The 70,737-nt window shown below is 35.4% G+C and overlaps 6 protein-coding genes and 1 long non-coding RNA gene across 25 annotated transcripts in view; 4 read left to right on the forward strand and 3 right to left on the reverse strand.

The window, feature by feature from the left end:
• The window catches only part of LOC18789772 (pentatricopeptide repeat-containing protein At4g15720), a 1,917-nt gene extending 906 nt beyond the window's left edge, over window positions 1–1,011 (forward strand). Inside the window, exon 1 of the mRNA XM_007224900.2 lies at window positions 1–1,011. This exon is cut by the window's left edge and continues 906 nt beyond it. Coding sequence (XP_007224962.1) covers window positions 1–946 — 946 coding nt within the window. The 3' untranslated portion in view covers window positions 947–1,011.
• On the reverse strand, window positions 1,209–13,207 carry LOC18791367. Of its 10 annotated transcripts, none has more exons than XM_020562947.1 (14): window positions 12,517–13,207; window positions 11,304–11,376; window positions 11,060–11,184; window positions 10,558–10,950; window positions 9,181–10,451; window positions 8,472–8,905; window positions 6,361–8,363; window positions 6,108–6,265; window positions 4,353–4,513; window positions 3,947–4,104; window positions 2,546–3,362; window positions 2,323–2,434; window positions 1,825–1,886; window positions 1,209–1,526 (listed from the first exon to the last, which is right to left on the reverse strand). In XM_020562947.1, exons 1-11 carry the CDS (start codon window positions 12,625–12,627, stop codon window positions 3,144–3,146), a joined length of 5,106 nt encoding a protein of 1,701 aa, XP_020418536.1. In that variant the 5' UTR covers window positions 12,628–13,207; the 3' UTR covers window positions 1,209–1,526; window positions 1,825–1,886; window positions 2,323–2,434; window positions 2,546–3,143. The 10 variants fall into 10 exon arrangements, with proteins under 10 accessions (XP_020418536.1, XP_020418542.1, XP_020418530.1 ...); XM_020562953.1 differs by having other exon boundaries at window positions 1,745–1,886; XM_020562941.1 differs by having other exon boundaries at window positions 1,825–1,898.
• LOC18790796 (sucrose nonfermenting 4-like protein) lies at window positions 25,288–31,821 on the forward strand. 7 transcript variants are annotated; one of them, XM_020554326.1, is made up of 14 exons: window positions 25,288–25,596; window positions 25,692–25,907; window positions 26,041–26,131; window positions 26,568–26,750; window positions 27,177–27,311; window positions 27,430–27,489; window positions 27,981–28,070; window positions 28,431–28,565; window positions 29,279–29,423; window positions 29,500–29,673; window positions 30,044–30,107; window positions 30,227–30,296; window positions 30,659–30,773; window positions 31,044–31,821. In XM_020554326.1, exons 2-14 carry the CDS (start codon window positions 25,783–25,785, stop codon window positions 31,133–31,135), a joined length of 1,479 nt encoding a protein of 492 aa, XP_020409915.1. In that variant the 5' UTR covers window positions 25,288–25,596; window positions 25,692–25,782; the 3' UTR covers window positions 31,136–31,821. The 7 variants fall into 7 exon arrangements, with proteins under 7 accessions (XP_020409915.1, XP_020409914.1, XP_020409913.1 ...); XM_020554325.1 differs by having other exon boundaries at window positions 25,288–25,526; XM_020554324.1 differs by having other exon boundaries at window positions 25,288–25,512.
• LOC18788846 (uncharacterized SDCCAG3 family protein) lies at window positions 32,637–34,080 on the forward strand. 2 transcript variants are annotated; one of them, XM_007227103.2, is made up of 5 exons: window positions 32,640–32,908; window positions 32,980–33,134; window positions 33,245–33,309; window positions 33,417–33,518; window positions 33,646–34,080. In XM_007227103.2, the coding sequence occupies exons 1-5, from the start codon at window positions 32,799–32,801 to the stop codon at window positions 33,706–33,708; spliced, it is 495 nt and encodes a 164-aa protein (XP_007227165.1). In that variant the 5' UTR covers window positions 32,640–32,798; the 3' UTR covers window positions 33,709–34,080. The 2 variants fall into 2 exon arrangements, with proteins under 2 accessions (XP_020426252.1, XP_007227165.1); XM_020570663.1 differs by having other exon boundaries at window positions 32,637–32,908; window positions 33,417–33,761.
• On the reverse strand, window positions 35,052–46,209 carry LOC18793507 (protein ALWAYS EARLY 3). 3 transcript variants are annotated; one of them, XM_020570642.1, is made up of 20 exons: window positions 45,977–46,209; window positions 44,851–44,974; window positions 44,458–44,556; window positions 44,305–44,367; window positions 43,607–43,684; window positions 42,509–42,698; window positions 41,561–41,826; window positions 41,096–41,468; window positions 40,597–40,671; window positions 39,825–40,012; window positions 39,658–39,711; window positions 38,919–39,248; window positions 38,654–38,832; window positions 38,259–38,541; window positions 37,420–37,662; window positions 36,777–36,935; window positions 36,478–36,621; window positions 36,119–36,334; window positions 35,662–35,952; window positions 35,052–35,435 (listed from the first exon to the last, which is right to left on the reverse strand). In XM_020570642.1, exons 2-20 carry the CDS (start codon window positions 44,953–44,955, stop codon window positions 35,271–35,273), a joined length of 3,501 nt encoding a protein of 1,166 aa, XP_020426231.1. In that variant the 5' UTR covers window positions 44,956–44,974; window positions 45,977–46,209; the 3' UTR covers window positions 35,052–35,270. The 3 variants fall into 3 exon arrangements, with proteins under 3 accessions (XP_020426231.1, XP_020426238.1, XP_020426245.1); XM_020570649.1 differs by having other exon boundaries at window positions 37,492–37,662; window positions 45,977–46,206; XM_020570656.1 differs by lacking the exons at window positions 43,607–43,684; window positions 44,305–44,367; window positions 44,458–44,556; window positions 44,851–44,974; window positions 45,977–46,209 and adding an exon at window positions 42,830–43,067.
• Window positions 52,071–52,747, reverse strand: LOC109946844. The gene is made up of 3 exons (XR_002269931.1): window positions 52,613–52,747; window positions 52,478–52,516; window positions 52,071–52,308 (listed from the first exon to the last, which is right to left on the reverse strand). It is a non-coding gene; the product is annotated as an uncharacterized LOC109946844 (long non-coding RNA).
• Window positions 68,640–70,737, forward strand: part of LOC18793704 (zinc finger CCCH domain-containing protein 34) — a 4,283-nt gene continuing 2,185 nt past the window's right edge. Inside the window, exons 1-5 of the mRNA XM_007222743.2 lie at window positions 68,640–69,238; window positions 69,395–69,537; window positions 69,886–69,951; window positions 70,183–70,302; window positions 70,416–70,718. Of these exons, the coding sequence (XP_007222805.1) occupies window positions 69,151–69,238; window positions 69,395–69,537; window positions 69,886–69,951; window positions 70,183–70,302; window positions 70,416–70,718 (720 nt within the window). The 5' untranslated portion in view covers window positions 68,640–69,150. The remainder of the gene's footprint in view (window positions 69,239–69,394; window positions 69,538–69,885; window positions 69,952–70,182; window positions 70,303–70,415; window positions 70,719–70,737) is intronic.

A 70,737-nucleotide genomic window follows, 5' to 3' on the forward strand; every position in this document is an offset into this window, starting at 1 on the left:
AAATCCCTCTGTAATACCCTACACTTCAATGATTGTGGCTGCTGCAAAGTATGGACTCGGGAGAATGTCTCTTCAACTCTTTCAAGAAATGATCGATAGAAGAATAAAACCCAACGATGTCACCTTCGTTGGGGTCCTGCATGCTTGTAGCCATTCAGGGCTTGTTGATGAAGGTCTCCAGCAGTTGGAATCCATGCATGAGAAACATGGAATAACCCCAACTGCAAAGCACTACACATGCATTGTTGATATGCTTGGTAGAACTGGCCGGCTTAACGAGGCTTACGAACTAGCCAAATCTATCCAAGCAGAGGCCAACCAAGAGGCCTTGTTGTGGGGCACACTTCTTTCAGCAAGTAGGCTTCATGGAAGGGTAGATATTGCAGTTGAAGCTAGTCGACGATTAATAGATTCCAATCAACAAGTAGTAGGTGCATATGTTACATTATCAAATGCTTATGCCTTGAATGGGGAGTGGGAAACTGCTCATGATCTTCGGTTAGAAATGAGGCGTACCGGGGTGCAAAAAGAACCCGGTTGCAGTTGGGTTGAGATGAAGGATTCAAGTTATGTGTTCTATGCCGGAGATGTGTCATCGTGCACACGGGGGAGCGAGGTAGTGACTTTGTTGAGGGAGTTGGAGGGAAAAATGAAACAAAGAGGCTATGTAGGAGGGAGTAGGGGATTGGTATTTGTTGATGTGGAGGAGGAAGCCAAGGAGGGAATTGTAGGTCTGCACAGTGAGAGATTGGCATTAGGTTTTGCGTTGTTAAGCATACCAAAAGGAGTCACTATTAGAATAATGAAGAACCTCAGAATGTGTAGGGACTGTCATGAGGCTTTCAAGCTCATTAGTGATATTGTTGAGAGGGAATGCGTTGTTAGAGATGTAAACAGATTTCATCACTTTAAAAGTGGTTCTTGCACTTGTAGGGATTTTTGGTGATGAACATCCGATTTCTGTGTATATCTTTAACAATCTCAATGGCAGTAGGAATATTTACTGTTTAATTAATTCCACAAAGGACATGAAAATTTGAAAAACCCATGAACAGATTTGAAAATGCAACAAAAAAGCACCATTTTTTTCTTCTCAAGTTGTCATTTTAATCAAACACCTGAGTGGAAACCCTGGCAAAATCTTCGTAAAAGACAATGCGGGTACATAATTAAATGAACAATGATAAGAACAAATAACTCGAAGGTTAAAGAAAGCCTGATAGCTCTATTATTACTTTAATCATTATTGTTCATGAATGATACATATTGCACAGAATTCTGGAGGCAACTCAGCATATGCTTTTTATTCAGCCCGCACTGAAAAGAACATTGAATATTGGAATAAAAACAAAAAAACAAAAGTGTACAGAAAATACGTTATGTCAATAACAAGCAAATGCTGCTGCCTGCAACGAAGTCAAAGCACCCATATCCTCCTTCCAAAACCAACCAAGATGCCGCTTTCATTGATCAAAATCATCACAATAACACCGCTTCAATACCTGTATGATCCATTGGAAAATATCCTGCTTCCCCATGATAAAAGAACAAATTTAACAACAATAATAATCATCTTAAAAAGGATGTCTTATCATTTCAAGGCAAAACTGAAATCAACTAACTATTTGCCTATCTGGTAAGACTGGTGTATTAAACCTACAGAGCAAAATAAAAATGGGCATTTTCAAATGACAGGAAAGTAAAACACCACCCCCCACGGCCCCACCCCAAAAAAAAAACTTACTTAAAAGGACTTGCTACTTTTAGCATAATGAACTGGCTGTATATAATCGGACAAAAAATCAGAGAGAGAGAGAGCACCACCATGGAATTACGGGCGAGTGATTAGTGAAGCCGGTGTATATGATCACCCTCCTCGGGGCAAGCTGCCTTAAAACCTATTGTTAAAAATTGTTGTGCACTGAATTTCAATGTAAAGCAGCCATATGAGTTACCAACATACATAAGATCTACAATATCATGAAATATGTTCGCCAGAACCTCATTATAAATATAACATTGATAACTCAAACAATCAAATGGCATATAGTAGCACAATATAAGCTTCTAAAATCAACGAATGACACTGCATGAAATATCAGTGAAAACAGGAAAACCAATCACTAGAGTGCCTGGAAAACAATGAGCATTTGCACTCAGTTACTGCATGTATAACTAAACTGTCCAAAATACTGCCACCCAATAAGCAAACCAGTCTGACCAACACTAGGACCAAATAAGTGAATTGCAGTTATGGTTTATGAACACAGCATATAAATCTTCTTACTGAAAATTAAATAGCAAGTATATACTTGAACTCACATGCAATGACGGTCCTAGAGTGCGTACTCCATGTAGGTCACAAGTCTGAACTTCTCAGCAACTGCTCAGAGACCAAGTAAAAAAACCGAAGCTCTTTAATTATCACGGTCACCTACACTAACATAAAAAATCCCACGGTAAACTCAACATACTGAAAAGTTTATTATGGGAAAGAGATTTCCTCCATTATTGCCTATAGATAGTGAAGTAAAAGATTACGTACCTGAAGATTAAATTTCATATCCTTGGAAAGCTGGCACAATCAATACACGAAAGCTTAAGCTTGATGATTTTCCTACAAATATAAGGCAACCTTGTCCAAGAATTTGGTTTCCATTCCTTCAAAATTTTAATAAATAGCAACAAAACAGAAAATGCTTGATAGAGCATTGACCAGTCACCACTATATCAGCAGTCAACCTCCTCAAAATGGTTGCCTAAGAGTATCATCCAATCTCTATAGATATTTTTTTTTTTTTACCCTCAAGCTCCGAATCACAGGAGCCAAAAAACAAAAATAACTTAACTATTACATAATCTCTGAGCTGTGCTGGCGAACAATTAATTCATTTCCTCTTTTTCCCAATCCATGAAAACTATGGGTGAGCATGCTGTGCCCTTATCCACGTCAAGAATAGACTTAACTTGCAAAAAAAATACATTACAAAATTTGCTAATCAATCTCACTTTGTACACATGTACAGAAGGGCAATGAACTGTCAGTGACTCGCCTCTTTGCAGATTTCAAGTGACAGTCCACGTAGGCATCCTGCCTGCTTAGGAGAGAAACCATAAAAATGTCCAATATATACAGGGTTGACTTAGTCTCTAGCACCACCAAATTTGGATCGACTTATGGCCTCCATTGCAAGCTTAACCAGACGGATGAGTTCCTCTAAATCTTGGAAGCTGAAATCAATGACCCTCTTAATAGAACAAATACAATCATTCTTATGTGCATCTTCCAGGGTTGCGCACGCAGCTGCAAAAGCATTCTGGGACTTTCTTGTTGCTTCCATTGCAAAATTTACATCCTGTGTCTGCAAAATAATACATACTAATCTTACCCTCTTGTAACACCCTGGTAAAACCATGTCATACAATCATCTGTGCGTCAATATCTTACTGGTCCTACATGAGATGCCTATGACTTCATAATCCAACTAACCATGTAAAAAATGGAAGCAAAAGAAATCCAGTATGAGCATCAAAAGCCAACCAACTAAAAGTCATAGATATGCATTAAATTGGCTGTCCAGAAAGAAAGTTCATATACCTGAAAATAATTTTCATGATAATTGCAAGTCACACAAGATGCTTGTATGTTTTTCCTTTTAAAAGAAAAAAAGGGTCAACTTGGAGGCTTTCATGCATTAAAAGGTCTTTTGTCCGCTGAAACTCCAATAACAAACAATTGGCTAATCTAGGACAACATGCACTAGCCAGTAGCTGGCAATTCTCATTCAGATTTCTCGACACTGACACTTTTATCCAGTATATATCCATGATTCATAGTACTGACTCCTTAGTCCTGAATAAGTGAATTTAATACCTTGAACGAAAAATTCTTTAGGAAGTTAACAATATTCATATAGAGACTGAGTGCAAGATCAAATCAACTTACAAAGTCAAGCAGCCTGACAAAATTCGGGCGGTTTCGAGCAACAACAACATGGTTTCCAGAAACATGAGAACCAGTACCCTTGGACAATACAGCCTTTTCTGCTATCACTTGGTTGTTCAAGTTATCCACATCTGATGCAGAAGACGATGGAGACTCACCTAAACAGTAAAGGGTTTTAAAAGGGAAAAAAAGTGTGAGTTGCTTGGTATTCCATTCTCAGTGAAAGCAAGAGGAACTACATGATTGTTTGGAAATATCGATGTTTAAACTAGAACAAATGATTTACAACTTCAAATCGCAAGCATCTCCTAAGGAAAGAACAGAAATGAAACTTGGAAACAAAATCAAAAGATCATCACATAAATCAGCCAGGAATCCTGAACATATTCATAACCTGCTCCATTACCTGGAGGAGCTATATTGAGAGTAACTTGCAACTCATGCCGATCTCTGTTTGTACTAGAATGTTTACAGTAAACTACCCTCATGTATGCCACCTCCATGCATTTATAGGCCAGGGCAGCGGAAGCCACTTCGTTGCGGGTTTCATATTCATGGGCACATAATCTGTGAATTCAAAAGGTTCAGCACAGAGCCAGGCACAGGTATAGCAACGAAGAAATGAAAACTTCAAAACAGTATAGTAGGTTACATATTAAGTAAAGTCATTACATATTACACAAAGTTAAAAGTAACCATATCCAAATTAAAAGATAGCAAATTGGGCTATTGACAAGTCAAATAAATAATGAAGAACTAATATGAAACTCATAAAAATAAGCCGAATGTATCTATCACATATTAGAAATAAACATATCCATATGCACATGGTGAAATTTAATAAGGGCTTGCATCTCAACTATTAGATCATATATAAGCAGCCGAGTGTAATGGCTGAGACATAAGTCTCAGTCCTTGTTAGACCACATCCATATATGCGTGTGTCTATAGAGAAACTCTCTACTTCTTAAGTCTAACTTGTTTCTCAATCGTTAGATCAGATATGGATAATTGAGAGGCTTGTTGCATGCAATACATCTCAAAAGTCCATTTTTGCTTTAAAAGCTAATAAGCAAGACCTCGTTTAAGAACTTTATTTAAGCACCCTAGGAGATATATATACTTCAATGCGTTTTATGGTGCCTCACCACGTTGGGGCGTAAGTCTTTCATGCTTAGAAATATTATAATAAATATAAACATATATTCTATATAATGAAAAACAAATAATTCAACAACTAAGGTTTGTCATTTAACCAAAATTATATACCAATCAAGCAAAAAACATATATTTCAACAAGATCCACCAAACTTAAATTTAGGGGTGACATGGAACTGGTGCAAAATTCCCTTGAATATGCCGAAATCTATAACTATATGGGTGATACAAAATTTTTAGGGGCTTTAGGGTAAATTTAGGGGGAAGAATTCGCGCACAGCAAAGAGGGGAGAGAAACTCATGCTTCGGTCTGCGAGAGGAGAGTTCTTAAAAATTGAAAAACAGGGTCAAAATGACGTCGTTTTGGCCCTGGAAACCTTTTTCTAAAATAAAAAAGGGGAACAAAACCCTAAAACGCAGCGCCATGCACCTCCAGCGTGCCTCAAGTGTGCCTCCGCCACACCTCAATTGCGTCGCGCCCTGCTTTGGATGCTTCACTGCATTTTTCGAACGCCTCGCACTGAGGCACGCCTCAACACAGGCCTTTTAAAATATTGATATACTTAGCTCTAGTAAGGATCTAAGGACGCAATCCTGAGCTGTTAGATCTCTTTTATAAACAAGATTAAAACACTGAAAATAGGGACAAAAATGGGCCGATGCAAGAAAAGCCATATACAAATTGCTTGGGTTTGGCTTAGAAAATGGAGTACCAAACAAGGACAAGCATGGATTAACAAGGTCGCTTGAGCTCTGATCAAAAGAAAAAACTCCAACAGTGGAGTAAGCATGCTTTATGTACCTCACAGATTAGAAGAAGCATCTATTAGAGTCAAACTTACGAGTAAATGGACCCTCTTCAGTGTTAATATTTTCTTAAAACTCAAAACCCAAGAAGTTAGTATTAAAGTCAACTCAATCAAGGAGAAGAGTTTCGACAATCTAATTACAGTATTAGAATGAGAAACAACTATGTTTCTTAAACTTAGGGCATTTAACTTACTCGCAAAGTTTAGCTGTAGTACTGTACACTTGCAACTGAGTCATATCTCCATGTTTGCCATTCTCACTACTGCAACTTTCTAAAAGCACGGCTCCTTGGAGAAACTTCAGAGCAGCTTGGAAGTAAGCCTCACTACTTTCGAAATCAAACCCAGAGTCCTACAAAACCAAAGTACGGATTAAGAGAACAGAAAAACAACATCGTATTAATCCTGTAAAGATAAGCTAAAAGCCAAATAAGAACAAGAAGAAACCTTAAGATAATCAGCATAGTCTCTGAGCCTTTTAGCTTCTTTTAGGGAATTACTAGCAGTCTGGCTAGAGGAGCTTCTCACAGGACTTGGCGAACTGACATCTATTGCTCTCTGTTGATCAGGCATGAAGTGTACCAAATTGCAATTAATTCCATTCTTGTTAGCCGAAGTCCCAGACAGTTTTACTGACTTCGATTCATCACCATTGACAGTGGCATTGACTGGAAGCCCCTGAAACACCACTTCTCTCTCGGACCCTGCAACAGGTCGGGAGCAAAGAGATGGTGTTTCTTCTTTCCTTTCACCTTGGCAATGTGAAAACAATTGTGGTTTCCCGCTTCTTGGGTCATTTTGAATCTGACTGTCCCCATGATTCTGAATCAAGTTCTGTTGCAGGGCACGGGCACCCTTCCTATTAGGGCTCTGTGTAGCACTAAACTTCACATCTGACACATCATATTCTTTTCGTCTCAGTTGAGTTTCCACTCCACTGTCACTTGACCCATTTCCTGCATTATCTCCCCGACTAACATGATAGTTATCATCCTTGACCTTGACCGACTTAGTGCTACACTTTTTAGGAAGATTGTGTCTAACATTATTCCCTTTTTCAAGAACAAATGCCTGATGATCGCGTTCAATCTCAGGCTCATATCTTTGACTCTTCTTCGAGTGATCATTCACTGGATCAGAAACTTTCACCTTGTTCCTATCTAAATCAGAAGTGCAGCTTCTCACATTGTCCTTTGACTGCAAACAGGAACCCTTGCCAGATTTCTGCACACAAACTGCAACTTCAGTTTGCTTCTTGTTCTCTCTATCATCATCGTGGCAACGATCCATGCCATGCTGATTACTGAGGCACTGACCATGTGGTTCCAAACTATCATTACCACTAAGCAAATGGCTACCCCAAACTTCAGAAGAAGGTTTGGCTTTGACACTGAATTCACCATTAGCATCTATATCATGGCAGCCTACTGATGAAAATTTATGAGATTCAGGACGAGTACTGCAGGAAATCTTCTTCTTCCGGGTAGTCACAAATTTATCAATATTACCAGTTTCATCCCCATCCCAAAATCTTTTGGGAATATTTGATGGAGGGAAATCACCATAAACAGCATCATCTTTCCCGAAAGCATCTCCCCTAGATGAAGTAAGCCTGTCTGAATGGGAGGTCCTCAAAGGAGATGATGAAACTGATTCCACAGGTGAGCCTTTTACTTCTTCAAAGTTAACTCTAGTTTTATGGGAACCTGAAACCTTCGAAGAGCTTGAAGTGGCAGCCAAGGAAACAGACCCCAAATCCCTTTTTAATGAATTTACACCATCCAATGTTTGTTGAGATGCATTCTGTTTACTATGTTTCCCAGGTTGCTGGTCTTTCACAATACTCCTATCCTTTTCCATAGCATCAATTGAATGAACCTTTGTGCCTGACATAACAATTTGGGTCACTCTGCTTTTTCTGTTTGATTTATCATCTCCATTACTAGTACTGGACTCTTTACCATCAGTCTTTAAAATCCTCGACTTCTTTTCCTTCCGATATCCACTTTCACTACTTTCCTCCTTGCTATATACCTTCCCTTCATGCGCAAAATTTTGAAATGTCTCCACATTATTCTGAGTATCCTGCCAGTCCCTCATTTTCCTTTTCTTCATGGAACTATCGCCTCTACTGCATTTTCTCACGTCCAAAGACCCACCAGGGCATGACACCTGAGTTTGGTCTTGCAGTTTCTTTGCAGAAACTTGTGCTATGTCCTTCACTACATCCTTTGTATCTTCAGAATAACAGAGGTCATTGTATTTGATGTCCTGACCACGTGCCTGGGTCAGCAAACCAGTACTTGAACCAACACCAACCTTCCCAAGGTCAATATGAGCATTCCGATTTTTATCACCATGCCATGTCTCTTCTCTCTTGAGTTTTTTTGAAGCTCCACAAGTATATTGATCAGCCCCATTGTATTTCAATCTTACTTTCTTGGCGTCACCTGCAGATACATAACAACCCAAATAAATAAATACAGGCACAAGTTACCTAATTTTACACAAATGTGTTATGGCGTTAGGAAATGGAAACTTCATAATGAATTACATACCTCCACTTGTGTCCTTCTCCTTCTGCTTAGTTGTGCCTTTTTCCATTCCCAAGTTTTGCAGCTTGCTCATTTGTCGCGAACCAGATTTCTTCATCGGATTTGATTCTAAAGGCGGCCGGTTTATGTCCTTTGAGCTTATACTTTTCACAGCTTCTTGAAGGTGGTTCTTTGTAGCATTCAAGAGACCACTACCACTACCTATATTGGGTATTTCCTTTAAACCATGTTTCTTTTTCCCTTGATTAGACATGGCATGAGAACTGAGCTTCTGGTGATTCTGATCAAGATTTAAGACATCGACTGCAGGTACTGCAGATGCTGTTCCATTAGCATGAGCCTGCAGCTTATTTAGACTTTCTGAAGATGGTTGGTACAATGCATTGAGTGCTTTTGTAGTTTCCTCTTCACTGATGTCACATCGGTTCATCCCAGGCCTACAGGACAGTGTCAATACTCAATACCACAAAAAGGCACCAATACACATGCACACGTATGTAAATGTTATTATTTGATTATTTACACATAAACCCAAAGACTTAAATGTGTGTGTGTGTAAGAGAGAGAGAGAGAGAGAGAGAGAGAGAGAGAGAGACAAGGCAAGCAATACATTATTAATTATTCAAGTTAGGGTCTGGCCGCAACCATAAATCAATAAATGCGATAGAGCAGTTGTATAATGCTCAAACCCAAGAATGAGAAGGAAGCTTACAGCCAATTTAGCATGCTACACAACCATTTCTCAGGGAGTTGCTCTGGCTTGGTACCAAAGGGTAGAAGCCGCCACTTCTGACACTTATCACAACATACCCAATTTTCTTCTATAACAATAGGAGCTGCAGGTACGACCTCTGAAGCAAGTCCATTTTCCATTGTAGGTTGGCACGAATGAGGAGCATCTATTGAAACTAACCTATTATCAATCTTTTTACCACTCAATTTTTCCTTTGGTTTATCCAAACATGCCTTCCATTTTACTTCAATATCATCAGCAGGTCTTTCTGCTAGATCCATTTTATTCCTTTGTTCCAAACTTTTGCCCCCAAATGATTCTCTTTGATTATCTATGACCTTATCCTTCTGCGACTTTAACTTACGAATTTTTCTCCCAGAAGGAGGAACACCTTGACCACCACTCAATTCATCTTTTGGTACTACACCCATTTCAAACCCCAAGCTTTCCTTTGTTGAGACAGTAGGTGGCTTTTCATTGCTTTGATTTTCCTTTGACTTAATCCTGCCCTCTAATGATAGCTTTGCCCTCTTACCAGGAACATTAGGTTTTTCTTGCTCATGTGATGTACATTTCTTTCCAGCATTGTGTCTGTGCAGGTCTGGCTCTTCCTTGACTTTGGATACATCAGTATCATGTTGTGGGGCTGAAGTTTTGTAACCCTTGCACTTGCCATCATCCCTGAGATGAACTGGAACATCCTTCTGTTCCCAAACCTTTTCCGCTGAACCATACCTAGAATTTTGCTTCTCATTCTTGACACATCCCTGACCAGATATCGACTCCAATGATTCTTCCTTCATTAATTCAGAGGAAGAAAATCTTCCTTTCACTTCATTCTCATTGGCTTCCCTCGAAGCTTCAGATGTCCTACCAATCCCTTTCAGAGGGTCACCGACATCACATACTAAGTTGGACAAAGGTGTTGCTCTCAAGTCATTGGGCAGAAGCTCCTTGCCTTCTAGGGTCTCAGTTTCTGATTTCTTTTTCATAAGAATTCTCGTGCTATTCTTGATACCATTCTCAAGCTTCAACTTAACCAAACTTTCACCTTTCCCTGCTACTTTAATTTTCGTCTCCTTTGGCACTTTCCTATTGCCCCGGGTGGAAACTGACTCCTCTACAGACAAAGAAGAATGTTCTTGATGACCCTTAGATGAAGGCACCTTTCTCTTTCTTATTAAGCAAAGAAGACTGTCATGAAGTGGTGATATCAACGCATCTCCAGGTACAGGGAAAGAAGTCATAACCTGTTACAACAACCCAAAAAAAGACAAACAAAAAATTGCCCATGAATGCAACCAGATCATAGTCCATCTACAGAAAGAGGAACTGCACTAAAACATCTGACCTTACCTGAATAATGTTAGTGGGAGACTCGTCCACAGTCACTTGAGATGGAGGTGGCATATCTCCACTTTCCTCAGGGCTGTTCTCCAAGGATGAAGATGGGGAGTTAAGCCCAAGACCACTATAAATTGCTACATTCTTCCGAGTTGTGTTATCAGAGTTCATTTTGATTCGAACCTTCAGTGTCCTTAGATCAGTTGGATTGCCAGGTTTGTTTAAAGTTTCATCTTTCAAGGAACACCTCTCAGCTACTTGAGTAGATGGCACACATGAATCCTGTTTAACTGAAATGTCCCGATGGGGGACTCTTGAATTATGTGACAACTGAGCACTGTTAGCAGTACCAAGCCTCACAGTTGGGGGTGCACTTGATGAAGCTTTCAAATTCTGAGTAGCACCCTGCATGGTCACATAACCCACAGTGCTCAACTAAAATATAATATATATATATATATATATATCTCCTTCCTACCAAATAACAAATACGAAGAAATTTTTTTCAATATACCTCCATTAAACTTTTAGGAGATCTTGATGTGTTGTAGCTTTTCTGCGGTGTCTTTGGATGAGACCAAACGGCAGAAGACCTTTCATAGGATGGTAAAAATGAGCCATATCCACCATATTTTGGCCCTGACAGAACAATAAAGTCAATATACCTGATGAGCTATTAACAACTAAATTTTCAAGTACAAAGATGAACTTAGCTTCACTCTGTGATCTATTACTTTCATTTCATGTACGTCACTTACCCAGACTCTCAGCAAAAGCCCCGCCCTCAAAATCCTTCTGGAAATGGCCCAGAGCATGTTGAAGTCTCTCATCCTTGCAAAAATCAGAAGGCAGTGTCATTACATACATGAGATCAGAAATATGAACAATAACCAAAATTTCTGTAATTGACAGCAACAACAGGTTTTGCTAGGCACACATAGCGTAAAAGAAGAAAATCCCACTTCAACTTTTCTTTTCTTTTTTTTTAAAAGAAGCCAATGATGTGAACTTGTTTTGGGATACTGATATCAATTTACTGCTTATCTTATCAACATAATTGGCAACCAATAAGGTTGAGTCTTGAGACTGTCCTGGAATTTTTTTTTTATTTTCGTGAATGGTAAAATTGATAGCCAAGAAAACAAAAATGAGGAAATAAAAACAGAAAGTTATTAACTTTCATTGTTCAGAGACAAACATTTGGCACACTGAACTCAATTCAGCTGCTCAGGATTTGGAAATTTATAGGGGGGATTAAATACTTTGTTCTATCAGACACTGAACAAAACAAGTATTGAGTTCAAATTCACTTTTGTTTTCCTTGGATCAACAACCAGATAATCATCAATAATCTATGGAGTATCAAAAAATAAAAGACAAAAAATGAACTTAAAAACTCTGAATACCAGAATTTATAGTACATAAATGATAGCTACAGAACGCCTCCAGAAGTTTACTACAACAATGTTGTTGCATAATCAATTATTCAACATTCGGCCAGGAATGTGCACTTTTCCTATACTTAAATCAGAAAATAATCTACATTGTTTCCAAAGCCAGCAAAATATCCAGAAACTTCACTGGTAGTTTCCAAAGCTTTTTGCATATTACGCCCCAGTGGAATACAGCACAAACTAAAGCAAGAGTTTTAAGAATCTTAATTATTGCGTTTCGTATTAGTTTACTTTCCAAGTGATCAAAAATTCTACTTCACCAAGCCAAACAGTTGTCTGCAAGTCTAAGATTCCTGTTTTAACTCAATTTCTTTGTTGTTCTTATATGTTCTTGGAAACGAAAACAAGCAGTTACAATCCACCATTGTATTTAATTTACAGATATATCAAACAAAATAGAAACTCAGTCTTAAGAACATTGTTAAGATGACCATTGTTAATTAACTCCAAAGCTGTTAAGCAAAATTCCACGAAAAATTCAAACTTAATTGAATCAATGACACAAAGATGCCCTTACAATGTAAGAGAGATCGTTGTCCGGGTCAACGTTTTCCTCGTCATCCTTGTAATAGCAAGAAGCCTCGCCTTCTTCAAGCTCAGTATTATTCTCCTCCATCTCCAACCCCATCAAACCCTAACCCTAAAACCCTAACCCTAACTCCTTCCACAACAACCTTCCCTAAAGTCCAGCATCAGTCCAATTCCCAGAAAACGCTCGCCGACCCACCAAAGCTTTCACAAAACCCAACAAAACCCAGAAACCAAATCTCCGATACCCGACTCTTACAGTGGAAATTTCACGGGCCCTCTATGAAATAAATCCCCAAAAATATCAAATAAAAATTAACTGAATTCATTTATGTTAAAACTCTTTCCCTTGAACACGACGATCAGGTTCTGAGATCGACGGTGGGATTGGGCGGACCGATCAGTGCTGAGTATTGATTGCCTGCAACGGGTTTAGACGGCGAGTAATCGTATTGATTCGATTTTATGCACACTGCCTCTCTTCTCTCGTTGCTCTATAATTTCTTTTGTATTTTATTTCTGTGCAGCACAAGGAAGCCCAACACCAAGAGCCTTTGCTTTCTTTGTCTTTCCCCTTCTGTCTATTTTTATTTTTCTTTACCTTTTCTTTTTACCTTAAATTTATTTATTTCTATGGCTATGTCTGTCGAGAAGAACTTACATGTAACGGAATGCTATCGTAACAGTATTCCAAGCTTATTATACATTGCCATGTCGAAAAGTTAAAATACACAATAATAAGTTATTGGCTCAGAATAGCTCTACCATGTATTTAGTATAGGTAAGTTTTAGCCCAAAAATTGAAAATTGAAAATAAAAACTTTTTTTTTCTTTAATGATCAAGTATATAATTGTGGCGCGTGAAAAAGTGAGGGTGCGTGCCAATACATGATTGCTTAGCGACATTATAATCAAAACTCTCGGAAGTCGGAGGGAGGAGACAGGTTTCTGAAGGAAACGGCGCCGTTTGCCACTTGTTTGCTGCGACTCTTTGCAAATACTGCCGCAAACTTGTGTTGTGGACCTTGGTTTGGGACCTTTGGATTGGGACATGTTATCTGTGCTACATAAGTATCATGCATTTGTACATTTATAAAGTCAAAGATAATTTGCCTTTTTCTTTTTCTGTTGTTGGACGCATAATTTAGCATTGTATATTACCTTAAATAAATTTCTAATTACGAGAATGCTAGCTATTTTCTCTTTACAACTTATTTTCTTATATTTTCTTTTTTTTTTTCCTTTGTTTTGCAATGTTATATTATAATTATTCGTATTAAGGTCATTTTTAAAGAATATTCATACAAATGATTGACTGAATTGAACATCGTTTGGCCATTTTGATTAATAGTGTTTCATCAAAACACAAGGTTATTTGGTCTAATCATAAATGATTATATCAATTCCATATCAACATTGATAGAATTTCAAGCGGTTAATGTCATTTTCTCCAACCTTTTTTATCTATCTTCATCAATACTAAATCCAGCGACCATAGTAATTTTTGTTTTTTTGGTTAATTATAATTACTAATTTGATGAAATAAGTGTTTTTTATTTTATGTTCCTTGTTGAATAATTTGTTTGATAATCCTTTATAATTTTTAAAATATATATATTGATGAGTAGTTTTAAATCTGCTATCAATATATATGGTCCAATTCTTTTATATATTTTTGTTCAATAATTTGTTTTAGGAGGCCATATTACTAATTTTTTTAAAGGGCCCCTGAAATCTCATAGTCGCCACTAGTTCGAATTTGAGACTATTGTTCTACAAGTCAATACCCTTTTTTATTTGGCTAGACCCCATTGACTTTTCATTATTATTTTAAGTTAAAAAGAAATTTAGGATTGAATTGTTTGTTGTGTTTATTCCATTCTCCAAAAGGAGGTATTTATAGTACAATGTTGTATACCCTAATATAGTAAAACAAGGAAAGTAAATATTCCAAATTATAAGATATCTATACAAAAGGGATATCAATCACCTTTATTGGTGCATAGATATCTCATATGCCCAACTTGTCAAGTGAGTCATGAGACACCTTTGTTGATACTGCATGCGTCAATACATCTGTTAGTTGTTCTTGAGATTTCACAAACGAGATATCAATCAACTTCCCAACAAGCTTTTCCTTGATAAAGTGTTGGTCCACTTCAACATGTTTAGTTCTGTCATGTTGAACTGGGTTGTTTGCAATACGGCTATACTCTTTAAATAATCGAATTTATTATATTTAAAAGTATGACAAGGCAGCTATACTATTTAATATTCTAATTTATTATATTTAAAAAGTAATACCGCTTGGCTATATTATTTAAATATTCAAATTTATTATATTGAAGGAGAATTGCCGTGTGGCGTTACTCTTTAAATATTCAAATTTATTATATTTAGAAAGTATAGCCGCGTATGTATATTATTTAAATATTTGAATTTATTATATTTAAAGAGTACAGCCGCTACGGCAATACTCTTGATATATATATAGATAATTCCTTCCTTAAGTATTTGAGTGTGACTATACTTCCATAGAAAATTTTCATGGAGATCTACAATACCTGATCATAATCATGTATATCTTTGTCAAAGCAACGTCGGGATTCCGTCAAAATTAAGAGAAAAGCTTGTAAGAAAAAAAAGCAAAAGTTTTTTGAACTTTATCACAATTTACGCTTAGTCATCTATCTTAATACCACAATGCCTGTACCAATTTCCATTAGGGTAATCGTATGAGCTAAAAAAAGAAACAGAGAATTACCTTTGCATCTTGCTGATCAACTTCCATAAATTTTATCCCACGTGCTCCACGTGTAATCCATAATTTTCCCACCAAAATATTTAGAAAATAGATAAATAAAAACAAATTCCCGTATAATGTTACTCTTAAATCTATATTTTGTATTTCTTTTATCTGGGAATTATTGAACCTCATATGTAAATATTCAAATTTATTATATTTAAGGAGTATTTTAATCTGGTGGATATACTCTTTAAATAATCGAATTTATTATATTTAAAGGGTATAGCCGTGCCACTAGACTATTTAAATAGTTAAATTTATTATATTTAAGGAGTATAGTCGCGAGGCTATACTCGTTAAATATTCGAATTTATTATATTTAAATAGTATCGCCCCACGGCTATACTCTTAAAATAATCGAATTTATTATCATAAAAAAAGTATAGCAAGGCGGCTATGCTATTTAATATTCTTATTTATTATATTTAAAAGGTAATACCGCACAACTATACTATTTAAATATTCGAATTTAATAAATTTAAGGAGTATAGCCACGCAACTATACCATGTCAGTGTTCAAATTTATTATATTTAAGGAGTATAGCCCTGCGGCTATCCTATTTAATTATAATTTATTATATTCAAAGAGTATAGTCGTGCTACTATACTATTTAAATATTTGAATTTATTATATTTAAAGAGTATAGTCGCATGGCAATACTCTTTAATTATATATATATAGTCTCCTTCTATTCAATGATCCCTCAAATAATTTTATTTGAGAGACACCATTTAAGGTCGCTTACGAAAAAAAATTTCAATGATCCAAACCATTTATTTTTTAACTTTACATCCATAAATCATCCTGGCAAAAAATTTGACAAATCGAAAACCATTTCGACATTCAGTTGTGTCCTACAAAATTAATGAACATAAAGCTTCAAGAAAGTACTGAAATTTCAATATTTCAATTGAGTGGTCTAATTATATCGGATTCAAGTTATTTTTTTGTATACATGATCTTTGAATGAATATCTACAAAATAGACAGTTTGGATTAGTAAAATACAATACAAAATGGGCCCTACAAGCAGTGGCGAACCTGTGCAGGCGCAAGGAGGTGCACCTGCACCTCCGGTCGCCAGAGAAATCCATTACAAGAGCTGGAATTGCACCTCTGCTTCAAAAACGAGATGCACAGCACCTGTTCGACGAAATGCCCAAACCACTTGGCTGAGACATTCTGTCGCTGTGCTGTGCGCTGGCGCGCTTGTTTTTTTTTATTAAACACAGCCTGGCCAAAACGACGTCGTTTTGGACCAGGCTTTAAAAGAGGCGCTGATGTGTTTTTTTTTTTTTTTTTTTAAATCCTGACCAAAACGACGTTGTTTTGGACCAGGGTTTTGAAAAAAAAAATGCAAAAATATAAGGAAGCTGTGCTGGGCCATTTTATTGGGCTTTTAAATTTATATTATCCCTTACTTAACTGGGTTTTCATTTTAAATAATTCCTTACTTAATTAGGTTTTAAGTAAGAGTTATCTTTATTCAATTGGGTTTTGGGAATTCCTTATTTAATTGGGTTTCTATTTTTTATAATTCCTTACTTAATTGAATTTTAAGTGAGAGTTATCTTTATTCAATTGGGTTTTGGGAATTCCTTATTTAATTGGGTTTCTATTTTTTATAATTCCTTACTTAATTGGATTTTAAGTGAGAGTTATCTTTATTCAATTGGGTTTTGAGAATTTCTTATTTAATTGGGATTGGAATTCTCTATATAAAGGACCAATTTATTCAATTGTGTATACATCACAAGAATCCTACGTTTTTTCTTCTTCTTGAGTAATGGAATAGTACTTTCAGAGAAAGAGTATAAATCCTCCTTCAAATAATCCGAGTAGTTCAAATCCTCCCTCAAATAATCCAGCTAGTTCCAACCCTCCTTCAAATAATCCAGCTAGTTCAAATCAACCTTCAAATAATCCGCCTACTTCACATCCTCCCTTGAATTATTTGGGTAGTCCAAAACGTTCGCAAGTCATTGAGTTGGATGAAATATTAGCTAATCTTCCTGCAGACCCTGGACTTAGACCTCCAATGAATTATTATAATCCCAATGTTCGAGAACAAATTCGAAGAGCCTATTTGCAAAGGGGTCCTTGTCAGCCTAAAAGCCAAAATGACATGCCTCAAACACTTATGGGGGAGAGTAATCGACGCTTTCTTGTGAAATGGTTTGATTCATTTGTTTGGTTGGAGTATAGTAAAGAGAAAGATGCTGCATTTTGTTTTCATTGTTATCTTTTTAAATGCGACTTTGATAAACAAAGAAAGGCTGGAAGCGATGTCTTCACTGAGAAAGGGTTTAAAAATTGGAGGAAGGGACCCGAGAATTTTAGGGACCATGTTGGACAAGTTGGAAGTCTTCACAATAAAGCTACACAACATTGTACAGATTTAATGAATCAGAAGCAACACGTTGAAACCATTGTGATCAAGCAGACAGACCAAGCTCGTATTAATTATCGCATTCTATTAACTGCCGCACTTGATTGCACTAGATATTTATTGCGACAAGGTCTTTCTTTTCGTGGCCATGATGAAAGCGAAACATCTAGCAATAAGGGTAATTATGTGGAGCTTTTGCAATTTCTTGCCGATCATGATGAGAAAGTTCGTGCCATTGTGTTTGAAAACGCTCCAAAGAACCTCAAGTATATTGCTCCTACAATTCAAAAAGATCTTATCAATTCTTGTGCCGCTGAAACCATTGATCTAATTATTAGTGATATGGACGATGCATTCTTTTCTATATTAGTAGATGAATCACGTGATGTTTCAATAAGAGAGCAAATGGCAGTGGTATTGCGTTATGTGAACAAAAAAGGGCAAGTAATTGAAAGGTTTGTGAGTGTCCAATATGTCTCTGATACAACTAGTAGCAAATTGAAAATGGCAATTGAGCAGTTGATTTCTTCAACAAATTTGAGCATGTCCAGGCTACGAGGATAGGGGTATGATGGCGCTAGTAATATGAGAGGTGAGCTCAATGGTCTTAAAACACAGATTTTGAGAGAATATCCTCAAGCATATTATTCCATTGTTTTGCACATCAACTACAACTAGCTCTTGTAGCCGTGGCAAAGGGAAATGAAAACAGTGCTACTTTCTTCACAATGGCTATCGTTAATATTATTGGAGCATCGTGTAAGCGTCGTGATGCACTTAGAGAGCAACAACAAAAAGATATTATGGAAACTCTTGAAATTGATGATCTTGAAACGGGGCGAGAGTTAAATCAAGAGACTACTCTCAAACGTCCTTGTGATACACGTTGAAACTCACATTATGATACTTTACTTAGTATTAATATTATGTTTCATCCCGTGGTGAAGGTGCTTGAATGGATTGTTGATGATGTCAACCAAGATAATTCAGGTGAAGCAAATAGGTTGTTGAAAGAAATACAAACTTTTGACTTTGTGTTTCACTTATATTTGATGAGATTTATATTAGGAATCACAAATGATTTGTCAAAGGCATTACAAAAGAAAGATCAAGATATTGTGAATGCGATGATGTTGGTCCAAAGATGTAAGCAAAAGCTACAATCTGTGAGGCATGATGACTTTGATGATTTGCTCAGGGAAGTATCAATATTTTGTGGTAAAAATGATATTGACGTTCCTAACATGGATGATTTATTTGTACCACAAGGGAGATCAAGACGTAAAGCTCAGAAAATCAAAAACCGCCAGTATTATCGTGTGGACTTATTTCTTACTATCATTGATAAGCAACTAGTGGAATTGAATAATCGCTTTACTGAGGTAAATACTGAATTGCTTCTTTGTATGGCATGTTTGAGTCCGGCTTATAATTTTGCAGGTTTTGACAAATAGAAAATACTTCGTTTTGCTAAATTTTACCCTCAAGAATTTAATGACAGAGACCTCATGAAGCTTGAAGATCAACTTGGGCTTTATATTGTTGATATGCAGAGCATCACAGAGTTTTCCTCATTGGTGAATACAGGAAGGAGTAGAATATACAACTATGTGTATTTACTTCTTACATTGGCTTTAGTTTTACCCGTTGCAACTGCTTCGGTTGAGAGAGCTTTTTCAGCTATAAATATTGTGAAAACACCATTGCGTAACAAAATTGGGAATCAATGGTTGAGTGATAGCTTGGTTGTTTACATTGAGAAAGATGTTTTTTCTTGTATTAGTAATGCAAATATAATGCGACGTTTTCATGATATGAAACCTCGTCGGCAACAATTGTAGGTTAATTGTAATGTTATTATTTTAATTAATTATGAATAATATTAGTATTGTTTAAATTATAAGGATGTTTAGTTGTCTTTTTTTTTTGGTTTTTTTTTGGGGGGGTTTTGAGCTCTTAGCTTTTAAATATTGCACCTCCGTTGAAAAATTCCTGGATCCACCGCTGTCTACATGGTTGTCCCTCAAATAAGATTTGAGGGATCTCTTGCTTCCTAAAGTATTTGAGTGTGACTATACTTCCTTAGAAAATTGTCATGGGGATCTACAATACCTGATCATAACCATGTATAGCTTTGTAAAAGCGACGTCTTGATTTCTACAAAATTAACAGAAAAGCTTGTAAAAAAAAGAAAGCAAAAGTTTTCTGAACTTTATCACAATTTACACTCAGTAATCTATCTTAATATAATAATGTCTACAAGAATTTCCATTAGCGTAATTATCGTATGAGCTAAAAACACGTGCAGTTATACTATTTAAATATTCAAATTTATTAAATTTAAGGAGTATAGCCACGCGGCTTTACTCTTTAATGCCGATTGGAACAAGCAGATCGGCAGGCAATGCGCGTGGCGCAAGGTTGGGGTGGCGATGGCAATGCCTGACAACCCACGGCATATCACGCTGAGGGTGTTGGATAGGCAACCCATGATCATATGGCATGGATCAAACATGGCCTATATACCTTTAGGCGTTATAAGCTAACAAATGTCATTATACCAACTTACATGCACCAAATCTCATCAAAACTGCGAAGTTAAGCAAATTTATGCGAGAGTTGTACTAGAATAGGTGACCCCATGGGAAGTCTTCGTGTTGCATCCCTATGCATTGTTGAAATTTTTGGTTTTTTTGTTGTTGATTTTTTTGTTCAATTATCTTTGGGTAAGCCCCATAGCCGATTGGAACTGGCTGATTGGCATGCCTGAGCGTGGTGCAAGGTAGGGGTGGCGACAAGCAAGTCCTGAAAGCCTATGCCATTATATGCAACGACATGTCATGTCATGCGAGGGGGGTGTTGGATAGGTAACCCATGGTCATATGGCATGGCTACAACATGGCTTATATACTTTTCGTTATAAGGTAACATATGAGATCATACCAACTCACATGCACTGGATCCCATCAAAACTCCAAAGTTAAGAGGGTTTGGAAAAGAGTAATACTAGAATAGGTGACCTCTTGAGAAGTCCTCGTTTTGCATCACTTTTTTTGTTTTTGTTTTTGTTTTTGTTTTTAAAGTTTCAATTGTCATGGGCGTTTGCTTTCCGTCGTCTTCATATGGCTGTTGTTTTTTCTTTCATGACCCCTTGAAGCTAGTCTCTAATTAACTAGGCACCGGAAAGGAATGAAAACGAAAAAATAGTGGGACCGACGCATTGTTGAAATTTTTTGGGTTTTTTTGTTCAATTATCATTAGGTAGACTGAAATCTCATGCTGTGTCACGAGGGGAGTGTTGGATTGACAACCCATAGTCATATAGCATGACTACAACATGACTTATATACTTTTAGGCGTTAAGTAGGTCATATGTGAATTTGGGTTATGAGTTTTGTTCATGTTACAAAAAGATGATATCCTCTCGAATTCTTTGAGCGACTGCACATCAAGGTTCTCTGTTTAAGATTTCTTTCAAGTCAAGTTCATGTGCAAAAGGTCAATAAGGTTCTCTCTTTAAGATTTCTCTCTTTGATAATTTTCTATTGTTGACTTTGTTCTCTATAATCAACACCACAAAGCATATGCATGCATGTCATGTAGCAAGCCTTCGAGTGAAGTTCTTTTCATTTTAAGAGAATAAAAAGCACATCTCTATTGCTATGTTATGATATATTCAATATCAACATGTTCATATTGAATATTTTTTTATCATCTATAACTAATTCTTTTCTTGTTGTTTAATCCAATTACATATAAATAAAATACATTGATTGTAGTAAGTTAGATCATTAAATACTAAAAAATATTGTACCTTCCAATTGCTGTATCAATCTTTATATTTTTAATGTATATGTTTTTTTTTCGTAGATGGGTGACAACAATGAAGAGACTCAAGTTCCTAAAACCAAAATTGAGGAGGATAACAATCCTACACCAACTAAAAATGATAGTAATCCTGCAGTAATTGAAAACAACAACACATAAGCCACCAGTTCAACTGAAGATGCTGTGAATAAAAGGAAAGGTAGATCTCCTGCTTAGGAACATTTTGAAAAGAAAGAAATTTGTGGTCAAATGAAAGCTGTGTGCATTCATTGTGAGAATAGCTTAGGCGCAAATAGCAAGAATGGGACTAGACATTTATTTGATCATATTAAGTCTTGTCTTTATAAAAGACAAAGAACCATAGATCAATCAATGTTGAATCCTACAAAGTCGAATGATTGGACCGTCAAGCTTCGTACTTATAATTTTGACCACAACCATGCTAGGAGGAGACTTGCAAATATGATTCTTTTTCATGAATATCCATTATCCATGTTGATCATATTGAATTCAAGATGTAGTCCAATGCTTTGTAACCATTATTTAAAGTGTGTTCTCGAATCACAATCAAGAAAAATATATTTAATGTTTTTGAAGTTGAGAGGGAGAAAATAATGAAGTTGTTGGATACCAACGTAAGTAGAATTGCCATTACAACGGATATGCGGACATCAAATAATCAAAAGAGATGATTCATGACTATCACATCAAATTTCATTGATAATGCATGAAATTTACAAAGCCGACTAATTAGGTAAATCTATTATATTTTTCTTATTTGAACTAGTAATACTCTTTTTATTTATTTAAAATAATTAGATTATGACTTTATTCCACATGCGGTGTTGTGCTCATATTCTGAATTTGGTGGTGAGAGATGGCTTAGAGATAATTAAAAAGAGTATTGAGAAAATTAGGTACAATGTTGCATTTTCGCTAGGAACCCAAAAAAGAGAGGAGAAATTTCTTGAAGCAGCAAGACAGTTGAGAGTTCCAACTTCTAAAATGTTAGAACTTGATTGTAAGACTAGATGGAACTCTATATATTCCATGCTTAAGACTGCAATGATATACAAAGATGTTTTTTCCTCATTTGAAGCATTGTGAGCCGTTGTACGAAAAAGTGCCCAGTGAAAGTGATTGGGCAAAGACAAAGGAGCTTGTTGATAAGTTGACCATGTTTTATCATGTGACTATGCTTTTTTCAGGGACCAAGTATACTACTGCCAATCTTTACTGTAAGAATATCTATGTTATTAGATTAGCAATTTATGATTGGCTTAATTCTGAACAAAAAGAGGTGCAAGCAACGACATTACGTAGTATTGGGATAGAATGCATGGTTTGATGGGAGTTGCAAGTATTTTGGATCCAAGGTATAAGATGAAACAAATTGAATTTTTATGCCTTCTAATATATCCAAACAATGCAGCTCAAGAGATTAAGAAATATAAAGATATTCTCTATGACTTGGTCAATGAGTATCAATCAAAATCTCAACAAAGTCAGCATGTGCAATATGAATCTTTGATTCCTACTTCTTCATCTAAGCCATCTATGCCTAAACTTGATTTGGTAAAGCAATTGGATGTGTTTGTTTCTCACTCCACTACCTATGGACATGTAAAATCTGAGTTGGATTATTATTTAGAAGAGTCTCTTTTACCTAGGAATGATGATGATAATTTTGATATATTGTGTTGATGGAAATCAAATGGGATCAAATATCCTACTTTGCATGATATTGCTAGAGATATTTTGGTCATTCATGTATCCACAGTTGCTTCAAAGTCTTGCTTTAGTACTAATGGAAGGATTATAAGCCCTCATTGTAGATGGCTTCATTAAAAAACAATAGAGGCATTGATGTGCGCTCGTGATTGGTTATGGAGTGAGATAAGAGGTATTGATATATTTTTGTGGTTATATTTTTCAAATGAAGTAAAACATTTTATTACTGTTTTCTTTTTTTTTCTTTTTCATGTTTTTATACGATTAGCTTCAAGTTCTAATGAGAACGAAGCTAGAAGAGTCACCATTCAAGATGAGGAAGTTGATAATAATGAGGAAGAGGTAACATTCTTATATTTAACAGCTCTCTTTATTTTTTTAAATGGATTTTTCTTATATAATGGCCAGTTTCTCATTTTCTTTTAAATAATTGTAATGTCTTTATCTTATTTAATTTTTTTTTGGTAGGAGTCTACCATTGAAACGCATAACATCACTTTGTTTTTTTATATATTAAAGTTATGAATGATGAAGCACAAGAGAGTTCATTGAAATTGTGAAGTTTTATTTGATGACAGAATATTGTTAATATTTTTTTGGGATTGGTTTTCTAATTTATGACTAGATGGATTTGTTATGCTTATTGAAAAAGTTTCTAAAGATTTGGATTGAGAAATTATTTCAAGTTTTGTGTCCTCCTTCTTTGCCTTGCTGAGAAATTATTTTAACTTTACATAAGATGCTTTTGATAAGAAACAAGAAATATCTTATTAAAAACCAGGGATTGGGGCGAGTATGTGAGGCACCTCCCCGACGGGGACGGGGAAAGGGATTCTCCGAAAAGCCTAAAGTGGGGATTGGGGCCGGGACAGGGATGGGGACTGAGATGGGGACAGAGATCGAAACCGACCTGTTTCCATCCCTACACCCAATTCATTATTTTGATCCTTGGCTAAGTCTTTGTCAAATCATAGGTTATTGTTGACAAGGTTATATATATATTTTCTTTTTTTGTCATAAATTGAATCCATGAGTGCATTAACATCTATGATCTTCTCATTATTATATATATATATATATATATTGGTGCTGATTTTCTCATTTTCTTTTTGTCCACTTACATTACTTTTTTTTTTAAATACTTTTACTATAACATACAAGAGAGTGTAAGTGGACAAAAGAAAAGTGAGAACATCAGTTTCCTTTTTATTTTATTTTTATACAATTGATATTGAGAATGAGGATTTTCTCACACACATTGTCAAGATATTATTGGATTTGAACTTGAGACCACTAATTTGTAAGTCAATATCCTTTTTCACTGGGTTAGACCCTCGTTAGCTTGTCATTACTATTTTATGTAATATGTTAACAAATTTTCATGCAATTTACAAGAAGCGCAAACCATATGCATTTTGCACCAAACCTCCACTTCATAGAGTTACTATACTTTTTTCTCACTAAAATCTATAAATATAATATATTTTTTTTAAAGAGCAAAACATGAAATTTCCAATATTATCACATATTTTTGTCGCCTAATAAAATGTGACATTTCTTGTTCGGTTGGATTCATCCCACATTATTAATTGTAAGAAATGACTACATTGTTTGCACCAAAAAAATACATATATTATAATTGATTGGATAAGATGGAATTTCACAAATTTTTTTTATTATAGTAAAAAACATGTTCTTGTTACCTTATATGTACACTTGTCTTTTTATAAGTTGATTGGATAAGTTGGAATTTCAGAAAATTTATTTATTAAAAAAAAAAGAAAAGAGAAGAAGAGAGTTACAGTTTAAACTAAAATTTGCTACATATTTTTCTATCCGTGCCACGTGTTCGCAGGACAAAAAAACTTCAACGATATCTCACGCCGTCCGAAATCTTTCAACAGTTTTTACCAGTTACCTCCACAGAGTCGCGGTAAATTCCCGAGCTCTTTGATGTTGTAATTTTTTAAAACAAAAAAAGAAAAAAGAAAGAAAGAGAAAAACACATCGTTTTATGATTTTTTAACATCACTATCGGAGTTTCTGTCTTCTAGGGTTCGAAATTAGATTCGATCGTGTCGCAAGCCTTCTCGATTTTCTCACCCGTTTTTAATTTATCCTAATTATTTCCGCTAGGGTTTCGTTTTCACTTGCCATTTTCGTCGATTTATCGAAATGGAGGGCGTTCCGCTGCTCTAATTGGTAGATTTCTGCCCCCAATCTTAACGTGGGTAGGGCTTTTCCGGTACAATTTTAGCTTCTGCAAGTAAAATCGCTAGAACTTTTTGAAACATTTTGTTGTGTTTCTTATTAGAGTGAGTTAAATTAGCTGAAATTTTGTTTCATTTGGTCTGATTTTGGTACCATCTCCATGATTTTTAGCGTAATTTGGTTGAATTTGTTTTTACAGTAAATAAAATGAGCGGGCATGTCGTAGGGAGTTTATATTGCTTGGAGGGTTAATTATTTTTGAGAAATATTTATATAAAATTTGGGGGCAAATGTTTGCTACCAACATGGATTCGGCGCGGGATGTAGGTGGAGCTCCAAGCACGGTGTTGATCCCAATGCGGTTTGTGTGGCCTTATGGAGGCAGAAGCGTATTTCTCAGTGGTTCATTTGCACGGTGAGACTCGGAGTTTTTGGTCCCAAATATTATTACTATTTGGAATTTGATTTCATGTGATTTGCTAGGCTGCTTTTATTTAGTTAAATTAATTCGTTTGTTTCTGAGTGTTTCTAAATGGGATGTTCTTCAGCAGGTGGTCTGAACTTATTCCTATGACGCCGGTTGAGGGTTGCCCCACTGTGTTTCAGGCTATTTACAGCGTAACGCCTGGATATCACCAGGCAAGTTTTTCCTATTTGAATTAAAGCATTTGAGTTTTTGTTGTTGCATGAAATGATGTGCTTTCACCTTTGAGGCGAATATGAGTAATAGTGTTAATGCTGACATTTTTAAGTCTACGAGATGTGGCAGTGGATATGAATTCTGGGCAATTGGCACGCAGATGTACACTGAATAGATAGGATTAGTTTATCAATATGACACAATTTAGAATGGAGCATTTCTTATTCTTTTGCAGGCATGCTTATGTTAAGTGGATCACCATTTTGGGATTCTATGGGTTGGAGTGATTGAATGCGTGAAATTTTACTAAGCCTAATGGATGCCTGTCATTTGATTTTAGAATGCTAGTACAAGGATGTTCTACGTTCACATTGATAAGACTTAAATTATTTTCATCGTAGTCTTACTAACTTGCACATGTTTCTTTTACAACAGTACAAGTTTTTCGTTGATGGAGAATGGCGACATGATGAGCACCAACCTTACGTGAGTGGTGAATATGGGTTAGTGAACACCGTTCTCTTGGCTACGGATCCTAATTTCTTTCATCCAAATGTAACTCCAGAGATAACTTCTGGATCTAATATGGAAGAGGATACTGAGGCCTTTCGGCGTTTGGTAAGACTCATTCATTCCTTATCATTTAAGATTACAGTTACCTGGAAAAGTTTAACCTCTTTCTGTTATCCTGTATTTCCTTAAGAATATGGTGAACTCAGAGGTGCTTTAGCATTATTCCATCCATGGCTGATTGTGCTTTGAGAAACTAGGATGCTCAAATATCTATGCGTTGCTAAGTTTTGCACATTTTAAACCTTGCAGAGAGTCTTAGGAGCATGGTCTGAGTCACCCTTTTTCCCAAATAAAGAAAATTATGTTTTAACCTAGGAAAAATCGCGGTTGTGGTGTTTCTTCGGTCATTCTTGTATTTTAGCATTCATTTATGCTCCTTTAAGTTGTGTTTATTTATCTATTTATTTTCAGTTCTTTCTTCTTCCATGAGTTATTATCAATAGTGGACTGGGATTCTGAATTATAATGCAGGTCCGGATTACAGATGGTAATTTAACTGATGTAGTACCGAGGATAACAGAGGGTGATCTGCAGGGCTCTCGTCATCGTATTTCTGTCTTCTTGTCTGCACATACCACTTATGAACTACTCCCCGAGTCAGGCAAGGTTTGGATGTCTTTTCATTGACCCTCCTTTATGCATTCTGCATTTGGTTGTCTGTATGAATTTGATTAACTATGAATTAGTTCCGCTCTTCACTTTTTTAATCACATCAATTTCACAGGTTGTCGCCTTGGATGTTGATTTGCCTGTAAAGCAAGCATTTCATATATTGCATGAGCAGGTATATACAAAGGAAAATACTTTCTCATTTTTTATTGAGCCATGCTCTGTATATTTGATTTTTCGAAGAGGAAATTGATGCATTGTAGTTGATTGTCATTGTCATTTTTTGTAATGGGCGTTGTGGTAGTTTAAAGTAACTTATATTCAGTTATAAGTTATAACTAGAGGATCCCTCAAGGTATCTTTATAGGTCCTTGGGCATTGATGCCGTAATAATGGAAAAGCTCCAAAATGTAGTAATTGGTGTTTTTTCTTTAGGGCCCTTTGTTCACATGATTCCAACCTTTATATATAATTGTTAGTGTTGATCTTTTATTTGATATTCTCATGTCATTTTTGTAAAACAATTTCAACTAGGAAATTCACCTAAGCTCTCCTAGTTTGTTGCCAAAGTTGCATGCTACCTTGCTTATTATTTTTGACATGCTTACTTGATGCTGGTATAAAGCTTGCATATGCATATTTCTGAACCAAGCCTTTTTTTTCCAGGGAATCCCTTTGGCGCCTCTTTGGGACTTCAGCAAGGGACAGTTTGTTGGAGTTCTAACTGCATCGGATTTTATATTGATATTAAGGGAGGTATGTTTGCATCTGAAATGGTGATTTTTTTTCCCTACTGGCGAGTTCTCCAAGATGCAAATTTTTCATTGTTGTTATTTTGAATTCTTATCCAATTCAGACGTATTAATATGAGCCCACCAGTCTCCTATACTTTCATTTTTTGTAATGTATATTCTTAGAAAATTGTGAATCAGACTGTTGTTAAACTTTGCTGAACTATTGATATGGTTATTTTATTGGCTAAATACTGGTTAAGTAGGACTTTACTATTTAATAGTTTTATGTAAAATTCTTTTTTCACACATTATGTGCTGATATTCACATTTTGAGTGATGTATGATACTACTTAAAGTGGCTAACTTACCTTTTATCTTTTAGCTTGGGAACCATGGGTCTAATTTGACAGAGGAAGAGCTTGAAACACATACAATAGCTGCATGGAAAGAAGGAAAAGCATATCTAAACGGACAAATTGATGGGCATGGGAGAGCATTGCCAAGGCGTTTCATCCATGTGAGTGTTTTGCATGACATGTTTCGAATCTCTGGCTTAAAAATGCAATGTGGACCAGTAACCTTAAAGAATACTTTTATAGTGTGTGCATTTGTGCTTTGATGTAAACATTCTCATAGTCATATATATACACTCTTGTTTGAGAGTTTGACTTGCTATTCTAATGCGTGGTGATGCATAGTTTGACAACAGAACATACCAGATATCTTGCAAGAGAACATTACCCTATATATAATTTATGCATTTCATATTGCACCCAATATTTGTAATCTTTTATCTTAGGCATTCATGCATTAATAAGGTCTATATGTGTCCGTGCATATGTGAAATTATTAGTTCAAGATCTTCTTTAAAACATTCATGAAGAAACTCATTTTTTTCATGCCTTAGAGAATTGCTTCTTGAGCACAGACGCAGTCTACCTTCATCAGTTGCACAATGGAAACTTGTGTATGACCATAACAAGAAAAACCAATGTCAATGCTAAAATTTGAAACGATATGGTAGTGCCAGAGACACATGAATGGGCTATTTTACCACCTTAATCAATACTGTCTTGTGAGCCCATATGGTAGTTAGTTCCACTTGTGTTGATAAAATTTGCTTTGATGGTTCATTTATGAGTTTGTCTCTAGGTTTTTCTCACTGTCCATGTAGTTCTTTTTTTCATTGGAATAATGATCATTCTTTGTTCCTTGGCTCTCATTTTGCAGGCTGGGCCATATGATAATATGAAAGATGTTGTTTTGAAACTTTTGCAAAATGAGGTTGCTACGGTTCCAATTATTCATTCATCTTCAGAAGATGGCACATTTCCACAGCTATTACATCTTGCTTCGCTGTCTGGTATTTTAAAATGTAAGCTTTCCAGAATCTTGTTATGTAAGACCATATGTTTGGTTCTTAATTGGTGCTGATGAATCTTAATTTTCAGGTATTTGCAGGTACTTTAGGCATTCTTCTAGCTCATTGCCCATACTTCAAGCACCAATAGGTGAACTTCATGTGGGTACTTGGGTTCCGGAAATTGGAGAGTCAAATTGTCGGCCATTAGCAATGTTGAGACCAAGTGCTTCACTTAGTGCAGCATTAAACTTATTAGTGCAAGGTAAGCTTTGTGTTTTGATCTATAGCTTGGATGTTTTAAAGTCATGATGCAGCAATTGCATATACATAGGCTGCCTTGTCCAATGGATAGTGCACAATATACATGCATTGCGTTGTCATGTGTTAGGCCTGCTCTTGTCAAAGTGGAATCAAGTTATCTTAACATTTCTTGGATTTAAGGATTTTCTATGTTCAATTTTTTGGTCATGAATGCATAGGATGGATGACTTTATATGTAATTGGATTTGGGTGGAGGTGTGAGTTTAAGTAGCATCCAAATTTGAGAGAGAGAGAGAGAGAGAGAGAGAGAGAGATTTAGATTTATATTCCCGCATCATGCTAACTCATACTTTTTTGCGTTTGCTTTGCAGCTCAAGTAAGTTCAATACCTATTGTTGATGATAATGACTCTTTAGTGGATATATATTGTCGGAGGTTAGTTGTACTCTATTTGTATTTGATTACTGATTTTTGTCTTGATTCATTGTATTTAAAAATTAGCAGGCTTTTAATGAACTATTAGTGATATTTCTCCATTCACATCTTCTTTACAGTGACATAACAGCTTTGGCTAAAGATAGAGCATATGCACATATTAATCTCAATGAAATGACTATTCATCAGGTAATTGCTGCAATTTTCTTCCCCCATCCCTGAACATATTTATTTCCTAATGTCCATACATTCTTGTGTGCGTCATGAATTTCTTGTGGAGTGAGAGTTCCTCAGACGTGCCAGATTTCTGATCAATTATTTATTTTGGGGATGGGGAGATTTAAGGTCATTATTTTGAGAATTATAAGTTGTGGTTTAGTAAGGGGGGTTTTAAGATTTGAGGTGGCTCTTCTTTCAGTTTGAAGGATTTTTTCTCTTTGGCATTTTCTCTACATGTTTATATATTTTGGTGGAGGAGATGGTCTGAGGTGTTTTGGCTTCAGAGAAGCTTCAAGGGATGTCATTTAGTTCTGTTATTTTTTTCTTTTCAGGCATTGCAGTTGGGACAAGACTCTTATTCTCCCTTTGAACCAAGAAGTCAAAGATGTCAGATGTGTTTGCGCTCTGATTCGCTGCATAAAGTGATGGAGCGATTGGCCAATCCAGGTATTTGGAACCATCTCTTATTTCTTCCATTTTTATTTGGAACCATCTCCTTTTCTTTCAGGTAAAGACGGTAGTGTTGTGATGTTGAGTAAAGGTGTAGTATCCTGATCATATAGAGCACCATTTGGCCAGCTGATCTTTCCAGAATTTTTCTTTTGAACTCTTTGAGTCCAATCAGTAGCCGTGTGCTCTTGTTCAATCTTTGGGTGGCTCCCTTGATAACTTAAAAGATCTCCACCCGCTGAACTTCCCTCATAATTTGGATTTCAGGTGTCAGACGACTTGTCATTGTGGAAGCTGGCAGTAAGCGGGTTGAAGGCATTGTTTCACTAAGTGACATTTTCAAGTTCTTGCTTGGTTAGCTCCTCAAAGTTGTAGTTGAAAATGGCAGAGGGGGTTTGTTCAGTGGTTCTCGACGCCACCAATGTCTTCCCAACTGTTCATTAGAGGATCCAGTACCTTACACGGTGACTTGGTCTGGTTTCATTCAAACATACAATTGGATTGGCCTCTTTGCTTCGCCTAGTTTTTTAGAATTTTAGGCTGAAGAAGTGGCCTGTAAATTGCGAGGAATTCGTTTCCTCTGAAATTTGTTGGTCATCCCCCACCCTTTATTATTTATACATTGTGCTGCTGATGTAGATGCGATGTTACTGAATAGCAGGTTCCTGTATTAGTTTTCTGTTGAAATTAGGGGAAAAAATGCAGAAAATGATGCAGTGGAGGAACGCAATGAACAATTGAAGTTATTGGGTTCTATGCTTGCTTGTTGTCATGTAATTGGTTTTTAGGTTCATCCATATCTTCTTGTGGTTTGATCTTCTTCAGACGTATTGTAAGTAGCAGGCAAATGGAGAACTCAATAAAGAGAACCATATCATGCTGTGTATCTGTAAGTGTAATGTTGATGAGATTGTGGTATCAGGGGTTGCATCTTATCATTTATTTGTAAAATAAATAAATAAATTAAAATTGGATCCTCCTAAATTCTCACAAATCTAGCTGGGATTTGATACCTTATAAAAGAAGTTTGTTATTGTTGTTGTTATTTTTGCAACTCATTGTAATATTTTCTTTGGCTGGAACTCGTGTATTGATACAAAGAAAATCTTCTAAAAAAATCAATGAGGTATAAGAGAGTAACTCTTTAATTTTTTTTTTCTGAGAACTAATTTTAAAAAAAAATTGAAGAACGTCCTTGTATACAATTAATAATTTTCTTTTTTATCGATTGAGTAGAAAAGATTTAAATTTGGAATTTCTTAATGTTGGAAAAAGAACCTGAGCAGGTGGGTTTCTCATACACGTGAGACCTATTTATATTAGAGAAGTGATCAATAATGTGGTTAGTAAAATGTAATTCAAATAATACCACCCTATATGAATGATATGTAGAGACCGAATCCTTAAACGTTGGAATATTCAAATATCCTGAAAATACTCATGCTTAATAAAAACTAGTTCGCACATGCTTTCGGGCCTGCGAGAGGTTTTTTTTTTTAAATTAAAAAAAATTATTTTAGAATTAAAAAAATTAATGGGTAATTGTGTTTCATGAAAATAAGATTCATTATCTGATTTTTTTTTTTTAATTTCTCTATAAAAAAATAAAAAAGCAAATTCCACATGAGTAATGAAGGAAAAATTTGAAGAAAGAGGAAGCGGTTTTGAGTAGAATTTTTAATCTTTAATTTTTATAATGTGTAAAAAGAAACAAATTGGGGGTTCTAAAGGAAATTATTATGTTTAAATATAATTTACCTTTTTTTTTGTCAGAAAAATAATTTACCTTTTGGAGGGCTTATTTCCGCGCACAATTAGAATATGAATATCAAAAGTCATTTTTATAAAAAGTTTTATTTTTCTTTATTATTTAAGAAATGGGAATTTGAAAGCTCTGATTAGGAGTGACCCAAAAGGGGCCAAAAAATCAAAATTTAAAGGTTTGATTTGTGTTAATTTTTATCTGAATCGGAGTTGTGATTAATCACCGGCCGGCACAGAGAGAGAGAGAGAGAGAGAGAAATGGTGAAAGAAAGAGGCGAAGAGTTGAGCGAAGAAGAAAAGAGAGCTTTAAGAGGCAGCAAATTCGCACCTCTCCCATCGTTGCCTCCGCGTTCCCAACCCCAACCCAGGTTTGTTTCTTTCATCTTCTTCATCTCTTGTGCTAGGGTTTTTATTTATTTACTTATATATTTATCTATAGGTTGGCTCATCCTGGGGGTCCATTGACGACGAATAAAGCAGCGGCCTTGGCGAAATTTCTAGAAAGAAAACTGCAGGATCCCAATGGATTGGACAACATCAACCCGCATCTTGTGGAACGAGCTGTCCAGAACGCCAAACGCACCGTTTTCGCCAGTAAACTCCACTCTCCTCTTCAATTCAGCATCTTATTAACTACCTACATCTGCTTTAATCACATTTGATTAATTTAAACCCGGTTTTTTTTTTTTTTTTGGGTTAATCAGGTGGGGCATCTAATTCTGGAATAACCATACGACATGTTGACTCCTTCGGTGATTATGATTTTGAGGTGATTTTTTTTTCTTCTTCCCCAAGTTCTGCTTCCATTTTGATAAGAATATCAAGATTGTCTGACCTCTTTGATTGTTTTTATGAAATTTGGTGTAAAATATGCAGGACTCTCTGCAACAAGAAGAAAATGTGGAAAATTCTGAGCCCAAGAAGCTGAAGAAAAAAATTAAGAAGAAAAAGAAGAGTGAGAAGAAAAAGAGGCAAAAGGTTAGTAACTCATCAGAGGGAAATGTGCCATTATCATTGATGGTTTTTTTTTTTCTTCATGAATTGTTTTGTTCTTTTGTTGCCTCTTTTGCTACCTCTTTTGCTACTAAATTGTGTTGAGCTGCAGATAATGGAGGACTCTGGTTGTGCTGTGGTAAAAAAACCTAAAAAGAAGAAGTTAGGATTGTGATTACATGAGATTATGGGTTTATTTTGGTTCCTGGAATTAGATAGAGGCTTCAAATTCAAGGCTAGTTGGAAGATTTGAGTTGTACAATTTTGTACCAAATGTTGAGGGTCAGTGCAAAGCCATACAAAGAACATTTGGATTTGTTTTGTTCTTCATTGCATTGATTGTTTGTTATTGTCAGATTGAACAATTTCAGCTTTGTACACCTTGAATGAGGGAATATGAGGGGGAATCCATTTTTCTGATTGATGCATGGATTTTCCTTTTTTTTTTTTTTCTCCTTTTAAATGAGAATGTTCCTGTGATGTGTGTGCTTGTAGAACTTCATACTTGTTTTGAGCAGTGAAATCAATTGATCTCAGAGCATTTGTATTTTGGATAAAAGTCACTTTTGGTCCCTGTGGCACTTCAACCACTTTTGACCTCGTAGTTTCAATTCCATCAATTTTGACCATGTCGTTTCATATTTGTAGCAATTCAAATACAAGTTAGTATTCCCATCTATTTCTTTGATAGTGCAAGGGGTAATTTTGTTAACCCAAAACCCTTGAGCGTAAAAACTTATTTGAAATTCTCCTCATTTCATATTAGGGCTTGAAATTGGCCATTTGGATTTAGGATTCTTAAAAAATTTGGATTAGTGGTTGAATTTGAAGCCCTAATATGAAATGAGGAGAGTTTCAAACAAGCTTTTACGCTCAAGGATTTTCAGTTGATGGAATTGCCACTTGCACTGTCAAAGAAATTGACAAGAATACTAACTTTTCTTTGAATTGTTACAAATACGAAACTACAATGGCAAAATTGACGGAATTAAAACTACAAAATCAAAAATGATTGAAGTGCCTAACTATAGGGATCAAAAGGAATTTTTGACCTTTGTATTTTCCATCTGTTCGGTCCATCCGAAGCGGATAATTACTCACTTTCAGTTTAGCTTCATTAATCTTAATACCATGTCTGGGAGTTGGAAAGAGAAGAGAAAGGAAAGGAAGGATAATATTTTGTTGCAAACTATGCCGTTCGATTGGTAATTTGGACTACAATTTCAAATGGAAAATTTCCCCACCAAAAATAAAAAAAGCATTATAGCGGAAAATAGAAGAAAAAAAGCATGAATATACTCCATCAATAGTTAAGAATAAGATTGACAAATGTTAAATTATTTGGTAGAAAATGCCTTTATTTAAAAGAATTTAATAGTAAAACAGATCATATGAAATGATAAGGATTACACTAATTTGGTAGAAAATGCTTTTATTTTAAAGAATTTAATAGTAAAACAGATCACATGAAATGATAAGGATTACACTAATCAATTCCTATGGATGGCAGAAAGGAAATACGGAAAATAAAATTGCAATTACCATTATTGTTTTTTTTAATAACAGACTCTTTTACAACATTTATATTTTATACTATATACGACCTCGTCACAAAAAACAGCATGAACTTCATGTGCTGATAATGTTTATACATACAAAATGCTCAAGATACCTCTATACATGTATTGATTCTAGTGATAAACCAAACATTGAACATTACATATTTAGGCAGAGTGACTATGTAGGAACGAGCGCCATTATCTGATTCCTAATAATGCCCATGCACTTCTGTATTTCTCCGTAAACTGAAAGGTTCTGGGGGCAAAATGGCTGCAAACTAGTAACGGCATGATCTAATACCTGGGCGACATCAGCTGGCGGAAACTGTCGTGCTGTACATGTCTGCAATTTGTGTGGTAAAAATCAAAATCCAAGGTTGTAAACAGATATAAGCTTCCTATCAGCATAACAGTGAGGTATAAAATGACCATTGAAACAGGTAATGACTTGATAACAACAAACAAGTCATAAAACAAGTGGAAAACACTTGCATACAAAAGGTGCCAAAGAGGAATAACCATGGGAGGAGATTTACCACAGCAAAATAATGCAACATATATTTAATTACCTGAATCATCATAAAAGCTGCTACACAATTTACAATAAGGTCTGAAAGGAGTTTTTCTTCACTTTGGTTGGATAGGTTATTTGACTTTGGAGGATCATGTGCACACCCAGTTGCCAATGGTTTTGATGTACAGGAAGTTAACTGATCCTGGGAAAACGGAATTGGATCTGCAAGGGTAGTGGAAGATCCCATTGCTAGCATGCCAGCATCATCTGAGAGCCGGTTACTTACAAAGTCTATAACCTCCTCAATTTTGTCAAAGTTATTTTCCTTCCTCAAGGATGAAAACGCCTGAAATAGTAATTAAGATGACATTGTTGTCAGAGTACAAAAAGTAATTAGCGTTCAAGCAGTAAAGTTGCCATGATAGATTTGGTCATATCAACAACTTCCTATGACAACTTCCTAGAAGGCCCCAGGACATAGAATAACAGACCACAAAATGCCCTTTCCATACCTGCATAGCTGCATCAACCATTTTGTGAGCTTTTGCTCTTGAACTTTCAACAATTTCACGCATATGAGATGCCGATTCTTGAACATCACAAGAATACCCATAGGAGTTTGAGAGGCTACCAGGGCCACTTAAATTGTCCATGGTCTTCACAACTGTATGCGGGGAGCTCCCTCTATACGTATTGCGTTGTCTCAAGCATAAAAGGGCAGAAGAAACCTGCACATGAAAGGAAATCAGCTTCCTTCTCTTTCCTCTCTCTCACTCACTCTCAAAGAGTCACTTGATTGCTGCATAGTTGTAATCAAGATGCCACATGATAGAAGGAAAGGGAATGAAGCAACAGATGGGACGATGGATACCTGGTCATTGACTTGACTCAACTGTAAGAGTACTGCAGCATATTCCTTTTTAAAGGGCTCAGAATCCCTGATAGAGTTGTCTTCATCTCTTTGGTTCTCAAACACCTCATCATTCATGCGCCTCAACTCAGACACCACGGCTTCCTACAAGTTTCAACATGATCTGTCAACTCAGTTCTCAAATACCCACATTGACAGGAGTTGAATAGGTACAATCACTCGTTTCCCTTCAAATACAAGACATTTTTCCTATCGCTAACACCTAAAATTGATATAGAATTATGTATTAAGAACTTCACCTTTTTGTCAAGTGCGCGAGTCAACTCATATATAGCTTGCACATCAGCTTCTTTTGCTTGGGTCTGTGCAGGAATTGAAGGCTGATAATTTGCGACTCGAGTACTAGCAGTTTCACCAGGCCCAACTTTAGCTTGCACATTAAAACTTGATGACTTCACCTAACCAAAACATTTCCTACTTAGATAATAGCATATAATTATTCTGCATTTTAATGTTTTCTATTAAAGATACAGCAGCAATGTAAGGTCAATGGTTCAAGTAGCCAGCAAAAACAAATGACCAACAGAAACAATGAATCCTAAAAACATGAAGTGAAAGGCATGCGGGGAATAGCAATACAGTTCAAGTAACATGAACACAATTCAATCCCCAATAAATGGCAGATGTTCAGTTTCAGTCTGGACCAAATCACAAATTTTAGCAGTTCTCTTTATTTCTTTCTTCTTTTTTAAGGAAAAAAGTGAACTTCTTGTTGTGTCATCAAGACATTAATATGCTTGGAAGAATGCTCCTCTTATAAATGGGGGCAGTTTCATGGTCATGACAATATCAGATACTACAAGACGATGCTTGAACATTTAATATTGCCAAATAACGGACAGACAGGCACCTATTATAAGATTACAAGCCATCACAACTAACCCCTGTCTGCTTTGATGATTTATTGATACGATGATTTGATGGCAGAATATAACCGGGAACACCAGTGCTCACCAGCTTGTCACTAGAGGAAATCTTCATATATCCTTTAGTCGTCCCTTCTTTCAGTTGTTCATTAATCTTGAGCTCCTTAAGGTTCTCAATATATCTGTTGACAGTGACATTGTGCTTTCTGAAAGAAGCAGGTAAATTTTCTGCTGGATGTAGAGGCATGCAATCAACATCCTGTGATGAAAGTCAATACACCATGCCATTAAAAAGGAACAACAGGAACTACAAACAGATCCTATATCTGGTAGCGTTCAAACAAGGGTAACAATTGTACGCTCTCATTGAAATGAAAATAAAGAAAGAAAACACAAACATGCTGTGAGAATTAGATTTAGTGCTATATGAAACAAAGAAAAGGATGCAACATGGTTTTTTTTGGCCATTGATGCAACATGGTTCAAAGGCATAAAAACTCTTACAGTTTCTTGATTTTTTTAATAGAGAAAAAGAAAATATATCCAATATAAGAACAATTTCTAACCATTGAGAAAACAGGGGACTATCCAAGTGGTGCCAACAGAAAATTTCATCCATAAAACTTCCAAATTATTACTTCAGTTGAATGCTTACAAATACTAATGGCAGTTATCCCAACCGCTCTTCAGAGGTACTAAATTTCAGAGATATCCGAACCTCCTTCCCTACTTTCCCTCCAGCCTCTATTGGCCACCAAATAAAGTTCCTCCCATGAAGGTTTCAACAAAATGAAATATTGTCCTTAACAAAAATACGTAATTATGTCAAAAAATTCAGTGACGGAAACAAATTACCATGATATATTCAACCCCTAGTTCAGGCTGGTCAAACTGCACAGAACACCTACTATGGTCGACGGTTAGTACAATTCCATTGTGGATCTCTCTTGCCCTGGGATGAAAAGCAATGACATGCTGTCCAACTGATAAAGGCCGAGCTAAGTCAGTCGGAAGTCCCTCCCTTGTACCAGCATTAAGTTCAGCATAATGCGTTCTAACAGATTCCCGGTACTGATTAAGCTTCTCTTTTTCTTCCTTCAAAAACTGTTCAGAAAATCTCCGTGGTCTGCCAAGGGAGCTGCATCAACAAGTACCAACAACAAAATTTGCAGAGATTATCAATCTGAAAGGCAAGTCAAAACTGGCCAAACAAAAAGTTCCAGTCAAAGAAGCAGATCAGGGACATCTACCTCCTTATTACACCCCATTCAACACGAGTTAATCTTGGAACATGACCCAATCCAACATGATCCAAGTATTCCACAAACTCCCTTTTAGCAAACCAAGGGTAATCAATTGCACTGTAAAACCATTCAAAAGCACACCATCTCCGCACTTGATACCGAGATAAGCAATTAGAAAGCTTTTCCTGTAAATGTAGATGTACACTTATATATGAAACATAATCAAATATTCAAAAAATTCAGATGGCAATATAAAGGATGACACATTTACCTTAATATTTAGTTCTCTGTTACGAAATGAAGGACCCAGTTTATCAGGTTGGTCATCTAAAATACTCTCAGGAGACTTTGTATCCTTCTGTATTGATGATTTCTGCATGTCCATCTCCCATTTACCCTTGTTTTTTGTAGGTAAGTTGGCCGGGTTTGCGGATGGAACTTGTACAGTTGATAAACCTGAATTGTTTTCTTCCCTTTTACGATCAATAGTAGTAGATGCATTCCATAAAGTCTTCTTCACCAATTTCCCTTGCTTTGGGTGCGTAGTATAATGTGAAGATCGTTTACCTTTACTCGCAGACTTCTTCACCTCAACTGTGGCCTGAAACCAATTATAAATACCAAAAGTCAAAAGTGATTGTAGGCACATGAAAATTATAAAGAAATCAAATTGTGATTTGTGACTACCATAAGAAATGACATGAAACTTTTGAATAATTTCGATCTAAAGACTACTGAACTTCCAAAACAGCAACATATAAAGAAAGTTTCACCATCTGCTCTGTACAAAAAACATTTTTTAAGGGATCAAAAGAATGTGCCATTACCTTCTGAAGGTAAGTATGCTAAGCCTTATTTCTTGGTAGCAAAAAAGGCAAAAAGGAAAAAAGAAAAAAAGGGAAGACCTTCTAGACTTATAATTAATAACATCCAGACTTTTTTTAAACAACCGCAGAGTCATCTGTAAAGTGAAAACACGGCAAAAAAGTTAGGGTGAAAGGACCCCATACCTCAATCTTTTCATTGTCACTCGCATAGCAGTCAGTTTGAGCTTCATTATATATCTGCAAATAAATAACATCATACATGGTCATGCCATAGCCAGACAGACCATATGGGGTAACACAAGTAAAGCAAAACTAAGGGAATTTGTAGGAAAAGTGTTATCTGTCCTTACCTTAAATGACAATGACTTCTGTTTTCTTTTTTGCAGCCCACTGTTAGACTGATGAACTCCCTCTCCGAGTTTGCCCAGTTTAGATGTTTTAAAAACAGCATGTTCAACCCCAGGAATTGGACGACTCCCTTTCAGTTTAGACTTGTTAGCAATATTGAAATTGTCTTCCTTGACATGTGCAGATGACTCTAAAAACAGAACCAACAAGAAATCAAAGGTTGAGTCAAATACATCAGTTAGCAGATAAAGAGGATCTATAAAGTAAACTATAATACCGTTAACATCACCCCATGTTTAACTGATTTGCAATCCTCAAGAGACAAAATACATATTGCAGGAACAAATTGACACAAAAGACCCCTAGAACTATTGATAAGCACTAAACAGTACAGCTAAAAAAAGACAAACACAGCTTTATTCAAGCATGCAAAATGTAATTCAAGTTAAAATCTTCATGACATATACAGAGGCTTTGTTTCTTATAAGAGAAAGATAAAGAAAGACTGATGAGAAATTAATAATTCAAATGAAGCCACTGTATTCAGAACCCCTTGATAAGGTACCAGGTAAGCTAGCTCTAACATGACAAGAATAAGAATGTTTATAAATTTTGAAACTGAATACTAGAGATATAAGGAAAAATTGAAAGACATAAACTGAACAATAATGAATTATATAAACCTTAAAAGAAGGACATGATAAGAGATAAAACCCAGTGTTCCTAGCAAAATAGCGGTAGAAACTTGTACTTGTCAAAACACAAATGTTTTACCTGTATCAGCAGCTTCAGGCATCATCAAGGATAGATCTGCCAGAGTTTGTAGTGCATCAAAGGGAGAGCCTTCATCTGCATGGAGAGAATAGTTAGAATGAGTAATATCTGGACATGCTTCAACAGATTGGAAGACAGAGCAGTCAAATTTAAGATCATATCAAAAATCAAAGTGGAAAAGCAATGCAAACCGATCATCAATACTACAATTTCCAAACGTGTTGGCTTGTATACAATCTAGATAATCTTCTAAATGGTTGGATATGCACAGAAAAACAGAAGCCAAAAATAACCCAGATGATTGTCTCAAAAAGAAATACAAGAAAACAGCAACACAAAATAAAACTACCTCAACTGTATCTGCACTACAAACCATAAGTACCAAACTGGAAATTGCGAAGGAAACAAGTTGTGCAAAAGCATATCTAAATACCAGTTATAGAGGGAAAGCAAGGTATGAAGGGGGGAGGGAGCTTGGCTTAAATATTTGAAAACATACCTCCTCCGATCAGAGCTTTTTTACTTTTCTTTCTTGTGTCCTTGTAGAAGGACCTAGCACTTTTTGCAACTTTAGTATCAAGTTTTCCTTTGATAGCACCTAATTTCTGTCCTTCCTCTGTTCCACTACAAGCTTCTTTTATGTCCTCAACATGTTTGTTTTTACTTTCATCAACTTCTTTCTTCTTTACAAAGTATCTCTTTCTTCTCTGCTGAACTTCCAAAGTACCAGTCCCTTCTCTACCCATTGCATACTTTTCATTTCTGTCATAGTAATCATTGTCAGCTTCAGTGCTACCTAAGCTTAATTCACAACCGCCCTCATCCATTTCACAACCATGAAGCCTGGCATTAGTCACTTCTGATTCTACACACTAAATGTCAGAAACAATTATGAATGATTAAGTTATCATCTTGAAATAAGTCTACAAAACCAATGAAGCTTTCTTTTAAATAATAATCTTACCATCCTTTCACCATTCCGAACAGGTGATGGTGTAGTGCCTTTGGCTTTTCTCTTAGGCGTCCAAGAAACTAAGGGAGAACCACCTCTATGCGAGGCCTCAGTCAATGCCAATGCTATCTCATGAGCAACATCATTATTGTTAGCATCTGCATTGAGTTTTAAACCTTGCCTGGCAGGTGAAGAATACTTTCTACTATTATCTTGATCATTCGAATATGCAACAGGGACTCGAGGAGTCCTTTTTTTAACAGCATGAGGCCTTATTCCTGAAACAAATTCAAAACATATTAATGGCAGCCCATTAAAGAGAACATATAATGTAAAATAGACCCAAGGGGGGAAGATGGAATTTTTGAAGTAGAACCAAGAAGAAAATAGAAAAGTGAAAAAACGAGAGAGAGAGAAGAGGGAGAGAGAGAGAGAGAGAGAGAGAGAGAGAGAGGTGAGGAGTAGAATAAGAGCAAGAAAAGTTAATCTCAATTCAATAAAACTCTTGAATTCCATTACAATAGACCCTATTTATAGAGGTAATCCCGCAATAGTAAAATATGTTAATAAATGACTTAATCCCTAAATTCTAATTTTTATAAATAAAAATTAATTAAAATAAACCCGTTTCCCACTTTTGCTCCTACACCAATTTCTTGCATCCACTACCAATTTCTCTTTTCCAAAGACAAGGGGCAAACATATATAACCAAGAAGCAACAATTGACATTTTCCCACCAAGTTGCACTATATTTTCCTATGAAGTATAGAAGCTTTGCTTAAATAATAGTGAGAAAATATGACTCGAGCAGCATAAAAAGGCAGCAGCAAAACTGCTTCGGTTCCAAGCCACAAATGAGTAAAAGATAACCACTAAGTAAAAAACAAACGAAAAAAAGAAACGCAAATTATACATGTGCTGACCCAGACACACACACACAGATCACAAAAATTTCCCACCTGAGCGCCTATTCTTCAGCAGTGACAAGCAGTCACTAGTTGATGCCATTGGATGGGACTCTGAAAAATCTGGAATATGTCCTTCTAATCCTTTTGAGGACTCACTCCGAAGTTTTGACCTTGCATGCTTTTGGGGTTTCCTAGAGGTTTCTGCATCCTCATTGTTTTCTTGTTCACTGTCACTTCCTCCCTGTAAGGCCAGAGTCCTCTATGTGAGTTCCATGTGGATCATTTCCAATACATAGCCCAATTGATATCAACAGAAGAGTATTACTAGATCATTAAACTCATTAATAAACTAACACATATGCACATGCTCACCATAAATGGATATTTCTTAAAGAAGGAACTTCATTACAGTTTCCTTTTGCAATATAACCAACGCCAGGTTTTCATTTCTCCTTAGAAAAAAAAAATTGTATTAACAGCTAGGAAACGCTTCAGTGAATAGAAATAATGATGAAATTCAGACCAGTGAATTTCAACTATTCCTTAGGTTGAAGAACATGTTTAACCAGCCAACCAGAAAACAAAATAAAAATTATTTATAATCGGTATCCCTTGACGTTCCTTTCTTTATCATTTTTAAAAGAAATGGAAGCTTTATTGCAATGAAGGATGCAATTATAAAGCAGGGGACATGAAATCCTCTCTAATAGAACAATACAAACATACCCTCATTTAGCTACAAAATTAACTAAAGAAGAGGCACTCCAATTTGAAAAGCAAACTATGGGTTGGGGAACAAGGAGTATAAGTTACTGGCTACAGGAGACAATCCAAACCTCTGGTCAAAGAAATAGCAAGGGCCTGCACTATTGCCAAAGAAACCTTCTTCTTTTCTTTTTGTCATAAAAGCCTCCTTTTTTTCCCCCTTCAGTCAGCTACTTTTTGTTTTCATGTTCTTAAAGATTTCATGGCAAAAGGTACAGTTTCCCTTCCCCATGCAGTGTTTGCAGAAGTACCAAAACAACTAAACATGGATTTGCACAAAACAAATGAAAACCATTTTGAAGTACCAAAATATTACCCACAAGAATAGTTCCTAGAAGGTAAGTGCACAGATTGATCTACAAAACCACAAAAGTTCAATCTTACCAGTACACAGTAGTGGTCAGTCATCATTGCTATTAGGCCAACCACAGAAGCAACGCCCTCAGGAAGAGATAAATAGGCCTGAAAATATAGAACAATCCTGAGTCACCCACATGGTACAAATAGGTAATGATTAAAACATAGAAAACATAGGCATTTATTAACCTCTTGAGGAAACGTAGATAATTCAAGATTATGGCATCAACAAAATTTGTCAAATTCTAAACACAAAACTTAATGACTTTACTGATTCTATAACAATTCAAATGTTATTTTACTTTCATATTAGCTTGGAAAAAACTCAAAGAACGAGACTTCATCCGGCATTGACTGAACTCCGTTGAACTGATTATTATGTAGTTCAGATTTTCAGGGAAAATATCTAATTTACAGAGCTCAACAAATTAAAATGGTGCCCAATCTTATACATTGACGAAAATTAAGATCAGATTATTCAGTTTTTCTATAAATAAAAAAAAACTTAAAACCCCATGCAATGGTGGACTTGTCACAACTCGGAAACGGCAGAGTTATGTGAGCGGAGGCAAAAGCATTCCACTATGCATAGAATTGCACACACTGGGGATAGAAGGAATTAACCATGACCATACCAAATTTTTTAGACATAAAGTTTTATGCATATGGACAAGATAGTGTCCAGTAGTGTTACAAGATAAAATTACAGTATATCCCACACATACCTTATTCATAGAGTAAAGGGCCTCCACCATTTCCACAGATCGGTGACGAACTACAGAAGCCACCTAAAATGAAAAATTATAAGTAAATTAGTAAGCTAACGGCTGGCCCAAACATGTTAATCGAGTGAAGAGTATCATAAAATTTGTACTAACCTTCTTCCAATCTTTCCCATACTTACGATATGCTTCATAGAAATTCTCTAGCTCTTCCTTGGTCCATTGAGGCCCTAACATGTCAGACAACTTTCTCTTCTGCACATGAGAGGACAGGGGGAAAAAGCATACAGAACTGGTTAACAATTACTAATTTTAAGCAGTTCTAATACTTCAGAAGAAACTCGAGGTTTGCTATTTGAGATCTGCATATACATAACGATACGTAAACCAATACTGATCACATAGTAACTTCCTAATCCTAGAATGGCAATGCAAAGTTGTTGCTTCAGGAGGAGGAGGAAGAAAATCAAGATTTCAAATTCAGTTTTTGTTGACTAAATGTAGAACAATTCAGATGATAAACATCCTCAGAACAAAGTCAGGACTCACTTTCTGCCCAGTTTTGTTAGCATTGTCTCCATACTTGTTAGAAGCAGCCTCATTCATATAAGAAAACCGCTTATTTACACTCCTTGATTTTCTTGATGGGGCCATGGCTAACTTCCTTAGTTACCTGAAACAAAACAAGTAGAAAAGCACAAGTCCACAAAGTCATATTCAAAATGAAGAGCAAGGTCATATAGTAATTAATGCCGACACCAGCAACAAACTATGCAAGTAATATGTGGGTTGAGTCAGATCGTCCTACAAAAGTTTAAGACTGCCTTATTGTCCAAACTTTTCCTACCATCTTTGCGACTTTGACAATAAATTACAGGGAAACTCGGGTGCTAGCGCAGGATGAGCAGGGAACTTTGGAGAACAAAAGCCTTTTAGAAATCTACCACAAAGTTCTGGTTCATAGTGGGTATAATAACTGACACTTTCCATAGCAAGATCAGTAAATGTATTTTTCACGTATCACGATCAACATTCTCATTATTGAAAGAGAAAAAGCATATCAAGGCCAACTAGGCAAAAGGAAAGAGACTAATAATCCTTCATAAGAAACAAAACGAAAATTCAGAATTCCAAGCTTTTATACTGCTGATACTTTTTTTTTTTTTTTTTTGGAAAAAGGGAAAAAAGATTTCTTCACCGTAAATCAATTTTCCCGCCAATTTTATGCATAACCTAGTGGAAAAAGAAAATCTTAGATCTGAACCATCCAGCTAAAACTAAGCCAACCTCAACCAGATAACTCGGCAGTAGCCTTTGGGCTTCGAGAGTTACACAGAAAATCCACTTTCGAACACAAAACTTCTCATAATTCGAGGCTCCCTTACTTAAAAAAAAGTTCGAAAAGATTCTTAAACAACAAAATCGACCCCAGAAAAAATAAACAGAGCCCAAATGTAACAATTTCGTCCGAGCTGAGGAAAATTTTCCACTAAAAACAAAAATAAAAGTTAATAATGGACAAAATTGCGATTTCTTTTACTGTTCACAGTTTTCTCAGCAACCAAAGATCGAACGAAACCCAAAAATGTAAAGCGTTACCAACACACGGCTTGCAATTCGAAAATCTGATAACCCTAACATAGAGAAAATTCGAAAAGAAAAAAGGGAAATTCACCTCTGGAGGAGTGTTTGCACGCCGATTAGAGCTTGTCCAGGTTCTGAGCGATGGAGTGAGAGCGCATTTGAGCAGCACTGGAACTGAAAGATAGTGGCAGTGGTTAAGAAAAAAGAAGACGACGACGAAGTTGAAGAAGAAGAATGAGAAATTGGGGGCGGATAGCCGCGAAACTTTAAAACACTGTTAATCGGAGTTGAGAATTTTGTTCTTTTGCCTGGATTTTTCAAATTTGTGCACGTGTCAAAATTGTAAATGTGTAACAAAAACTATCAAAAACAAAATAATTCATTATGCTAAAACTATTTTCTTTATATTTTACTAGCCCCTTGACACATGCTCACGCATGTACTAATTGGTTTTCTTTTTCTTTTTTATTTTATTTTTAGAATTAATAAAATATAACAGGGTAGTTATGTTCCATAAAAGTAGGACCTATTATCTTATTTTGTTTTTAATTTTAATTTTTTTAATATTAAAAATGTGAATTTACCATATTATCCTCATTTAATTAATAATTTCAATTCTTAATGTTTGAATTAACAAATGGCATTTTCTGGTATTTTGAATGTTTCACCATTCTCTGCCTTTTGCTTTATATATATAGATTCTTAATGTTTGAATTAACAAATGACATTTTCTGGTATTTTGAATGTTTCATCATTCTCTGTCTTTTATTTTATATATATAGATGCTAATAAAATTTAATTTGTAATGTATTGAAACTGGTAGTTTTTTTAGTGGTTAGTCAAACTACTAGTTTTTTTCTCTGTTCCTCATTCTCTTCCTCGTTTGTCTCCTTTTTTCGAGAAATTTTAATTGTGGTTGCAATATTCTCTTTCTTATTTGCACCCTCATTTGTGAGAAATTTTAATTGCGATTGTAACACCATGGTGTGGTGTTATCAATTTACGTGATTACGTCACACATGTTTTCCATGTCTGAACATTAATTGTCAACAACTATACACGATGATTGGCCATCACAAGGTCATAAAACCATGTCATACTCTTGCCGACTAGGAAAAATGATAGGGCAAGATGTATGACGCATCCCCTTACTGAGGACGCATTGCAATGCGTGAAGAAACGATGGTTTAAAAATGTGAAGAATAACGGTGTTTTGAATTAAGATAGTTAAAACAATGAAAGTTGAAATATTAGTAAGTACGAAATAGAGAGAAAATTACTTAATTATCGTACACCATGCATGCATCACTCACGCTAAATGTGCTCTTTTATTACCACAGTCTCAACATGCAAGTGTAGAATAATCATGCTCATCACAAAATCTTACATATATAAAGTACGGAGTCGTACCTTGTTCAATCGTTGCCGGGCAGGAGATGTCTTTTGCTCCCTTCAAGTTACATTGTCTGGTAAATCAATGATTCGATGTTAATGTCTGTGATTCATAAGCTGAACCAAAACATGTTTGTGTTTGAGTCTTTTCCTATTTGAGAAGAGAAGGATGCTTTGATTTTCCTTCATTTCTCTGCAGATCACAAGACCAAACAAGTGAACGGCAAAGAAACAATCAAGCTAAGCTTTCTGGAGGCCACCTCTAGCATCACAGCAATTTATAGTGGGTGTCTAGGTCAGGCAGATTGCCCACGTCTGAACATTTCCAACAACCACGTTACATATGGCAGCCTTTGATTGGGCACTTAATGTCTCAAACACACAATGATTGGTCCAGCCATGTCATACTGGCTGATTAGGAAAATGACGATATAGAAGGCAACAATTATGCTTCTATATATGTATAGCTAAGAAACACATTGCTAGTGCGAGGCCGCAAATTGGATGTATGAAGAAATTTGAAAAAAAGAAAAAAGAAAAGCGGTGTTTCAAATTAAATTAGTGAGCAAAAAAAGAATGAAAGTTGAAATATAGTCCTAAAATGGAGAAAAAAGACATCGTTTCGATATTTAATAAAGTTTGTCATTACCATTACAACATAAAAGACAGTTATTTACTAATAGCATGCATGCATCACTTTTATAGAACACACTATATGTACTTTTTCATTACCCCTCTTGCACTCCAACGTGCTCTACCGTGGGAATGTGTTTATTTTCTAGACTGTAATTTCCCGTCTGTAGTTTTGCTGTTAACTTTGTTTTAGTTGTTTTTCTTTTGTGTATTGAAACCTAAAAATCTCTCATTTAGGTGACACTGCAAGTTTTTCTCCCGTCCTCGCTCCTTCCTCTCTTATTTTTAGTCCCTCTCGGCTCTTCCTCCCTCAGGTCATATCCAATACCATGATTTGAGGTGGATTAATTCTTGCACTTGTTTGGGAAAATATAAGGTTTTTTGTTTATGAGGGAAAATAGAAGTTCAAAGAAGGATTAAACTTGTAGTGTTGAAAGAGTGTCATAAGAAGTATGCATTACAAAATATGGCAAAGTTTTGGCGAGATCATAGATGTAAATTACTAAAAGAAGTGTGGAAACGAGGAGAGCTTGTCGGTATTAAACGCGCTGCAAGGCAACTCTGAAGCCTGATAATATAAAGAGTATGGAAGAATGACAAAGTTTCATCAAGAAACGTTTGGGTCCAAAATACAAGGTAATATTTCATTATTTCACATAGATCAATTTAATTTTCAATATTTTCATTATATTACAATAACATCGAATAATTTATATGACACTCTTTCAACACTACAAGTTTAATCCTTCTTTGAACTTCTATTTTCAACACTACAAGAAAATCTGGTGGATTTTTAAACCAAGAAGTTGCAAATGCAGTGGTAATAGACAAATCCATTCCTTTGTAGTTCATTCCACTAGTCACTTGATTGAATTTGGCATTCAAATTGCTCCATTAATATTTGGATATTTCATTTCAGAAAAAAATAGAAGAAGAAAACAAGAATGCAAGCTGAGAAATACTCTATTAAGAATGATGCTCTTGTCAAAGCACTTTGGCCCTAAGCGTCAAGGCAGAGTAAGAGGACTTGGATTTGGCACAAAACCTTCACATGTGAGTGCTCAGACATATACTCGTGATAGAGTTATTAAATTGAAAGAAAAAAAAGGTCGAAGAGTTGAAAAATATTGTTAATTCCTTACTAGCTGGATCTAAGAGGAAGCATGCTAATTCAGTAGATACATTTTATTAGACTTTAAATTCATTTTTTTTTTATCGAGTTTATCGTTTATTGTATATTTTCATGGTAGTTCCCTTGTGTTGGCGCAAATGCTCAAGGTTTTGGAAGACTGGAAGCCAATTCTGCCAACCAAGCTAGTTCTCCCAACATTCAAGAGAATTTTGCAAATTGTAAAGCTAAATTTGTCAACCTTCGATCTAAATCTAAATCTGCCAACCATAAAGCTATTGAGAATGATGCCCTTGAAGCCTCTTCGGCCAACCATAAAGCTAAATCTGTCAACCTTCTATCCAAATCGGTTAACCTTGAGGCCTTTTCTACTCGCCATCATGGTAATTCTGCCAATCTTCAAGGGAAAAAGTGCAAACTACTACATTGGACAGGAAGTGGAGAAGTTGTTGCACTTGCTGAAATTTCATCCACAAACCCTCAAGATAATGTGCACTTGTGCCACTTGGACTGGATTGTTGGAAAGTTTGGGTCCTTGAGGTACTTATAGGAGGCCAACCCTTATTTCGGCCAACATATGAATTTTTTCTTATTAAAGATGTAGTTCTCAGTACAACCACATGGCCAATCAAGTTCATCTCCTTTGACTAGCTCTTGATTGAGGTAACCATTATATTAATTTGTAAAAACAAAATTAACATCCTGTCTTCTAATATTCTTGTTTTGTTTTGATTTTATTCAGGCTTAGTTTTGCCCTTCTATTATGAGGTTTTTCCTTTGGCAAATTACAATGGTTAAGTTGCTAAAATGAGTTTTCAAACAAAATGCAGGTGGCAGATTAAGTGTGAATTTGATTCTTGTTAGATGATGTCCACTGCCAGTGCTATCATGAGGTTTTGCATAGGCTACGTTGTTGTTTGGGCCTTATGAGTGAATGAGTTGGAGACTATGTACAAGTTATTTGTAAATTTGGCAGCACTATTATGTATTTCTTTAATACTTAATAGAGTTTGTATTTGGAATTGATTATGATTGGTATAGGTTTCAATGAAATGGTTCTTTCTTTCACATTTGGTTGCAATACTAGTTTTCGTTTTGTGAAATTTTGTATCCAGGATAGTAATAGATGATATAAGTATATTGTAAATATGAAACAGCATGTAGGGAATTAATATTTTTTTTTAAATAAAAATTTAAAGTTAAACACGGCATGCACTGAACGTCTTAAATGAGAATTAATTACTCTTTTACGGCATGCATTCTATGCCATAATTAGCCATTTAAGAAGGCACGCGGAACACACAGTCATTATTCTTTTAAGGCGCTCAAAGCGTGTCGTAATTGCTTCAACTAAATTACGACTCACAGAGAACGTCGTCTTAAGTGTTTATAACAACGTTCACACACGCTGTGATTGAGGAGCACTATTTACGATGAGGGCTTGTACTGCTTGCGCGTTTCGTGACATGAATGATAATTCACAACGTACTTTGTGCGCCGTAATAGATATGTTTTGGTGTAGTGTATATAATTAAATTTGTATTTTTTATTTATCCCAGTCTTTCACTCTTGTTCTCTCCCTCAGGGCTTTAACCCCTACCTCATGCCTTAATTTGAAAGAATAGAAGTTTCCAAAAAGGATAAGAATACAATTTTTATCAGTGGTGGATTAATCACAGAAACTGTCGTGGTTATCGTGATTATGTGCTTGGCACATATTTATCTGTTTTTTTTTTTTTTCCAGAGCACATATTTACCTGGTCACTGCACTTCAATTCCAAAGACTCATTTGCTCTTGATTAATAATTTATTCTTGATTCTTGTTACAAAAATACCAAAACATGTGATTGATCAAGTTAAATACCATGACTGAACATGAATATATAACAAAATAATACCCAATAGACCATCTTTTAGGTCACAAAATATTTGATATGTTTATAGATTGCAATATAGTTACAAGCATCTCTGGTAAATCATCGATTCGACAACTTTGAATTTCCTGGGCTAGCTTAATCTGCTAAGTCGAGAGTTGAAAAAGTACAACCAAACATCATCTTTTAGATCCGCAATTACATATTTTTTTTTATACCAAAACCCTATAGACCTGCTTGAGTTGAGTACTTCCCTCATGCTACTTGACGAGCTTAATACATGCCAACCCCTAATGTTCAGAGGAGACAGAAAAGAAGATAAACCTGGAATAACAGCTAGGTGTAACGGGAATAGTACCAGAACCCCTAATATAATTAACATATATATATATATATATATATATATATAATTACTGAATCGTACCAGAAACCCATTGTTACAACACTGGGGACGTCTTATGCTCTCTTTCCTTTACATATCTGGCAAATCATCGATTCGATGTAAAAAGTCTACGATTCGTAAAATCTGAACCAAAACATGCGTGTGTTTGAGGCTCTTCCTATTTGAAAACCGAAATATGCTATGATTTTCCTTCATTTCTCTGGAGAAGAAGGCCAAACACGAAAACCCTAACCCAATAAGCTAGCTTTGGAAGAACGATAATTTCTATGAGGTCTTGCATATGACGGCCACCTCTACCATCATTAACCAATTTATTATAGTGTGTGTCTAGCTAGGTCAGGGAGATTTCAGCAACTACATTACACATGGCAACCTTTGATTGGTCATTTATATGTCTGAAACGTACATTGATTGGTCACTTCATTGATCAAACATATAATGATTGGTCACGATAGAACCATGTCATACTGGCTGACTAGGAAAATGACATGGCAATATTTATGCTTCTATGTGAGTGTGTATGTTTGTGTCTGAAATATATACGATGAGGGTTTAAAATAGTTACCAACAAATTCACTAGAAAAGGACATTAATTTACAGATCATGTTCGAATTCCCATGGCATCTTGATAGTATGTGTATAGTGCACTTTGAATAGAATCTTTTTGCTCTTGATTCGTAATTGATTCATGAATATTCTTGTTAACAAAGAACTAATACATGTGATTCAAATAAATACTTGCAAAATGACCGAGCCTAGCGAAACAAATTGATATGTTTAAAAATTACAAAAGTTATAAGCATCTGGTAAATCATTGATTCGACAACATCACATCTGTTTTTCGTAAGAATCGTATTAGATGGCACAACTACAGGTTCTGATGATCTTTTAGATGGCACAACCACAGGTTTTTTGACATCGAAACCTCTAGATGTGCTTGAGTTGAATACTTCCTTGCCGCACAACTTGACGAGCCAAACGTGATCAGCAAACTGTGGAGGGGAGACGGGAGACAAGAAAAGATCAATCTTAGGCCTTTATACAAGATGCAAAATTAATTGTAACAAAACAAAAAATACAAACTGGAGGCCAGCCATGGATGGATCTGCCCACTCATCATGTAAAGGCAAATTAAATAAAGATAAGGAAAAAGTAACATACATGAAAACAGCATGATCTCTCGTCACCGGGTCGCAAAATCTGCACACAACAGAATTATCAGACCAGAGTCTCAACATGCAAGTAGAATAATCATGCTCATCACAAAATCTTAAATATATAAGTACGGAGTCGTACCTTGTTCAATTGTTGCCGGGCAAGAGATGTCTTTTGCTCCCTTCAAGTTACATTGTCTGGTAAATCAAGGATTCGATGTTAATGTCTGTGATTCATAATCTGAACCAAAACATGTTTGTGTTTGAGTCTCTTCCTATTTGAGAAGAGAAGGATGCTTTGATTTTCCTTCATTTCTCTACAGATCACAAGACCAAACAAGAGAACGGCAGAGAAATAATCAAGCTAAGCTTTCTGGAGGCCACCTCTAGCATCACAGCAATTTATAGTGGGTGTCTAGGTCAGGCAGATTGCCCACGTCTGAACATTTCCAACAACCACGTTACATATGGCAGCCTTTGATTGGGCACTTAATGTCTCAAACACACAATGATTGGTCCAGCCATGTCATACTGGCTGATTAGGAAAATGATGATATAGAAGGCAAAAATTATGCTTCTATATACGTAGCTAAGAAACACATTGCTAGTGCGAGGCCGCAAATTGGATGTATGAAGAAATTTTTATAAAAAAAAGTATGGTTAAGAAAAACGGTGTTTCAAATTGAATTAGTGAACAAAAAAAGGATGGAAGTTGAAATATAATCCTAAAATGAAGAAAAGAGACATCGTTTCGATATTTAATAAAGTTTGTCATTACCATTACAACATAAAAGACGGTTAGTAAATATCTCATTTCACGTACACGTATGGACCAAGTGAATGCATGCATCACTTTTATAGAACACACTATACGTACTTTTTCATTACCCCTCTTGCACCCCAACGTGCTCTAGCGCGGGAATGAGTTTATTTTCTAGACTTCAATTTCCCATACGCAGTTTTGCTTAACTTTTACATAGCGATTTTTTTTTCCCTTCTATAAAAGACATATTTATAACAATACTTTTATTTAAAAATTGTACGGAACAATACTTTAATTATTAACTTTGTTTTAGTTGTTTATCTTATGTGTATTGAAACCTAAAAATCTCATTTAAGTAACAATAATAAGGATACACCTTTTGCATATAATATTGATACTTCAATTTCCGATGAACTTACTCAACTCGGATCTCAAGTAGTTGAACCTTTTGCATATATGAAAAATATTTATGACAATACTTTAATTATTAAATTCATCTTAATTTTATTTCCTTATTTATGAGAAACATATCTTTTAGTAAATAAGCGGCATATTTATTGTATACTGTTGAGACGAACTATAAGAAATTAGATAAACTGCTTGTAGATTTATATATATATAAATGATTCTTTTCGTTTTGGTTTGGGGAAGAATATCTCTGAGGGAAATTGTGAACTGTAATGTGGAAGTATAATATATACTTCCACATCATCAGAACTATTCTATTAATTACCTTGCAAATCTATTTATTTACTTACATATTACAAAAAAATTATAATCTAATTACAAACATCTGACAAGAACATGACAAGAAGTTGGCGACAATAATTACAATAATTTGTACGATAGTTTAAAAAGACAGAAAATATATATTACAAAATTAGTGAAACACCCATTCCTAGACATGAAACTATAAATATACCCTACACTATTTAAAACATAGAAACACACCCAAAATAAACCCAAAAATCAACACTTGTATATTTTTTAATTTAATTAATAAGATGAAATATCTTTATTACCCTTTTTAGCATTAAATTAGTTTTGGATCTCGTTTGAAGCCTCCCTCAGGTTTGACAACCTCAGGTTTGAAGCCTCAAGCCCTCCCTCAGGTTTGAAGCCTCAAACCCCTCTCCTGCTTCAAACTACCATCTCTCCTTTGTTCTCTCCCTTCTTCCCTCTCTATGCCTTCAAAGTAAACCAAACAGTCTCAAAGCCATGGACCAACACAAGACCGACGACAATCTCCGTTACGTAGGTGGCCTCACACGTGTTCTCGTCGCCGATGCCTCCATTTTCTTTGCAGGTTTGTTCCATCTACTTCAGTTCGTTATTTTCCTTTTGATTTTTGCTTAATTTACTTGAATTTCTACTTGTTTTAAGTTAATCAATGGCAGAGATGTAATTTATAGGAACTTCAATACTAATTTCATATGTAGTAAATGGTTTTTGAGTGTGTTTCTAAAGTGCATTCTATATAGGATTTTTTTTTTTTAATTACAGCCCTTATTTTGGGTATATTACTAAAGCTCCCAATATATATTGCCTTACGTGCCATGCAAGTATCGATAAAATATAACATTGTGCATGTATCATTTTCATGAAACGTGCTATACGGCTCTATCACAAGGATGTGTTTTGTTTACAATTTGCAATTTTGCTTAACTTTTATATACAAATTTTATTTCCTTTTATATGAAAAATATTTATGACAATACTTTAACTAATAAATTCGTCCTCTTTTTTTTTCTTTTTTTTTTCTTTTTTAACAAGAAACATAAATTTTAGTAAATAAGCTACACATAGGAACTAGCTAGGATTTTTGTGGATGACGATAAGGACTATAGCCCTCTCTAGGTGCCTATCTATTGTATAGTGTTGAGACGAATGCCTTCAGATTGAGGAAAAAAAAAAAACTATATCTGGCCCTTGAACAAATTACAAAGGACCATTTGGGAGTCCTTCTGGAAGGGTTAAAAGGGCTTTTGATAATGTTATGCAGAAAAGTTTAGAAGTGCTTATGGTCCATAGAAGCGCTTTTTGAAGAAGCACCTGTCAAGCACTTCAAAGTGCTTTTCTAAGAAGCACTTTGATTTCTTAAGAAAATTTCAACATCTTTATAATAAAAGCACTTTAACTAGAAAGGGCTTATGAACAGAAATGCTCCTTAAAAAAGCAGTCTCAAATGAGCACTTTGTGGTTATTGCAAGTAAGCTTTGGAGGAGCATATAAAATATAAGAATTTAGATTGTAATCCTTTTTTTAAGAGAAAGATTGTAATCTTTTAGATAAACTTCTTTGTAGATTAATATATAATATATATGAGGGAAATTGTGAACATACTTATTAGGGTTTATGGTTGTATATTAATTTAGGGCTTGTCCAATATAGGTCCCTACAATTTCTATTTCCTAGACATATACTCATCATTCTATAAATTTATGGCCCCATTTGGTTCATGGGAAAGGAGGCTTGGGAATGAGAATTCAATTGCTTTTTCATGTTTAGTAAGTCCAAGCATGGGAAATGGTTGCCTAGTACATGGAAAAATATGGGGGGAAAGTGAAGCCCTCCTTTCAATTTGGGTTTTGTTTTCCCTCATCATGGGAAAGTTTGGGAAAATGAGCCAACATTCAATGCACAATTTTCATGACTAATTTGTCCCCATGAACAATTTAGAATTACAATGTATCATTACATGCATTTTTAATATTAGATTTAAAATGGGTATAATTGAAAAATTATACAAACTTTATTTTCCATTCCTACTCAAAACAAACATGGGAAAGGAAACAAAGTGAAATCTCCCGGTTTCTTTCCCGACATTACCAAATGTGGAAAAGGAATCTTTCATTTCTCATTCCTTGGGAAGTGATTTCCCCTTAAATCCATTCCGTGAATCAAACGGGGCCTATGTGTAAAACCCAATTTCAAACTTAAATGACCAGTAGGATATAAGAGGTCGTAGTATTCATATGTTTTTACATCATTGCCATCAGATTTCATATTTTATTTATAATTTATTCCAAGCATTTCATTAACTGTCATAATTGTAATTAAAACTCCCTACATATCCAATAATGTAAATATGAAAAATATAAATATAAATATATACGTATAAAAATATAGGTATGTTATTTACCCAAAAACAAAAAACAAAAATAGGTCAGTTACTTTGTAATTGAAATTTCCATACATTTTTCATAAATTAAAAATAGATGCACAATAATTTATAGAAAATAGGTACATTGTATAATTGAAATTTATGCACATTTTTTATAAATCAAAATAGGTACATTATTTAGGAGAAAAAAATAAGCTCATTATACCAGGTAAATTGTTTTACTAGGTATATATTATTAGAGAAAAAAATAGGTACATTATTTAGAGAAAAAAATAGATACAAAATTTAGCGGAAAAAATAGGTTCATTATACTAGGTAAATTGTTTTACTAGGTACATTTTTAGAAAGAAAAAAAAAGTACATTATTTTGAGAGAAAAAAATAGGCTCATTTAAAAAAAAAATTTGTTTTCATAAAACAAACAATAAAAAGATGATCAAATTATTTTTCATAAAACAAGTAATAAAGAAAAAAAAATAGGTACAATATTTGGAGAAAAAATAGGTTTATTAAAAAAAATGTTTTTAAAACAAAATAATAAATAGATTATCAATTTATTTTTCAACATAATTAGAATGTATACTATTATTCATAAAATTATAATAAAAAAGAAGACTGGTGGTATAATTCATAAAAAGAAAACAACATTAATTCATAAATTTAATATTGAATTTAAATTACTAAAACTTTAAGTAGATTACTAGTCATAATTCATAGAAGGAAAACACCATTAATTCAAAAATAGATTACTAATACTTTAATGTGGAATTTAATATTTAATTTCAAATAAGTATCTAAATTAGTTTCTACATCTATTACAACTATTTGGAAATCTTTCCAAATTCAACGGGTGTTTACAACTATTTGGAAATCTTTCCAAATTCAACGGGTGTCATTAGTTACACGCACCATAACACATTAACTTATTATAAATAGGAGTAGTTTTGGAATCCAAAAAATACAATAAATCAGATTTTAAGTTATATTAGGTAATTTGTTTAGTTGGATCCTATTCATTGGGTATTATTTAAAAAAATTGGGTATTTTAAATAGAAAACTGAAGAAAAGAGTTGTAGGTGATTTAAAATCAGGACTGTAATATATATCTATACAGTCCCGATCTCTTGGACCACAGGAGTCCAAGAGATTGTGGTCACCCACCGTTATTAATCTAATGGTATAAAAAAGTTTATTAAAATGAGTGCAAGAGTGAGTGAACCGTTGAATTTACATCCAACGGTGAGTGACCACAAATTTCTTGAACTCCTGTGGTCCAAGAGATCAGGACTATATATCTATATATATAAAGCAAAAGGCAGAGAATGGTGAAACATTCAAAATACCAGAAAATGCCCTTGGTTAATGCAAACATTAAGAATTGAAATTATTAATTAAATGAGGATAATATGGTAAATTCACAATTTTCGTATTAAAAAAATTAAAATTTAAAAAAAATTCAGATAATGGGTCCTATTTTTATGGAACACAAATATTCATTATTTTTTTTAATTCTAAAATAAATTTAAATTTTTTATAAAAAAAAACCTCTCGCATGCGCGGAAGCGTGTGCAGAGAGGCTAGTATATACTTACACATGAGCACAACCATTTTATTAATTACCTTGCAAAAATTTATGTACTTCCATTTTACAAAAAGTTATAATCTAATTATAACCATCTGGTAAATCATAGATTCGATCAATCAGATAAATCTAAAATTACAAAATACACCAACACATCATCTTTTAGGCCGCCCCAACTACATACTGGTGATTTCCAAACCATCAAGACCAGCCGTTCACCACGTAGTTTTTGCCCAGAAAATGCAAGAAGGTTCAGATTTGCAGCATAGACATGGCTTCCGCATTTTTCCTTATAAACTCATCTAGGTTGCAAGTGCCATCTTTCCACAAGGAAGGAAATCCATCTTCAGATTGAGCAATAGATTTCCTGTCACATCTTTCTGGAGCCAAATAGCTGTTAAGAGAAAGATCCAGCCTTTGATCTCCATTGTTGCACTCGTCATTGGGTTGCAAAACCTGCACACAAAAGTCATATCCACAATCAGACCTCACTCCAAACATCCAATAGTGTAGAATAATTTGCTCATCAGATACACATGTAAGACAGATAAACATATATGATTATGGAATCTTAATTACCAGATCAATCCCATTGTCACAAACTAGAGAAGGCTTTTCCTCGCTCACAGCCTAATAATACATTGTCTGGTAAATCATCGATTCGATGTAAAGTTTCTGATTCGTAACCTAAACCGTAAACATGTTTGTGTTTGAGTCTCTTTCTGTTTGAGAAATGAATGCTTTTTTCTGCCTTCATTTCTCTTCAGAACAAGGCCAAATACAAGAGAAGAGAACCCCAACCTAATACCAGCTTTGGAAAGAACGATGCTCTCTGTGAGGTTGCATGACGGCCACCTCTACCATCATAACCAATTTATAGTGTGTGTCTAGGTCAGGTCAGATTTGCCACGGGCGAACATTAATTGCCACCAACTACATTACACATGGCAGCCTTTGATTGGTCACTTCATGTCTCAGAACACACAATGATTGGTTACCATAGGTCATAGAACCCTGTCATACTTGCTGACTATAGGAAATTAGCAAGAATTATGGTTTTATTTGTGTGTGTTTATAGGGAGTTCAAGTGAGGCATCCCCTTTGCCACAATTTGATGGTGAAGGACGCGAATAGGACTGTAAATACCCTTGATACATTGGCATCGCCCAGATTCAAATAACCAACAAATTTTAGCTTATAATTTCTATACATGAGATTCAATATAGATGGTAAGTGGTAAACCCACAATCCACGAAAAATCTATTGAAACTTTTTTGGAAAAATAGTTATTAATTACGATAACTACGATTAAAGAAAACATCAAGTTCAAAAAAATTGAGCAATATTACAACTTTGGTTTCATTAAACTCGAACTTAATTTACAAAGGAAGAGAAGTATTACTAGTTTAAAAAACCATTGACGTCGACTGGTAATTACTATTTCAAAAAAACCGTTGACCCCTCCTCCCCTCATCTCTCCTTGCCAAATCCTTTCAAACCACGCTTCAAATTTTTGTTTTTGCCTCCATAGGCGACGAATTGAAATAATTTAGGCGACGAATGAAAATTGTCACTCAAAGGGTTTAGCAACAAAAATTACTTTTCGTCGCCTAATACATGAGCTTTCAGTGACCAACGTTTGTAGCCGCCAATTACTTTTGGCGACCCAAATTAACCTTTTGGCGATGAAGTACATGTTGTGGTCAAAAAAAGAATTTTTCGTTATAGTGCATTAAACATTACTTATGTACTAGAATTGTTTGTTCAATGTTAAGTGGCTTGGGACCATAAAGTTAAAATGAGGCCGATTTTCCTTTGTGTACAATATTCCTTTTTTCAATGTAGGCCTTGAAGTTTTAGAAACTACACTAACAATCCTTGAGGTTTCACATTGTTTTCACAAAATTGTTGTCATCAAAATAATTTCTCTAAATGACAATGTTGACGTTTGAAATTGGTACTTAGATATGGAAGGGGTAAATCTAAAACTCTAAAGGCCATTTGGATAGATCTGTGAATATACTGATCAATTTGAAAATCTCATTTTGGAAACATTGACCTTACACATCTTGAAAATGCAAAGCAATAATGAGCTCTAAAAAAATTCTCAATGCGTGAAGTAGATTTCAAAAACCAAAAGCATATTTCAAAAAACGATTCAAAATCTCATTTCAAAAGTCATGAACACTCTCACTTAGAAAAATGGAAGAGCCCCCAAAAGATGCCTCTCAATAATGCAATATTAGAAGTGTTGGCTGCCAAGATTCATCCCCAATATTTTTTTTGATAAGATCTGGCAAGCCAAGAGGACACTTGGTAGCCAAAGATTTGTGTAGGAATAGGACAAAACATTAGGTGACAAACCACAATAGGATTAGAAGATAAGTTCATGTGATTTTTTTCAAAAATTGACAAGTCAAAACACGTCATTTGATTATAAATCTCGTGCTGGAAACATTTGGTCTATGTGACTAGTCATCTTGACAAATTATTTTGATGTAGATACTGGTTTCCTTAATGATGCCTATTACAAATTAATGCACATATTGCCTTGATTTTGTAGCCTCATAAGCTCTTCAATATACTTCAACTTTTTAGCAAATATCCAAGTCCTAATTTCTAAAGATGAGCTAAGTGGAATTACATGAAAGTATACATTTGGCAAGGAAAGCCAAATCTAACAATCCGAAGTCAAATGGTCAAGGTTAAATTCGCCATTTGAATAAGTTTTTTTAAATTAAATCATCACATGTTTAACAAAAAATGAAATAAAAGGTTTTGTGAATACACCAACGGAGTCTAGTCCAATAAAAAAGGGCCAAGGCCTTGACCTGGAGACCAATGGTCTCTCAAGTTCGAATTGCCATGACACTTTAGTAGTGTTTGTATGTCTGAGAAACCCCCTCTCCTTATAGTTTAGGAATCTGAATCCTCTACTTGGTTTATTCTTCACGTGCCACCACATTTTAAAACCATCCAAAGTTGAAAGCATGACGCATATATTTTCCCTTCACTTCTTCATATTAACTATAGAAAACCAAATTTTTTTATTATCTCTTGTCTCAAATCTCTGCAACTCGTCGGCCTTCAACTTATCTTATTCTACATACTTTTTAGATGATCACACCTATGATTTGGATTGATATATCTTTGATAAAATCCCTATTCTAACATAAAATGAACAAAAATAAATATTGCACGTCCAAAATTGAGGTCACAATTATCAAAGGCAGGATTGACAAGTATTGTATGAACAATAATATTCATAATTATTGTACTATATATAAGCACAGAGATTAAAAGTGACATAGCCTAATCATCGAGAAATCAGGAAACCCTACCTCATGTCCAGCTAGCTAAAGTACCAATTTACCCTTCGAAAGTTCTCAAATTTGTCAAATCTACACTTTTGATCCAATTCCTGAACAAATTCAAATCTAAATTATTATTGAGCAGTCTTCGCTCTATTTCACCTAAGACCAGTAAACCTGAACTTAACACCTCAACCTTACGTCTTTCAAAGATTCTGCGTGAAAATGATGAAAATGCCCCTAGCACCAACCAGAGGTCCAAGCGGTCAAATCTCGTCCAAAATAATCTAAAATTGTGTCATATGCCTTGTCGATACGGAAACAAGGCAAACGACACCCGTTGTCCAAAATATACCATTTGGGCCCGTAAGCCCCACATCAACCGACACTTCAAATAAAAATCTGCATCGACGCACAACCTCGGATTGACTCAAAACATATACCATTGGACTTAGATAGAGAAATCGAGTCGAATGGACTAAAAATATGGCGTTGGAGGCAATCGAAACAGCCTCCACGCGCCACCACTCGCCAGAGATGCAAGTGCACTTGGCTGCGGTTACTGTTCATCATCTTCCAAAAAAAAATTGAAAATTTTCCCTTGCCTTTTTTTTTTTTTTTTCAGACTAAAACACCAAATTTTATGAGACATTTTGACCAACCAAAAGTAAATGAAATTGGGCAAACTTGTAGTGGTTTTGAAGCTTATTCCCTCTAGTTTCTAACCCAATAAACCACACTTAAAACGGAGCTAAAACGAAGGAGAAACCCAACTCCAAAGTTGAGCTCTTGGCCGATTTTCTGCAGAAAACAGATTTTGTTTCAAACTTTTGTAGCCGCATTTAACATAACTAACTTATCCAAATTCGACGAAACGAATTGTGTTTTGTTTCTTGCCAAGTCTAGTTTAAAATCCAATAAATGGCTTCCTCAAACACTCAAAGGATTGGGAGAAAAAGAGAGCCAAAAGGCGGCTCACATGTTGAAAATTTAAAGAAAAATGCAATTTTCCATATTTGGTTCCAAGTTGTTTTCAACCATTCTATCACCTCCAGGTTGTTTCTAAGGCATCTAAAACTCTTCTAAAGTTCATACCTATCATTGGAGCTCATCGAAAACTCAAAATAGAGCCAAAATCATAAACACCTACACTTGAAAATTGCTCTATCCACCCAACCCAAAAATAAAAAATTCAAAACTCTTCTAATTCAATTCCCTATCACTCAAGTGACTCAAAAAGCTCTTCAAGTGACTAGAATCAATTTAAACGTAGGGTAAAAAAAATCATAACTTCGTAGCTCACTCACCTTTGAAGATTTTTCCTTTCTTCCTCCTATGCTTCCTTATCTTCCTCACCCAACTTCCATCTCCTTGGCCCCCACTCCCCTCCTAAAATAATATCCTAGAGCAATCATCATTCCACATAGGGTGTTCTTCCTGAAATTAGTAATTGCTCATGTTAGGAATTTCGGCTAATTTTTGGAATCGGGTTTGACTAATTTGTTGATCTGGTACAAGAGAGAAAAGGAGGAAGACAAAGGAAGAAGAGCGAAAATAAAAAAAATAAGACAGAGAAAAAGGAACAGGAGGGAAAAAGAGGAAAATATCTGACAAAGGAAAAGAAGACAAGAGAGAGAGAGAGAGAGAGAGAGAGAGAGAGAGAGAGAGATGAGCGAACTCGCGGAAGAAGAGGAAAGGGAGGAGAGAAAAAAATGAGTTATTAAACTTTGTTTTAAATCTAAACCATACAAGTCATCCAACGGTTAAAAACAAAAGTTCGCAACCACTCCGCGTCTTAGAAGTTCGCAATGGAGAAGGCCCCTATATGTATATATATATATATATATATATATATTCTTAGATGTTACATTATTGTTGTGGTTGTGTTCTTGAGTCTATGACTAGTCATATTATAGCTTAGTTCATTTCATTGTGTTCTCTTAAATCTGTCTATTTGGTCTTAGTGTATCTCTTATTCACCTAAATGCCAATTTCATAGTCATCACACAGAAAGGCTTAGTGGTGAAAATTGTGTGGCAATATTTGTTACTTTTATTTTATTAAAATGCTAATTACTTATTAACCCTTATTATATTTGGTTTTCTTTATTTTAATAAGGGTAATACTGGTAAGCAAATATGGGTTAGACCAGTTGATCAACACGCAAGTTTAAATTAGTATCGGCCCTGAGACAAGGTTGGAAGGGTGATCGCCCTGGAACCTGCCTCAAGGAGGGCCCCAATTTTATTATTATTATTATTTTCTTAATTGAGGTTATATTAGTTATGTAGATAACAAGCCGAATCAAAATTTCTTAAAGTTGATCTTGCAGTTTTGGTTTGCCTTACTTTACTCAAACCATATCCAAGTTGGAGTCCTAAAAAATTTAGCCATTCAAATGAGTAAAGTGATATTTTTTTATAAGGCCTAAATATATTTTTATGGTTGTAAAAGGCCTATTCGTTTTTTTGTAGAATTCTATATAGGCACACACATACCAATGAAAACAAATGTTTTTCTTGTAAGCACCCCCCGGCACGGTGGAGTAAATTTGATTCATTTAAGTTTAAATTATCGCTTTTATATTTTAACTTTTTAAACAAATAAGGTAATACTAGTAAAACAGTAACATAAAGAGCACTTTTAATGAAAAGTTGACAATGCCTCTTCTCTTAATAAAGAATTAGATGTTGATTATTCAACTGTTTTGGGTATGTATGTAAGCTAAGACTCTTCTGAGTTTGCAAGTGTTACTGCACCCTTAGACAATGAATTTCACAGTAATTTTGATAATGTCTCTCTTTCTCTTTCATTTCCTTCTTGTATATATTCATTTTGATATGCAGTTCATGTAACAAACCCTCTAAAAACCTTCTTTTAATTCCTTTTTCTTTCTTTTTTACACACACACACACACACACACACACTCTCTCTCTCTCAACTATATATGTAACATCCTATATGTAAGTATGTTCGATCTTGTCAAACTTGTGTTTGCTAGAATATGTTGAGGGAAAAGATATTCTTACTGTGACTTTAGATCATATATTCATGCAAAAGTCAACCTGATCAATAGTCAGAAATTCACGATATAGCAACATAAGCACTCTATAATTGTTGTGATGTGTACTTTCTGAAGACTGATGAAAAATGTTCAAAACGACATTGCATTGAACTTTGCCAAGGTTGTAATGGCGATTGGGCTATTGCCAAGAAAGTCGAGTGCAAAAAGGAATCAGGTCAAGACGGAATGCCATATTGTTGTTGCCAACCATGAAAAATACTGGAAATTATGGTTTTCTTTTTCCAACCATACTTCCGGCCTGAAAGATTTCATAACTTTTCATTGGAATTGCGGGTTGTTTTAATTAATTACATAGCTAAATTGATATTGTTTAATCAAATCTTAACAATATAAAAGAAGTGTGTATTTCATTGTAATTTTAAATTCTGTGTAATGCATTAATGTTCTAAGTAGTATTTGTATGGTTCTTCCTACAAATGTAACTTACTGTCCAAGTTTTGGCAAACAAAAAAATATTATCAGAGAATTGCAATTTGAATCTGATAGTCCCTAACAAATCGTTGCGGATGCTCTTAGAATATGCTATCATCATATTATATTTCTAAAGAAGTGATCATGCGCTACTTGTTTTATCATAGTAATGTTATGTTTGTTTATACCACATATGATCCGTCAATCAGAAGACGACACGTGGAATAAGGGACCCATGAGGAGAACCCGCTAAACCGACAATCAATCGCACCCCACGAAGGACCATTGGCAGGATGGGAGCCTTCGACACCATAGACTACCGATCATAGCAAAAGACGCACTTCATTAGGAATTCCTCACAGTTACATGTGGCACCTCTTCAGGCAATGCTCACAGTCTCACATCGAAATTCTACTCAAGATGCACGTCTCCCAAAGTCTATAAATAAGGGCACAAGTCCCCAAAATGAGGTAACTACAACATTTGACAATTCAACCATTATTATATCCATATCACTATTCACTTTGTACTTATTCTAATTTAAGCATCAGAGAACTTTCGACTGGTACCACACATGTGCCAAAAGGTCTTACCGAGCCTTTTTGTCTTGCAGATCATCCACTCTACTGAAAATCACACAAGGCCAAAGGTGATATAATCACTAAGTTGAGCTCAAAAGTGTCCGACCATTTTTGAGCAGCAACAATATTAAATAATTTAACCAAAACTACGATAATCTATAGCTTATGTGTGCATTTTTAAAATATAAAGACCGGAGGGAAATACAATAAAAAATTTCAACAAAGAAAAAATGAATGTAGAATGTTGGCATTGAATAGAAAGCAACCCTGCAATTTACAAGCTGAGGTAACTGCTCTTAAACATGCTTTAATTTGGGCAAACAAGCTGAAACTATCCAGAATAGACATTGAGGTGATTCCAAGACACTTATCCAAATCATTTCCAAAAAGGCACAATTACCATGGAGTTCGAAGACTTTTGTAGAAGATGTTAGAAATTGGATTGAGAATAAATAGAAAATTTGACATTGAGGCACGTTAATACGTTTTCCTTAAAGTGATATTTGTCCCCTACTCATGAATGAGTTTGCAAACAGGTCTTAGACAAACCACTTTTAGAATACAACAAAGACTGAAATTTTAGTGTAGCAATAACCGAAATTCTCTTAAAACTTCTATTGTGCAAGTTTGAACAGAGATAATATCTAGAATAGAAGAGATATGTCAACTATTGAGCAAGTTTTCTTAAATTTTCATTCATCACGTTTATAAGGAGGCAAATATAAATAGCGGATCAATTAGCGAAAAGAGGACACTTTTTACACCAATTCATGCATTTGGTTTTACAATTTTCCTGTTGATGTCTATTCGGATATGTATGGTATTAAGGGGATCTAACTTTTGACGTTTTTCTGCATCCAAAAAAAAAAGAAAAAAGAAAGCAACCCTCACCCTGCCAAAAACCAACAAACCAGTTGTAGCAACAAAAAAAAAACCCTTTTTCCATTTTTGGTCCGAAATTGAAACCTATTTATGGATGCTAGAGAATTGTGTCAGCCCAGTATCCACAAGAACAAAAACAAAAAAAGCAATTCATGGATCAATAAAGCCCATTGGGCCCACAAAAATATTTAGAATTTAGTAAAAAAAATAAAATTAAAAAAGAATATCACAGAGCTGCTCGCCGACATTTGGTTTGATAAGATACGATTGCTACAGTCCAAATCAGAGCTATTGCACCAAATCTTAAAAAGTGCCACTTGTGGCGAACTCTTGTCCAAGTCAAAACTACCCCACTTTCTACCCTGATCACCGCCCCATCCGGTTCCTTCGGTCCCAATCGTCCTTTTCCGCCAACCGGGTGCAACCGGTCGCAGGTTTTACCTGCTGTACTGAATAATTATGCATTTATGAACACTCCCTCACCTACTCCGAGCATCACCACTTCAAACACACGCTGACGTCACTCGCATCCCAGCCGTCCACTTCACCGTAAGGGATCTCGCCCGTCGATCTCATCCGAGTAACCGCGTCTCACTCACACACATGCTTTTAACCCGTGTGAAGATTGCAGTGAGGTCCTTAATGCATGCGTGTCGACTTATGATTGGCTGTTACAAAACTTTTGCAATTTTTATATGTATAATGTTTACCTGTGAAGATCAAATATACATATTCATATCGAGTCGAAAAGAAATTGTCACTGCATAATAAATAGCAATGACACGCATAAAAATCTTAATTTGTGGTGTAATCCAAATTATAGGGATTTTTCTTTAATACATTTTCCAAATAAAAAATTAACATGAATATGATGTCAACATGGTGAAATTCGAGGAGAATGTTTTAAGCGCACTTAAAAGTTGCTTTCGCTTTTTTTGAAGGGCGTACATTTCACTTCTTTTAAAAAGCGTATAAACATAGATATGATGTCGATATGGTGAAATTTAAGGAGAATATTGACATCGCTCTCTTAAAAAACTTCTTTCACTTCTTTTAAAGGGTGCATATTTCACTCCTTTTAAAGAGATTTTCTTTAACTTATGTTAAAGAGTGTATAAACATAGATATGATGTCAATATTAGCACTCTCTTAAAAGTTTCTTTGAGTTCTTTTAGAGGGTGTATAAACAAGACATACAAACAGTGTCACTGCTGCTAGTGGTCCACGTTAATGATTTAAGTGGTGTTGCGTAACGAGTTAGAGCATGTTATGTTTCACTTCTTTTAAAAAGTGTATAAACATGAATATGATGTCAATATGGTAAAATCCAAGAAGAATGTTGTCAGCAGTCTCTTGAAAGCTTCTTTCACTTCTTTTAAAAGAGCATATAAACAAGACAAATGGAGAGTGTCACCGTTGTAAGTGGTCCACGCTAATAATCTGAGTGGTGTTGCGTAACAACATAGAGCATGTTATGTCGTAGTGCAATGTGCCAAGTTGGTTTGTTCATTTTAGGTGGACATCATAGCAATAAAGCAAATTTGTCGTTTTACCTCATCGTTGTTTTTAAATTTTTCTACAAAAAAAAAATGTAACTAAAAATATTATTCTCTATGAATACATGAAAAAGATATTTTATAATGAAACATAGATTGACTAATTTAAGATACCTGATTGATTTGAGATTTTGAAGATAACAACGATGAATGTTGTTAAAATTTTGAATTTATTGTGTTATACGGAAATTAAAACTGTTTTAAAGTTTTATACCACACTAACAAGTTTTACATAAATGTGAATTGCCTTCAGACATATGAAACGCCAGATTTTTAATTTGTGAAGGTTTTGTTGCCTTTTTTCTTAGAAAAAATAAAAAGTAAAAAGAAGAAAGAATTATTGACTTAGAGGAGAGTGGTGGAGGTGGGAACAAAGCCTCAACTCCCACTCATTTGTACTAGTGTTTGTGCTTTGTAACCTTCCTTTTAGTTTTAACCAAATTTAAGGTTTAGATCCTTCTTCCAGTGCCACGTTGGCCAGACAGCATGAGCATCTGTCCTCCTAACATTAACATTCACAACCTTAATTATTATTATTTTTATTTTGTTACCTTTGCATTGTACTTTGTTTGCAGAGGATTAGTTTAATCACATCATTAACTGTCTGCAGCGTAGACTGTAATAAAATCTTATTGGCAAAAGGACAACTCTGTCTCTCTGTGTCTGCGTCATATTCCTACACTGCATGGTCCTATTTTAGTCACATGTTTAAAATGAAGGGGCAATTTCGTCATTTGTCACATCATCACCATTCCCCACCTTCTTTCTGGCATGGCTAAACTAACACAGTTTGTTTGTTTATTTGTTTGTTTGTTTTTTTTGTTGTTGGATTTTTGGTTTATTATATAAGATAAAAGATATTTTATTTTATATTAAAAAAAAAGGGAAAAAGAAATAATGGTGGGTAATTTTGTTTTAGGTTTGGCGCGTATATAAACCAACGGACTCAGGGAGACCCATAATAAAATAAAATATAAAATAAAATAAAAATAAATAAATAAAAAAGAACCTCTCAAAGTTAAGGAAGAGGAGAAAAGTAAGAGATCAAAACCAAAAAACGCTTTGAAAACTGATAGTAGAGAGAGAGAAATCCAAAACCAAACCAAAACCAAAACAGAGAGAGGGACATACACAGTGTTTTGTGTGTATGTGTGAGAGAGAAGAGAGAGAGAGAGAGGGGAGCCCTGAAAATCCAAACCCTTTTTATATTTTCCTCTCTTTGATAACCCCATTTGATCACAACCTCTCTCACAATCTCATTCCTTGAAGGAGGAGAGAGAGAGAGAGAGAGAGAGAGAGAGAGAGAGAGAGAGAGAGAGAGAGAGAGATTGTGGAAGCATCAAGATTGTTTAGTGAAGAATCCAAGTGATTCAGTGTGACCGTACAATGGAGCGGTACGGTCGGACCACAGAAGGGTCACAGTCCGATCCGTCGCCGGAGTGGACTGTTCCGGGACCCGAAACAGGGCTGGAAGGTGAGAGCTTTCTCTGTCCAAAACCTCTCTGCATTTCAATTTCATTTCAATTTCGATCGAATTTCGGGTTTTGGGGATTGCGATTTGGTGGGTTTGGAGCGAATGTGGTCCGGTTTCGCAATTGGGTTTGATCTTTTCGTGTTTGCCAAAATGCAGAGTCCATGTGGCAGTTGGGGCTCGGACCCGGGGAATCGTACCCTGAACGACCCAACGAGACCGATTGTAGTTACTACTTGAGGACTGGGATTTGTGGGTACGGCTCCCGGTGTCGGTACAATCATCCTCGTGATCGTAGTGCGGTAATTTTATTGAATTACCCTTTTTTCCTACTTCATTGGGTTTGAATTTGGGGCTTATTTGGATGGTTTTGATTGATTGCCACTGTGATCATTTGGTTTTCTGGGTCCAATTTGGTTTGATCTTGTCTTTTAGTATTGGTATTGTGGTTTTGTATGCAGATTTGATGATGAATTTTATGATTTTTAAGCAATTTGGTTGATGGGATTGTTCTGAATTCATTGAATTTAAGTCATTGTGGAGAAAGTTGTAATTTCTCTTTTTCTGGTTATATTTGTTAAGATCTATATGGTTGGTGTTGATATTATTACCTGTTTACTAGTTAAGGTTGAAAGATGTATATTTCTCAGGTTACGGGAGCTGCGAGACCTGGAGGATTGGAGTACCCAGAGCGAGCGGGCCAGCCTGTGTGCCAGGTACTTCACTTGGTTTTTCTAATTGGTTCTGAAAATAGGGGTTTAGGCCAAAATGCTACCATGGAGTGGTATACATATGCTTAGTTCTGGAAGATCACATATTCAGCTTCCATTCGTATCCATTCTGGACGGACCGTCATCTAAAGATGATTACATGCTTTATCTGTTGGATAGTCCTTGAAAGTTTGTGAATCCCCTTTGTTTGATTGAGCTGTGATTCTTTGATGGCAGTACTATATGAGGACAGGGACTTGCAAATTTGGTGCTTCTTGTAAGTACCACCATCCTAAGCAGGGAGGAAGCTCTGGTAGCCCTGTATCTCTAAATTATTATGGATACCCATTACGACAGGTCTGTATTTCTTAAATTTTAACTTCAATTCTTCATTTTTTTTTGGGTCATATTGTAAATCCCATTTCATGACTCTGAGATAAAATATTGCCATCATGTTGCAAATAAAACAGGGTGAAAGAGAGTGTTCCTACTATGTGAAAACTGGACAGTGTAAGTTTGGTGCAACTTGTAAATTCCATCATCCACAGCCAGCTGGCATACCACTTCCAGTGCCATCACCAGCCCCTCAGGTTTCACCTGTACCTGCTGCACCATTGTATCAAACTGTGCAATCTCCATCTGTTTCATCGCAACAATATGGAGTAGTATTTGCAAGGCCTCCTTTGCTACCGGGTTCATATGTTCAAAGCCCCTATGGTCAAGTCCTGCTTTCCCCTGGCACAATTCCTTTTCCAGGTTGGAGTCCATATCAGGTAAGAAACATTTGCTGCT

The sequence above is a fragment of the Prunus persica genome, chromosome G1, assembly GCF_000346465.2.
Source record: "Prunus persica cultivar Lovell chromosome G1, Prunus_persica_NCBIv2, whole genome shotgun sequence".
Classification (NCBI taxonomy): domain Eukaryota; kingdom Viridiplantae; phylum Streptophyta; class Magnoliopsida; order Rosales; family Rosaceae; genus Prunus; species Prunus persica.

What these genes read in the sequence shown, in the direction of transcription:
- LOC18791367 (XM_020562955.1), bottom strand. Translation starts at nt 12,627, where the DNA reads ATGGGGTTGGAGATGGAGGAGAATAATACTGAGCTTGAAGAAGGCGAG. An exon ending in CTCCTAAAAGTTTAATGGAG is followed by an intron (nt 10,951 to 11,059) that starts GTATATTGAAAA and finishes GTGACCATGCAG; the next exon opens with GGTGCTACTCAGAATTTGAA. An exon ending in GGAGAAGGACACAAGTGGAG is followed by an intron (nt 8,364 to 8,471) that starts GTATGTAATTCA and finishes ATGTATCTGCAG; the next exon opens with GTGACGCCAAGAAAGTAAGA.
- LOC18790796 (XM_020554326.1), top strand. Translation starts at nt 25,783, where the DNA reads ATGTTTGCTACCAACATGGATTCGGCGCGGGATGTAGGTGGAGCTCCA. An exon ending in CTCAGTGGTTCATTTGCACG is followed by an intron (nt 25,908 to 26,040) that starts GTGAGACTCGGA and finishes GATGTTCTTCAG; the next exon opens with CAGGTGGTCTGAACTTATTC. An exon ending in TTCATATATTGCATGAGCAG is followed by an intron (nt 27,490 to 27,980) that starts GTATATACAAAG and finishes TTTTTTTTCCAG; the next exon opens with GGAATCCCTTTGGCGCCTCT.
- LOC18788846 (XM_020570663.1), top strand. Translation starts at nt 32,799, where the DNA reads ATGGTGAAAGAAAGAGGCGAAGAGTTGAGCGAAGAAGAAAAGAGAGCT. An exon ending in CAAACGCACCGTTTTCGCCA is followed by an intron (nt 33,135 to 33,244) that starts GTAAACTCCACT and finishes TGGGTTAATCAG; the next exon opens with GTGGGGCATCTAATTCTGGA. An exon ending in TCGGTGATTATGATTTTGAG is followed by an intron (nt 33,310 to 33,416) that starts GTGATTTTTTTT and finishes TAAAATATGCAG; the next exon opens with GACTCTCTGCAACAAGAAGA.
- LOC18793507 (XM_020570642.1), bottom strand. Translation starts at nt 44,955, where the DNA reads ATGGCCCCATCAAGAAAATCAAGGAGTGTAAATAAGCGGTTTTCTTAT. An exon ending in GAATGGGGTGTAATAAGGAG is followed by an intron (nt 38,542 to 38,653) that starts GTAGATGTCCCT and finishes TTGTTGATGCAG; the next exon opens with CTCCCTTGGCAGACCACGGA. An exon ending in TGGTTGATGCAGCTATGCAG is followed by an intron (nt 35,953 to 36,118) that starts GTATGGAAAGGG and finishes TTACTATTTCAG; the next exon opens with GCGTTTTCATCCTTGAGGAA.